General features: G+C 40.9%; 1 pseudogene; it reads left to right on the top strand.

Moving 5' to 3' along the window:
- Positions 1-31,671: 31,671 nt before the first annotated feature.
- Positions 31,672-55,215, top strand: LOC137626727 (uncharacterized; annotated as a pseudogene).
- The last annotated feature ends 16,874 nt before the right edge of the window (positions 55,216-72,089 follow it).

The raw sequence follows: 72,089 nt of genomic DNA on the forward strand, positions 1-72,089 counted from the left end.
AGATTGTGATAACAATTGTAAAAATAAATGTAAAGTTTATTTACAATAATAAAGAATAATGTACATAGAAAATAAAAGACTTCAATCTTGAATCTGAAAAGAAATTTCACTTTTAGAAACACAAGTTCCAGAGGAACGTCAGTCTTTTTCAAAGAAAAACACATCATGCCCTAGAGTATGTGGCACTCATGTAAAGTCTATGACATTTCACCTTGGTAAGAACAGTCTATTAGAAACACTAAGTGTCTTTGAAATCACTACGTATCACACGAGGGTCAACATAGGCACCCGAGGAGTTAGAGTCCCAAGTAACTCACTGTTCTATGCAGAGTTAGGTGCAGGTTTCATAACACTACCTGCGGCTACCACAGAATGTTTGACTTCATGCACTTGTTTCGCATAATGTTTGAAGAAAACACGCGAGGATTTCCAGCCTGTGAAACTCTTAAGGCTTTCAAAATCCATACTCTGAAAGAAATTCAGAGACGATACAACTTTTCTAGGATCGTGACCTGCGGGTGTACTGTCAGGATCCGCTCTGCGAATGAAGTAGTTGATTTTCGCTCGTAGTTGTTTCAGTGACAGGTCACTGCCCGATGTTTCTCCTTTGAAGAGTTGGCCTCCACCAAAGTCAGAAGTTCTACGAAGATAGACCTTGAGGCTCTCTACTGGACATAGAGAGGCATCTTCTTTCAGGGGGCAGATTCTCCAAGGGCCCCATCTTTTGGTGGGTAGTTCGTTTTTGGCGAGAAACGTCGGATCCGGGAAGAGGGTAAGGTTTCCTGAATCTGTAAACAGAATGTGACCCTCGTCCCTTGATAGTGCCACTATTTCGCTGACTCGGGCTCCTGAGGCAAGAGCAAAAAGAAAAATAACTTTTTGAGTCAGATCCTTGAGAGGGCACGAATCATTGTCCAAGTTGGAGGCAAAATGGAGCACCTTGTCCAGGGACCAGGAGATCGGTTTTGGTGGGGGTGCTGGGCGTAGACGAGCGCATGCCTTCGGCAGTTTATTGAAGATGTCGCTGGACAGATCAATCTGGAAGGCGTACATTAGTGATCTAGTCAAGGCCGATTTGCAAGTAGAAATCGTGTTGGCTGCCAAGCCTTGTCCTTGAAGGTGAATGAAGAAGGACATGCAAAATCGATGGTGATTTCCGTAGGATTTTTTGCCTTGACGAATGAGACCCATTTTCTCCAGGATGATTCGTATTGCCGTCGTGTGGATTCGGTCTTGTATTCCTCGAGGAAGTCGAGACTCTTCTTCGATATCCCGAACCTTTTCTTCACGACTAGGGAGAGAAAATCATGAGATGAAGGTCCCTGACTTTCAATGATGAAGCGAAGACAGTCGACTTCTGTACTTGCTGGGAGAGAACTGGGCCCGGGAGAGGGATCAGCGTGGGTTGTAGCTCCAGGACTAGGGGGTACCAGTTGCTCCGAGGCCACTTGGGAGCCACTAGGGCTGCTGTTCCTTTGAAGGTTCTTAGTTTGGAGAGGACTTTCAGCAGAAGGTTGGTGGGAGGGAACAGGTAGATCATGGACCACCTGTTCCAATCCAGTGACATGGCATCCACTGCTTCTGCCTTGGGGTCCTCGTACGGGGCCACATATCGAGGAAGTTGATTGTTGTCACTCGTTGCGAAGAGATCGATCTGAAGTTCCGGGACTTGGTGAGAGATGAAGGAGAATGACCGTGCGTCTAGAGACCATTCCGACTCTATCGGGCTTGTCCGTGATAGAGCGTCCGCCGTCACGTTGCGGAATCCTTGTAGGTGAACAGCAGACAGGTGCCATTTCTTCTTTTCTGCCAAACGAAAGATCGGAAGAAGTACCTGATTTATCTGGGGCGATCTCGAGCCCTGACAATTGAGACATCTGACTACCACCGAGTTGTCCAAAGTCAGATGGATGTGGATCGAGGGAGGCGGAGAGAGTTTCTTCAGGGTGAGAAGAACCGCCATGGCCTCCAAGATGTTGATGTGAAACGTCTTGAATAGGAGAGACCATTTTCCTTGAACCTGTCGTTGGTGGGAGTGACCTCCCCAACCCTCCAGTGAAGCGTCCGTGTGGATGTTGATCAATGGAGGCGGGTGTTGAAGAGGAATGGACGTTTTCAGGGCCTTTGCTTCCGACCACGGCTTTAATAGTGAGCGAAGTCTGTTTGGAAGCCGTCTCTTGAGGTCTCTTCGAGCGATGGATGCGAAACGTCTCCAGACTCCCGCGACATCCTTTAGCTGTGCGCGAAGCACTGGGTTAGTCACAGAGGCGAACTGTAGAGAGCCGAGAACTTGTTCCTGCTGTCGTCTTGAGAACCGTTTGGATTTCAGAAGTCTTCTGACAGACCCTGCTATTTCCTTCCTTCTTCTGTGGAATGGAAAGGCGTTGTGACTGAAGATCCCAATGGATTCCCAACCATTGGAACTTCTGAGCTAGAGAGAGGCGAGATTTCTCGGTGTTTATCTTGAATCCTAGACGCTCTAGGAACTGGGTGACTTTGTTGCAGGCTCTTACACAATCTTCGGGCGATGTCGCCCAGACTAGCCAGTCGTCTAGGTAGGCCATCACTTGGACGCCCTGAAGACGGAGTTGTTGGACGATGGCATCTGCCAGCTTGGTGAAGATCTGTGGAGCCACGTTGAGCCCGAAGGGCATGGCCCTGAAGGCGTAACTTTTCCTTTGGAGTCGAAATCCTAGGTAGGAGGAAGCGTAATGATTCATTGGAACGTGCCAGTAGGCATCCGCCAGGTCCATGGAGACTGTGTAGGCCCCTTGAGGCAGAAGGGTCCTTATTTGTTGCAGAGTCAGCATCTTGAACTTGTTGTTCGCAATGAACTTGTTGAGAGGGGATAAGTCTAGAATGACTCTGAGTTTGTCGGAGTCCTTCTTGGGAACGCAAAATAGTCTCCCTTGGAACCTGGTTGACTTTACCCTCCTGATCACCTTCTTGTTCAAGAGTTCTAGGACATATTCTTCCAGGTGGGGGGTTGACGGCTGGAAGAATTGCTGGAAGGCTGGGGGTGGTTGAGTCCAGCTCCAGCCTAGTCCCTTCTTGACGATGCTGTGCTCCCAAGGATCGAAGGTCCAACGATCCTGGAATTGGCGGAGTCTTCCTCCCACCGGAAGCACTTCATTGCTTCTGGTGTCCTGAGGGTTTGCCACCTTGGCTGCTAGCTCCCCTTTCTCCTCTGCCTCTGGAGGGATGGCGAGACAAATCTCTGCCGGAACCTCTGCTTGAGCCCCTACCTCTGGGACGAAAGGTAGTAGCGTGTTGCTCATATGCAGGGGTAAAGACCGGTGACTGCGACACCACTGGTTGGGGGGACCAACTGAAAGGTCTGCTGTGGCTGTGTGGCCACTTGGGGAGTAGCGGTACCCGGAAACTGCCGTCTCTGTTGACGTTGCTGGGGTTTTGGGTTTTTGAGGTTTCCTCTTAGGTTGAGGGCTATTGTCCTGAGAGGATTTCCTCTTCCTTGACATGCCCCACTTGTGGAGAAGGTTCCTATTCTCCGTGGCGGCCTTGTCTGCAATCTCTTTCACCAGGGAGGAAGGAAAGAGATACCCCAGATATTGGAGGAAATCAGCCTCCGGGGTTCGTGTTTTACCGTTGCGTTGGCGAACACGAATTCACGACAGGCTCTGCGAGCCCTAGTGAAGCTATATAGGTCCTTCGTCACCGTTGCCATATGCGATTTGGCTAGGACCATATAAAAGTCCGGGAGTCTAGTATCCCCGGCCATAAGTTCTAGCTGTGCCTGGTGGGACAGCGACGCGGCAAGCCTCTCCTTCGTATCCTGTTCCCTACGAAGGAGGTGATCATTTAGCCTTGGGAGGTCCTCATTGAACTGACGACCGGCTACGTCAGGCTCTAATTTCCCTACCGTGAAGGTTGACTGGACGTCTTTCCAGTGCCTATCATCGGGAGGAACAGTAAGGGAGAAGGGTCTGCACTCCTCCAGTGCAGGGCAAGGTTTCCCTTCCTCCACTGCCTTTAAGACCGCTGTGAAGGCCTTTTCGATGAAGGGGAAAGTCGCAGCATTCGGCACAACGAAGGTTGGATGGTTCTTACTAAGCACCGGCATCTTGGAGTTGGTGAAACCCCTACTCTTCACCGCCTGAGCTAACATAGCCTGGGCCTTCGCGAGATCGAACACGATAACCTCCTTCGGTTCGGTCTCTTCCTTTGAGGCTGGTTCGGACCTGAGCCGGACGTAACAGTCCGGATAAGCCTCGAAATTCAGGAAGAATTACACTTCTTTCAACAAGATAGAGCCAACCCTTTCACTGATGTAGATTTTTCCAGTCGTGATTGGCATATGCTCGGCATATCTCCATGGGTTACCTTCCGAGCAAGTGGGGAGGTCCTTAACCGAAATCCGTTTCGGTTGTTTAAGATTAACCAGAGTAGTCTGGAATTGCTCCTGGGTTTCTCGTAGTTTTCTTTCCATGAGGGCTTCAAGCATCTTGAAGACCTCCTGAGTGGCCGATGGAAGAGGGTCCGGGGTGGCGGAAGTCGAAGGAACAGGTTCCTCGGATGGTGCAGGAGTTGCTGCGGGAAGTGGAGCGGGAGCGTCCTCGGTCTCCGAATCAGGGTATTCCACCTGATCTTCCTCATAGTCGAGTTCCTCGCCCATGAGGTTCTTCTCTGTCTCTTCTGACACTTCCGACATACGTTCCACGTTATCGGAATCCAGATGGCACTCATGCATGGACTGGGCCATGACAATATCAGGTTCCACCACGATCTGGACGGTGGGGATCTGATCACGGGGGACCACAGAGTCTTTGGATGCCTTTGGGAAAAGTAAGGCCCTCAAATCTTCGTTGGCGAGATACGGTCCGGTGGCGTTCTTCTGGAAGCCACGCACCCATTTGCGTAGCTTCTCTCGAGCGTTGTCCCTTGCCTCCGCAGAAGGAGGATCGTCGAACGCCTCGACCAAACGACTCTTGCAGACTGTACAGTTCTGCGGGTCCCAATACTTCAGGTTGCCTTTCTTGGCGGCGCAGGGGGCGTGGGTCCGGCACGCCTTGTGCCCGTAGAAATCCGGGCGCTTCACCCCGCAGAAGTTGCTTTCACACTTCATATACTCCTCCTGTAAAAGAAAGAGATCATGAGTACATGGAAGGCATAAGAATGACTTACATTACTCTAAAATTAAGATAACTTAATCTAAAATTTTAAAACATTAAAGTAATTCACAAGGTATTATAATGCTTGAGAATAATGAGCGAGAAAGGAAGTAGATAGACACATACTTGTGAATCCCGCCCAGTCGGTTACCGTAACCTTATCAGTAGGCAATTTCTTTTGTGGCCGAAGGTCACAAAACGGAAATCCATATGGATAAGCCGTGGTGGGTAGAAGCTAAGCTTCTAACAGAAATTGCCCGCAGGGTGTAGCAGGGTCTGAGACCACTCAGATCCCTGGAGAAGAAGGGGAATAGGAGAAACCCTTTATTAAATATAGGTTCCGGCAATCGGCTGCACTAAGACACACAGAGTATGCTGGAATATTGTAATGTGCAATCAAACAGCATAGCCACAGACTTGGATGGTAAGACAATACCTATATATAGCAGTGGCCAAGCCATCTGGCTGCAGCATTTTGACTGTTGGCATGTTGTCGGCAGGTATGGGAAGGGGTGCATGTCCCTTAACGTTTCAGGAGGGTTCCGGCAGACCGACGGTACGCCGGAGGCCGGTCCTGCAGGGTGGAAGGCATCAAGACAGACACACTGAGTATCTAAAGTATAATACCATCGTGACGACTGCCGGCAGGGGGCGGCGGGTCGCCGGCAGGGGGCGGCGGCTCCGGCAGCCGAAGGCTGACGGCCTGGTGAGCTTGGATCAATTCATAAGATAGATATGTATATGGTTGTATACCTAGACCGCCGGCAATCAATGCCGGCACGCCGGTGGCCAGCTCCGAAGGTCAGCCAGCTGTTACTAGGTAAAATGAGGGGTGGGACATCGGCTGTATGTCGACGGAAGGCGGCAGCCTCCGGCACACGGAAGGCTGACGTCTTAGAGGGGGAGGGCATCTTATGAAAGAATGTCACTTGAGGTAATGGCGGTTATCGCCGGCAGTAGAGGTGGCAAGGGACCGGCACCAGGATAGAAAGAGAGAAAGGTAAGGAGGGATGGGAGGGGTAAGATCTCGTACCCCTCCGGCATCCCTCCGGAGAGAGTGCACTCATGATAGGAGTGGATACTCCTAGCATCCGGCGGCAGGGAGCCGGCAGTTGGCTGGGTGCCTGGGGTAACCCAAGGGAGGGTTAGAGAGCACTCAAGAGGGGGGAAACCCCCGCCGGCCGGACCGCTGCCGGCAACCACCCCCATAGAACGCTATGAAGGGTATGTGTACCAGAGCGGCCAGCTCAGCAGGGGAACAAGTTAGCCCTACCACTACACCCAAGGGAGGAGTTGTAGGACTAAGGACAGATGTGTGTAGGCAAGCCTACACCAAAGGGATAGGTGGGGAGGGGAAAGATGACGGGTCTTTCTATAGAGGAGACTCTGTATGAGAACGGCCACCAAGGTAAGGGAGAACGCTCCCTAACCTAGGTTAGGTAGCCCAGAATGAGAACGGTACAGGAGTACCGTCCCAAACTATAATAGGGCAGAGTCAACCCCCAGAGCTTAACCTAGAGAAGGAGGGCTAAATCCTAGGCTAGGCAAGCTTGAAAGACACATTGCAAGTTGCAGGGAGGAAGGAGTAACCCAACCAGGTGCAACTGAGGAAGGGCAGAGCCGTTCCTTATTTCACTGTCCGACCCTAAGGGAGGGTCATTCCCTTAGGGTAGACAGAGAAGCGAAAATACTCTGATTGTAGACAAAATTCCCCTATATAGGAGGGGAAGCAAGGCTACACAGAGGGAACGCCCGCAGGCAGGGGGAATAGGGAGCATATAGGGGTTCCTACATTAGGTTAGGGGGGAAAGATACGCAATCAACCCGGTCCCCTATATGGTCCCCGAAGGCGAAAACACTTACATCACAGTTAATAGTATGTTTAATAATGCCACAATCTTCATAACTTAACCTAGGAACACTGGTAAATATCATGCATGAAAATAAGCACTAGGCTGTCCAGCCTAGGGGCTAAGCTAGCGATCTAGTATGGGGTCGAACGGCGACCGAGTCTGATGAGCGATAAAACACGATATAAGTAATTCCTAGCTATGAAGACTAAATAACTAATAATATTAGTTAAATGACCGGAGAGGGCTGTTCTGGCTAACTAAATAAAGCATGCAACATGAACAGCGACGCCATAAAATGGCGCGTCTGGTATCGGCACAGCTCTGCCACAAAACACAATATTTTACGAAAAGTAGAAGTTACTTTACGGCTAGAGCTTATTTAAACAATACTGGGACCTGGCACTCAGCTTTCCAGAAGAAGGCGAGGCTGAAGGTAGCGACATAACGGCGATGTAAGCAGATGAAAAACGCACTCAAGGAAAATCCGACTAAAGCGAGAAGCTACAGGCAGAAGGATGACGACGGACGTGACGTCATTTAGCAATGGCGCCCGTTTGTTTACGTCTCGAGTACCAAAAGCAGCCACGGATGAGTGTAACTGTGGAACGGCTCCCCAGTTTTTCTCCACCTTTCCATATCGAAGTGTTAACTCTATATGGGGTGCAGATAGCTATGTGGCGTGTTAATACATGCGTCCCCTGTTGATATACGATATCCTAGAGGGAAACCTTTAGGGTACTCGCACCAGAAGTTAGAATTCTGTGATAACCTTTAGTTTAATTCTCTGGGAATATCCACTGTAGTTAAATATACCCTAGGAAGCTACTGAAGGAACCTTCCATCAGGACGTCATGGCTTGAGCCCAAAAAGACCCCGGGAACCAGCCTTTCCCTCAACCTCCACTACAAATGAATATGAGTCCTTCACAGCAAGAGTCAAGTTCAACTTTAAAGTCTAGGCTTAGAGTATTAGCCTATGCCTATTATGTACATGATATCAGCCTATGCCAAGGTTTGGTTTGTTATAGATAGGCTAGCAGGAATAGGTTGATTGTCCTAAATTGAATGGTAGCCTCCGAATGTAAGTCAGGACAATTGACGACGGTAAGAGTTTAATGAAAAGTCATTGTGAAACGGCATGACAATAGTAACAGTCTCGCTTGCTAAGGGTGTCTCAAGAGATTCTACAGCTAGACAGCACATGAGACATTCAAAATAAGAGACTACAGAGTAACAGTCTCACTTGCCAAGGTTATCTTAAGATATTTTACAAGTAGTCAGTAAGTGAATTATTCGGTTTAGAATCAATATATTTTATAAATATTGTTTCGCAAGATTTTGTAGGTATTCAATAATGGACAAGAATTGCCCAGTATTATAACCTTTCAAAAATAACAATTGACGCTAGTGTACACCACAATGAAAGGTCAAAAAATGGTTATCATTACTTAAGATTTTTTAATTATAGAAATCTAAAACATTTATGTCAATAACTGTGAAAGCAATAGTATATGAAAATGTTTTATATATAAATATTTTACCAAATTATTTTGAAATTTATTAATATAATTATATTTAACTAATGTTCTTACTGCATTATTCATTTGAGCATTATCTGATCACTATAGAACTGGAATTCATGAGTGACCAGAATAAAAATTTTAATAAAGGAAGATGGGAGGAAGTAAAATACTCTAGGACACATGAAAATAGTTTAAGAGAATATACAACAAGAGTAGAGGAAATTGTAAGAGATAGACAAATAGACAGAATAGAAGGAATGGACCTGATAATAAAAGAGGCTGCAGAAGAAAAATTGGCTAGAGTATATATAAGGAAAGTTCTTAATGAAGAAAAGGTACATGAGCAACCCTGGATGAACGATGAAATAAGAAAAGGCATAAAGGAAAGGAAGGATTTAAACAGAAAGAAAAGAAATGAATCCAATATCGAAGTAAAAAAGGTATTACAAGAGAGATGTTGCGACCCATCTCAGAATCTGCACCGTGTTGGAATATTCTCACTTGGCGCTGCGCAATGTGAAGATTCCCAGATCGCACGACCAAGTTGGAATCGTATTTTGGTTGCTATGGAGTGAAACAGATTCACGTAAATACGCCGACTGACTCGTTTACCTTATATGGCAATAGGTGTGTTAACGGTATTAGGTTCCAAGGGGTGATCTCCTCATCGTATATGCAGTGATCAGGCCATTATGTAAAGTCAGGTCATTATGTGTGTTTAATTTGTTTCCAAGGCGTGTTAGTTATTGTAGTGGTTAATTGCAATTACCATTGTCTTAGTTTTATGTCACAATTGCATTACCATAATATGTTAATAGTTTCAATGGCTTAGAAAAGCCTTTTGTGTTTGATGTCTATGGGAACATCTCACTGTTCCCATATGTCAAACAAATGTCAAATAAATTGCTCATGAAGATAACAACACGATCATCGTAGCCATATTAATGCCTAAACCATAAAGCAGGAGACAGTTAACCCATGGCAACCCTACAACAGTTCAGTAAGACCACACAATCAACCATTTCCATTGAAATTTCATTGAAACCAGTAATAATAACACACTTACAATGAAAGGCACTTTTGTATCTCATAATAGCAAATCAAAGCAATGCCTGGGTTCAACAATCCTTGCATAGTTCCTCTAACCAGAAAATACTTATACATCATGCACAATCTATCTAAATTGAAATTCTTATCCACAGGCAAAAACATAAAGAAATAACCAATTGACTTGTTGTGTCAAATCAAAGTATGAGAAATAAAACAAGTTGAGCCTAAGCGTCAATTATGAATTGATTTATGTGATAATGACACCTCCCACATATCCAAATGGCAGGAACTGACTCCAGGTTGATGCATGCAGTATGACCACATGTCACATGAGTCACATTGAATCATGTGGGTACCTAGATCCATTGCTCTACAGGTGCAGTGCAGTTCGACATCAACAGACAACACTAAGCGCTTCCTTCTCACAGTTGCTGTTGATGGCCATGGTCGTATATCCTGAGTTGTGAGGCAGTCAACCAAGTGCTTTCGCAAGGATGGGATGTCATACCTGACATTCACAGGATCCTGTCCGAAAGCCAGAGACGTGGCAAAAGCTACAGCATATACACCACAACTGCTACCATCACGTTGACGATCCACTTTCATGATGTTCAGAGACATGTGTTCTTTATCAGTATGAAGGTATTTTGCAATGGTATTTTTGGTTTGATCAGTGGGATTTTGATGCATGCTGTCATCAATGTTCACAGATCCATTCTCACAGCCAATGTTTGAAACAGTAACCCAGTGATTACCATTTACATTTAAGATCTGAATAAATTAAAAAACTGGAATGTCAAAACTTTGGTTTTGTTGCAGTGTCGGGTCTTGTAATCCTTCAATATGAGGGCAGAGTTCTTCAGTAGCTTTCTAGCAGCTGAAATATGGAGATCAGACAGTCATTCTCCAGGATTTGAGATGTCGTTAATGGAGGATGCTGAGATATCATATCCAGCAACATGAACTTGATTTTGTCCCTCAGCTTTGACACTTGGTTTTAAGGTTGCTTGGCTTGAGATGGGCGTGTGAGATCTTTTCAGCTTGAGATTAACTCGAGGTACAGCAGTGTCTGCTGCAGGTTCAGGCTTACAAGGAGGGTTGTGGACTGCTTTCATAAGGGTGGGTAGAGCACTTTTTTGCTGATGTATCGTTTAGGTTGGGTGGAAGTTGTTTTGGAGGGGCTGACTCCTGCATTGGTGGGGGGAGATTTGGATCCATTAGCTTTCTGTGAGGGTGTCAGTTGATCATTTTTTTAAATGGGAGGGTTTTAGCTGACCTGATGTTGCCTCACTGTTTGCACATGCTTTGATGGGATGGCAATGGTTTGTGCAGAGTTGTTCTTCTCGGAAACACGGGCAGCGTTTTGTGTTGCACATTCCAGCACAAGTACTGCGTTTGCGGATAAACTTGCGGCTGGGGTTGGACATGCGAGCAGCTTCGCGCAAGGTAACCTTCTGACTTGTATCTGCATCAAGGCTTCCGTGTTAGGGGGCAATGTCACCGGCTCGATATCTGCCATTTAAGATGCCAAATTGGGATGCTAGAACATAGGACTTAGCTGCATCTCCACAAACCTGGTGAACTTGAGCTGGAAGCCTCTTATCATCACATGTTGTACGGTCTAGTTTGGGTACTGCCACAGTCACAAAGTCGGGAGGAAGTAAAATACTTTAGGACATATGAAAATAGTTTAAGAGAATAGACTACAAGAGTAGAGGAAATTGTAAGAGATAGACAAATAGACAGAATAGAAGAAATGGATCTGATAATAAAAGAGGCTGCAGAAATAAAATTGGCAAGAGTATATAAAAGGAAAGTTCTTAATGAAGAAAAGGTACATGAGCAATCCTGGATGAACGATGAAATGAGAAAAGACATAAAGGAAAGGAAGAATTTAAACAGAAAGAAAAGAAATGAATCCAATATCGAAGTAAAAAAGGTATTGCAAGAGAGATATGATCAAAAGAAGAGGGAAGTGCAAGAAATGATAAAGAAGGAAATTACTATATTTGAGAAAAAGATAACAGAAGAAATAAAAGTGGATAAAAATAAAAAACTCTGGGAAAATATTGATAGAATAATGAACAGACAGAAAGCCCATGGCAAAGTTATACAACTTTATGGAGAACAAGGAACTAAGCTAAATAAGGAAAAAACAAAAGAGGAATTAGTCAAATACTGGAAAACTATATATTGTAAGCATGAAAATAAAATAGACTCAGTTTGGAATGAAGAAAAACGGATAGAATATGAAAATGAAATAGCGCATCGGAATATACAACCTCTGTCTCTTCCTCTATTTTTGAGTTGTTGAGGAACTTGATCAAGGTTGAATTTAAGTAAACATGAAGAAAATACTATTAAGTAACAATAAAAATGAAAGACGAAAATCTTATGAAACTCAAAGTTGATATTAATATCTCGTTTGTTCGTTCCAGATTGCCCGGAGCTTGGCTCAGTGAAGCGATCTGCAATTTCTCTCTTTCTCTCTGCTCAAATAAATAATGTACTAAGAACATTAGTTAAATATAATTATATTAATAAATTTGAAAATAATTTGGTGAAATAAATACATTTAAAGTATTTTCATATACTATTTCTTTCACAGTTATTGACATAAATGTTTTAGCTTTCTATAATTCACAGATCATAAGTAATTTGAGCCATTTCTGACGAAATGTATAAAAAAAACCTTCATTAACCATCATACCCTACTTGAACAACATAATGGTGACAGTCACTCAATTAACGTAATGGTGACAGTCGAATGGTGTCCTTTTGCTTGGCGTGAACCAAAAAACCTTTCCTATTCCTTCCTGTCTCTTCCCGTCTTGAAATAACTCTACTACTATCTAATGTCGCATGAGGGTCTGCCCCTCTCTTTTATTCTTTCCCTGTACTTCATTTTCCCCCCCTTTTTCCCTTCTCCTTTCCCATCCCAGGTACCTGCCCTCGGGCTATAAACTGGATTGTATCCAGGGGTACTTATCCTTTCACCATATTCCCCACTTCCCTGTCCTCATCGTACTCGTACTCGTACTACTATGGGCCAACCAAGGGAAAGGCCCGTGCCAACAACAAGTGTTGGCTTTAATACCCCAACAACATGATGTTGAATAATTTTCATGAGTGTTTATCTTTTAAAGGGTATAATACTGGGCAATCTTGTTCAAATTCTCGGGAAACACTCTTGACAAAGAATACTGCTACGATATCTATATACAGTAAAAACTTGAGATATGAGTTTAATCCGTCCAGGGACCAAGCTCGTATTTCGATTTGCTCGTACCTCAGATGAATTTTTCCCATATGAAATAACTAAAAACAAATGAATCCATTCCCACCCTCTGAATAAAACCCTAAAAACCGTATATTACTGAGGAAAAACATGTTTTTAATTGTTATAATCAACATCCTACGCTAACAAAATAACAAATTGCTATCAACTGTTTATGAAATGTAACATTATTATGGAGTTCTTACCTTTGAGACAGACGGTAGCGGTGTTTGGGGAGGAAGAGAGAACGGGGAGGAGAGAGACTTGATGGCAACACGGTCGATACGCAACTCTTGTAACACTACGTAACATAACCTTAACTTTAAATTTAACTTAAATGAAATTGGCTTACTGTACACACACTTAAAAATAAAATGTTAATCTTACATTACACTAAACTTGATTCTACATTTAGTTTTCATTACAATTTTTTTTATTTTTCTTCCGGCTTGGCTCTCTTTGCCTCGCTTTCACCTGCACTTTTTGACGGCCTTTTTAAAAGAAACTTATCTAGGGATGTTTGCCTTTGTCTCTCCTTCAAAATGTTACAATAGGCTAATGCACGACCACTCGCCAACTTGTCCGGGTGCCTTTTTTCTATAAAATTAGAAAACTCCTGCCACTTCGCTAACAGGTCTTTGATTTCTGACGTAGAAAGGTGGCCCTCGTCTTCCACCTTTTCCTTGCTACTGAGCTCCTACAACACCTCTGAATGTTGCATCTCCTGGAGCTCGATCAATTCCAGTGTCATGAGCTCTTCCTGATGCTCCTCGACAAGGTCGTTCACGTCTGCCTCGTCTACCTCCAGCCCCATGGACTTTCCAAGAGACACAATTTCATCCACCACAACAGGTTCAGGGTCATCAGGGTCTGTTGTATTGAACCCTTCAAGGTCCCTCTCAGTGACGGAAGCTGGCCACAATGAATTAAGAATTCGTCTTGTGACACCCTGCCATGCATCGTCAATAATTTTCAAGCAATGTACGATGTTGAAATGCTCCTTCCAAAATTCCCGAAGGGTGAGATTGGTGTTGTCTGTGACATCGAGGCATTTCTTGAATAAATGCTTCCTAGATAAAGGAATAACTTCAAGTTGAGATTGGAGAACCTATCCAATTCTGTATTGAAATTATCAGCATTGAATTGAATGACAACTCTCTCTTCCCCTAACCGAGGTAACATGTTCACCTAAGATTCGCAGGGCAGCAGATTGATCCCAGCTCGTGACCATGATATGAAGTTGTTTACTGGAGAGGCCACAACTGTGGTTTGGCACCACAGTGAGGGCTGGGTTTGCCCGGTTGACATTTGTGTGAACATCTATTCTGATGAAACTGGAACCAGGAACCTTTGACCTTAACCTTTATTCAACCCATACTTTCAGCTACAGTTATCTCAAATTTCCCTCAGCACTCTCTAGTGTCTCACTTGCCAGGGTTATCTCAAGAGATTTTACAGGTAGTCAGTACAGGAGAAATCTGAATGGGTAAGCACATAATAACAGTCTCGCTTGCAAAGGTTATCTCAAGAGATTCTACAGCTAATCAGTACATGACACATTCAAAATGAGAGACTTCATAATAACAGTCTCACTGTTCTCTCTTACAAAGGATATCTCGACTTCTTGTACAGGTAACAAACACATGAGACAGACATATAAGAGTATACATAGCAACAGCATTCTTCGACAAGGTTGTTTCAAGATTTTGAAGGCAATCAGTACAGGGCAAAATTGCCCAGAGATATACCTTACAAAATTATAATGTTATTTTATTAATTTGACGGTATAGGTTGGTCAAAAATTGCTCAAATTACATATTATTTGTGAATAATAGAAAGCTTAAACACTTATGTTAATAACTGTGAAAGCAATACTACTATACGAAAATACATTATATGCAATAATTTCACCAAATCATTTTCAAATATTAATATACTTTTATTTAACAAATGTTCTTACTACATTATTTATTTGAGAGAGAGAGAGAGAGAGAGAGAGAGAGAGAGAGAGAGAGAGAGAGAGAGAGATTTTTTCTTGTTTACTTAAATTCAAACTTCATCAGGCTCCTCTACAACTCAAAAATACAACACAGAGAAAGAGGCAGAGGTTGCATATAACTTTTAATTACGTCAAAAACAGTATGAAATGTTTATTTTTTACATGTAAAAACAATAAATATGTGGTATTATTATTATTATTATTTGTTAAGCTACAATCCTAGTTGGAAAAGCAGGATGCTATAACGCAAGGGAAAATAGCCCAGTGAGGAAAGAAAATAAGGAAAAGATACCAGAGAAGTGTAAGAACAATAATATTAAAATAAATCTTCCATATATAAACTATAAAAACTTGAAAATAACAAGATGATAAAAACTTCATTAAACACAAGAAAAAGGAACAAGATAAAATAGTGTGGCCAAGTGTACCCTCGAGTAAGAGATCTCTAACCCAAGACAATGGAAGACCATGGTACAGAGGCTATGGTACTGTAAAGACATCATTCTGTCGGATTTTATCTCACCGAAATCAGAGTTTATACTTATCATTCCTCAACCGTACATGTTATGGCTTATTTGTAAATACCAATGTTTATTTTATGCTATTTCATGTATTTGATGTTCCACATTGAGGTATTGGGTCCCAAGGACTGCAACATCTGCTCGCCCTTGATGACCGAGGGTTTCGGTGATCCCAAGTCGACGGAGTCGAGGGGCGCTTTGAGGGAAAAGCTTCAGAAATGGGTATGAGGGTTCCAGAAGAACTCTCCGGGACCGTACCTTCCCAATGACATGAAGAGAAGCATGCTGTTCCCGAAGGCAACAGCTAATGCCGTCGTACCTCAGGCACGACACAGGGCTCCTTGCATCCAGATTGCAGTTGAGGCCAACATCAATGAAGCAATGAAAGGAATGGACATCCATCAGGAGAGGATGTCTGAAGTGTCCTTGGACACAGGAGAGGATCTCCTTCAAGAGGATCCTGAAGAAGAGGTGGCCCAACGACCCGGAGGAGACGAGGATCTCGAGTTGACGGAAGCGGAGGACCCCCTTCTGTCTGTGTCGACATTCCAGCCAGTACCGTCCACGACTTCGGCTCCAACCCATACTTTAGATTCGCTGGGTCAAGCGGTTATGGACCAAATTACATTGCTAATGGACACTCTACATAAGGAAAACGTAGATATGAAGAAGGAAATGACGAAGGAATTCCACGAAGCAACTCGGATAGTCACTTCCCGTGGGTCTTACAAGCGACCCAGAGTGTGTGACCTGCCACCTTGCTCCGAAACCATTCCCTGGAGGTATGCAGAGTAATGCTGTGAAGTACATGAGAAATTTACAAAGACAGGATTGTGAACTAGACGACGCCGCAGAACACTTACTCGATTCATTCGTAATCATTATAGGTTCCTCAGATGATGATGACGACGACGACGACAATGAGAAGGAAAATGATATTTAAATATCATCAGTAATCTTTAATATCATATGGAGGCTGGCTATGAAAATTATTTCCATATACTGTATTTACTATACACACCAAGACCATTTTCCATTTATAATAAAATAATTTACATATTTGTTTATATTCTGCATATCATTTAACAACCCTTTCTTATTATGGCCTAGAATATAGAAATATAAAACATGAAAATCTACATAGCATCGAAATGATGGCATAGTTCACATTAGATTTTTCTATTAAGAAGTTTTCATGCCCTCATACATGCATTATATATATATATATATATATATATATATATATATATATATATATATATATATATATATATATATATATATATATATATATATGAGAGAGAGAACGAACTTGGTTGTCATGAGGGAAGCAAATTGTACATAAAACTGTGATAGCAAATAATTCCAGTAAACGTAGAACTACAACTATAAGAATGGAAATGACCAGGAGTTAAAAGGTTAAGAGTTAATCGTCAACCTCGTCTCGAAAAAAAAGCAGGATTAGTCTAACACGCTAAATGAATTAATCCGTAGGTCATATTGTTCTTCATATCTTCTTCATATTCTTCATATCTTGATGTAGATACGATGTATTGAGATGAGAGCTTCTCTCACCTGCCACTTTCGTTTGGTTCCACTATAGAGACATGCATCCTAAAATCCTTTTTTTTTTTTCTCCCAGGAATAGGATTATACCGAAATAAATCATGAAAAACAATTATTTGAGTATTATTGTCATATATTTGAATCATGAATACTGAATAACTTATAATTTAAGATCATTTTGCGGCAATTATGTTTTGAAATATTATTAAAATCAAAATATTTAGCATAAACTAAACATTATCATTATTGAAGTCACCAGTTTTTTCCATTTTGTCAACTTGCCATGATTCAACTGTGAATATATATATAGCTGCTATCTTTGCACGGTAGAGAAATTTATCTCTTCCCGATAATTGTCTGATTTTCTCAAGTTGACTCTGAAGATGCCTACCAGAAAAGAAGAGTGTATCTATTCAGCGCAGTAGATCTCAGAACCACAGCTGTTGAGGACAAAACACTGCCTACCCATAACATCAGGTGCAGCTGCAAGGGGTGCAAAATCGCCTCTATCAAGGTCCTGAAACACTACAGGGCCATGAAAGCAGCTAACAGGGAAGGGAATACATGCCCTCCCAAAAGAAGGAAGAGCCCTGAACGCCCTTCTCCAGTGCCAGGATCACCCCTGCCATCACCTCTAGTGACTCCAAGGACTGAGGGAACATCCTCATCCTTGTCAGCTCCTTCAACTCCACTGCAGACAGTTACAGTTATCAGTCCAGCCTCGGCACCTGAGACTTCCAATGCCATGGAAACGGATCCTGCTGAGACCCAGGCAGTCCTTCAAGGGAATCATCCAATGGACTGTAACTGTACTGTCTGCATCTCTCAACTCCTGCACGAAGCCTCTGCCATTGCAGCCAGCATTCCAGCTCCCAAGAATGAAGGCAGGAAACCCATGCTTAAGTTCAAACAACACAAGACTGACAGCTCCATCTCCTATGCCACAGTTGCTGCCATGGCTGGAAAGCCTAGCATGAACCTCACTGCAAGACCCAACCGGAAGGGAGAGTTAATCATCTCCCCAAAGGACCAAGAAACTGCCAGCTATCTACAGGATGAACCAGCTGTGACACTGCTTGAACCTTCCTTGATCCAGAGGATTGATTGATTGATTGAAAGTTTTCTGGCATCCTGACATCTAAGGTCATTGATGGCAATAGCATTTATTATATATGAAAAATAAGAGAAAATTCAATCAAAACCATAAAAGTTAAGATGTCATTATAATAGTTAAATAGTTTTCAGAAGACCTTCTTCTGAAATAAATCTAAAAATGCTACTAGCACAGTAAAACACATCATGTCCAAGAATCTTGGCAAGGATGAACCTGCCATCCTCACCTCGACCCTCAAACAGATATATATTTCTTATGTTATTATAAGTAGAGCATTCGGTCAACAAATGCCTCACTATTAGAGTTACTAAACAGTCCTCGCAATACGGTTGGTGTTGGCCCTTCAGCAGAAACTCGTGTCAACCGAGTGTGGCCAATACAGAGACGACAAAGAGTCGTCTCCCATTTTCGGGGTACAGTATCATGTTATACCTCCAAGGTGATATGACATTTGTTACTTCCCTCATTTTATTGCCATCTAGACTATCCCAGTGCTGTTGCATTTATTAAAAACTTGGATGCCGCATTCTTTGCCAGTAAATCTGCCTTCTCATTCCCAGACACCTACGTGTACTGGAACCCAACAAAATCGAACTGTTATACCTCTCTGTCCAATAATAAAAAGCCATTCTACAATCTTTAAAACTAGAGGGTTACTGGAATTAAAAACTTCTAAAGATTGAAGGACACTCCTTGCATCACTAAAAATGGTAAAATTACCTTCCTTCTCCAACGCTATTTTCTCAATAGCGGTTAATATACCATACAGTTTGGCAGTAAATATGGAAGAGGTTAGAGGAAGTGCACCTCTACAATTAAAATTATTACTATGTACTCCAAATCCAACGCCAGCATCAGATTTGGAGCTATCAGTATATATAAAAGTCGATCCTCTCTTTTCTTCAACATGTTCCATGAAAAGAGACCTGGCTTCTAAGTCTATCATATTCTTCTTAACTCCAATAAAGTATCTACAAAAAGATATCTCTGGTAATTTCCATGGAGGCGTTGATGATACCTAGAATGGAAGTACCTTACTTCTAATTATATCCAGACTGTTTAATAGTCGTTTCACACAAAAGCCATAAGGTTGAGGAGATTTTGGGTGCAACTCAAAGTATGATGCGTGTCTTACAAGGCTTGCAGTCTGAAAGGCTAAAGAGTTAGGGAGTCTTTGCAATCTAAACCAATACCGAATAATGGAAGATATTCGATAAAGGTCTAGAGGTAACTCTCCAGCATCAACAAGGAGACTTGGGATAGGGGAGGTTTTAAATGCTCCTGTAGACAATCTAATACCTGCATGATGTTTCGAGTCTAATATTTTTAACCGCCTTCGGGTGACTGAAGAGTATATTTCACATCCATAGCTAATTTTGGAAAAAATCAAGGCCTTGTATAATTTTGAAATAGTATTGCGGCCTGCCCTCCATGATGTATGGGACAATACTTTTAAGATATTCAGAGCCTCGAGACATTTAGCTTTTAACGCTTTTAAGTGAGAAACCCATGTAAGCCTACAATTAAATATCAAACCTAAAAATTTAGCATCACTTGCACATGGTATCAGTTGACCTTTAATGTATATATCCGGGTCTGGATGTACTCCCTGGATACGACAAAAATGGACAATGGTAGTTTTACTTGTCGAGAACTTAAATCCATTCATGTCTGCCCACTGGATAATTTTGTCAATAGAGAGTTGGATTCTCCTCTCAACCATTGCCATTCTAGTGCCAGCAAATGATATTAAGAGATCATCCACAAATAATGTTGAGAGAACATCCCGGGGAATGTCTGAGGATATCCCATTAATTGCTAGTGCAAACAGGGTTACACTCAGCACACTCTCCTGAGGAACTCCTTCTTCCTGACACTTACTCTCTGATAGAGTTTCCCCCACTCTTACTTGAAAAACTCTATGCGAAAGAAATGACTGAATAAATAATGGTAGTTCTCCTTTTAATCCTAGTTCATGAATTGTTTTAAGTATACCATATCTCCATGTGGTATCATATGCCTTTTCAAGATAAAAAAAAACTGTCACATGGTGCTGCTTGGAAGCAAACGCTTCACAAATAGAGGACTCAAGTCGTATCAACACATCAGTCGTTGAGTGCATTTTTCTGAATCCACATTGAATCGGTGATAAAATACCCTTCTTATCAAGGTACCACATCAACCTTGCATTGACCATCTTCTCCATTATTTTACATAAACACGAAGTCAATGCAATAGGTCGATAGCTTGCTGATAAAAACTTGTCCTTACCGGGTTTTAAAAAGGCTAAAATAATGGCTAGTTCACAAACACTTGGGTAACTATGATCATGCCATATTCTATTAATAATACTTAAAATAAATAACTTTGTATTAAAATGTACATGTTTTAACCATTGCATATGGAATTCCATCGGGTCCAGGGGCTGTATCGTTGCAAGTAGCAAGTGCGGAATCAAGTTTTCTTTCAGTAAAGAGAGAATTATACGATTCTTCCCTTCCTGTTGCAGAATTTAAAATTTTCTTTTCTTCAATGCTCCTGTCCTGGTGACCAGGATCGCTACACTCTTGCACGATAAATTTGAAAAATGGTCAGCCAGGGCATTGCTAACTTCATTTCCTTCAGTCACAAACTGACCATTCACTTTCAACACTGGTGGTGGGTTTGGGGTAAATTTGCCTGCAATCTTTTTTACTTTCCTCCATACAGAAGATGGTGGTGTTCTACTATTAATGGAGGAAACAAAAGCCACCCAAGATTGGCGTCTAGCTTCTTTCATGGCACGACGGAACTGTGCTCTACACTTTTTGTATGATATCATATTTTCATCCGTACAGCGTCTACGCAATCTATTCAGGGATTTTCTGGTGGCTCTGTGCAAGGCTGTTAATTCTGAGGACCACCACGGGACTGGTCATCTTTTGAATAGTCCTGCGGTTTTGGGAATCGAATTGATTCCTGCTGTATGGAGAGTTCCATTCAGCAGGTCTATGGCATCATCAATACAGTACTTTCAAACTGTTCTGCATTACCATCGATCTCACTTAGCTCACGAAATTTCTACCTTGTCTAGATTCCATCGTTGGATCTTTGTAAAGGCGGACCCTTGTTGGTGTTTATAATGATTGGTGCATGATCACTAGTATGCCAATTATCTAATGTTCTCCAATTGAAATCAAGAAGGCAGCTAGAGCTGGCAATTGAAAGGTCAATGCATGACAAGGTACGTGTCTGAACATGGAAGTGTGTGGGCTCTCCTGTATTAAGGAGTCCCACATCCTCATTCTCCACAATTGATGAGATAATATTGCCCCTTCTGTTTGTCAAAACATTACCCCATAAAGGATGTCTACCATTCATATCTCTCAGTAAGAAAAAAGGTTGAGGGAGTTGTTGAATGACCTCTGCTAAATCATCATATGAAATATTATCATTTGGAGATAAGAACATAGAGCATATTGTATATTTTCTCCCTATATCAATTTGTACAACCACAGCCTGCAGGGTTGTATGTATAGACATAGGTATTTGGGGAAAATCTCGACGAACGTACATGAGACTTCCACCATGGCTCCCTGCTTGATGATTATATGGTGTTCTATAGCTAACATATTCTCGAGGACTAGGAGTGTTAGTATCAAGCATACTTTCCTGTAGACATAAAATTATGGGGGAATGTTCTTGAATTAGGAGCTTAAGTTCTTCAAATTTCGCCCTTAAACCGCAACAGTTCCATTGCAAATTGGAGGAGAAAACTATGGATTATTTCTGGAAGACATATTGGATGAGGTCTTCCCATTAGCAGTTTTTAATCTAACATTATTTCCTGTAGGTTTCTTCAGAGATGGTCTTCTTATGTTGGGTTTTACGTTTGTGTTTTTCTTTGTATTGTACCAACCGTGTGTCACACTTTCGTACATAGTAACGACATTTCACTTTGTGTATATATTATGCTTGTATCTTCGCTCTCCCCTCGCACTAAAAAGAACCTGAAATAACATGCCTGTTTTTCTCACCGTTAAGTGTTAACCGGTGCGGTGTCGGTTGAACAGAAAATTTCCTGTTGCATTGAACCTGAAATAATTTGTCTGTTTTTCTCACCGTTAACTGTTAACCGGTGTGGTGTCTGCTGAACAGGAAATTTCCTGTTGCATTGAGTTTTTGTATATAAAGGCAAGTGTTCTGTAATAAAGATACTCAGTTGCTTTCATCCTGTCTTTGAGTCACAACCTTCTCTAGGCTCGTCACATTGGTGACCCCGGAAGTCGACTCGCTCCTCCCGCCTTCCACCCCTCCTTGCCCCTCCGTCGTTGGTACTATGGCGGACTCTACGGAAGTTGGCGCTGCGGCTGCCCTATTGAAACTTTCGTCATTCGCCACATATTGAGCACAAACACCTCCCAACAATGACACCTTTCCCATTCATCAAAGCAGGCAGCAATAACGGATGTAGAAACATCCGCCCAAGTGGCAATAACAGATGTAGAAACATCCATGCCATAAAAAAAAACATACATATGTATGCAAATATATACACATATACATATGGGAAATTTTACTCATAGGGTTGGGACAGCAACATGAAAGAAAGTTTATAATATTAGGAGAAGGTTGAAGTAATATAAAGAGGAAGAAAAAGATAAGAAAGAGAGAAATTTAGATTCGAACTGGGGGAGCAATTTCCCCAAGTTCGAGAGCCCTCTTGCCCGTCACCAAGTTTCAGCACGGGAATAGAATGTCGTGCTGAATCTCAATGACTTCATCAAGGCATTCTCTCATTAAGAGAGCATTTCAAGAGAAATTAAGTCAATCAAATGACCCTATTAAATTCAGGTGCGCTGTCAGGTAAATGAAATGCAGCGATGGGACACCTACATTCCCAAAGATTTCTCAGTTTATGTTAGATTTAATGGTGCTTGCACATTCTTCTGCTGCTGTGGAAAGAATATTCTCGCAGGTAAAATGAGTAAAAACTGATGCGCGGAACCGATTGAATACGGAATCAGTAAATGGTATTTTGTTGACTGAAGGGAATGGAGGAGATAAAGATCGCTATGAATGGGAGCCAGGTGAATCAATGATTCGATCAGCTGAATCCCTGCATAAGGTAGATGAATAATGGTTATCCAGCAGCAGCTTGTGTATCACATAATGAACATAAGGTGATAATTAGATATAGAATGAATATTTTGTTGAATTCAATATAAGTTGATGATCATAATAAGGTTTAATCATGCCAAGTTGATGCCTATATTTCTAACTATATAAATTAAAAAAAATGGTATTATTATATCAGACAACCTGTAGTAGTTCATAATAGCAAACTAAAACCATACTTTATAGTTCATAAAATAATCGATTTCTAGATAAATGAGTTTTTGCACTAAATATTCTTAATAAAATAGACAACATGTCACTGTGTGGTTCGTTGCCAGACGAACAACCACAGCTACGTTGATATAAGTATGTATTTTTTTATTTTAGTCATGCAAATTTATCTTATGTTTGTGTAGGATGATGTGATACTTTTTTTGGATACTTTTCTGAAAAATTGAAGATAAAATTAAAATGATACATTCTTAGGTTTTTCTAAAATTCACGATACCTTGTACTATTTATCAAGAACAGCTAACGGCATTCCTTGACAATGTTGTTTCGCGAGACTTTGCAGGTAATCAGTATAGGACAAATTTGCCCAGAGATATACCTTACAAAATGACCACACAGGAACCCGACACCATTAACGGACTACATACGGCGCATTGCGCGTTTTGTTGTGAGACAGCATAATGAGCACTGAGGTACAGAGTTCAATCAATCCCACACCCTGACTCAACGTCCGCGACATAAACGCTACCTGACGCCGTTAGAACACAATCGTCACCCGGCTCGAGCGTGAGGCTACAGTCATTCTCACAGAGGAATATGTGATCATGGTTCATTCGAGCGGATGTGCTCTTCAGGGTGGCCCGAATAACGGACAGAGGAGCCAAAGCCGACCCCATCCTATCCTCTTAACCCGAGGACGTGTTCGACTGGATCTCCACCTAGCCGGACATAGGGTCAGTTCGGGTGGACTATGAAAACCTATGAAAGGAACTAATCTCCACGTACTCTCTCTCCATTCCCCTGAGGACCCAGGTAATCCTGGATCTGATAAACCAACATCAGGGTGACAACTCCCCTGTGGATACTGGGAACAAACTGGTGGGCCTCCAGCTGCTTCCGGAAGTCGACGCAGACGGACTACGGAAGGAAATCAGATTATCATAGCAGAATTTCCTGCATCGCCTACCTTAGGATGTCATGACCCAGCTCGCTGATACGGACGCGCTTCCGATGAAGGACTTGGTACTCAAGACCCAGAAGCTACACGAGGCTTCTCGGGCCTCTAGGCATGACGCATCGCCAACGTTTGTTCACATGGTCGATGGAGAGGACAACGATGCAGAGGTTAGACGGAACAAACAGGCGAGAGGTCAACACAGTACATCGTAGAAGACTAACGCCACGGCAGATGAAGAAGGCCAACACATCCTGGTGTTATTTTCACCAGACCTACAGGAAGGAAGCCATGAAGTGCAGACCCCCTTGCAAGTTCCCAAAAAATTAGGACGGCAGCCACCCACAATATTTACTGTGGACGCCAACACCACAGGACCCCAACAGGTGGGGTTTTACCCACTCAACGCTCTGGCAGGCTGGATGATTATGGTCGACACCGGCGCCCTACAATCAATGTTCCTGCTGATGGAGGAGGACCACGAAAACCCCACCAACGCCACCGCTCAGTTGGTGGCCACTAACGGCACCCTCATCCGCTGCTACAGGACCAGGACACAGGAGATCACCATCATGGGATGCTCCTACACATAGCCCTTCGTCATCGGTGACGTCAGTGGATTTCCTGGCCCACTATAGACTGCTGGTGGACGTAGCCCGGAAGCGCATACCCGCCGTGTGCTTACATACCCCTCATCACTATGCTGACCTCCTGCAAGAGTTCCCAACGTATTCAAGCCGGAACTCCGCCAGCCGGCTGGTTGGCCAGCCAAACACAGTCAAGACTCATAGTATTTTTGAATAACTAAGTTTAGAAATATTATGTCCACGTGGGTATTGCATAAACATACGGTATTAGATGAATGGTTCGGAAGAAGGCGACGTGTCAACACCAGAATCGTGTAAGACACATAGTTCTTTGGAAGAAAAGGTGCTCAGTTTGCTTCTGTTCATACTTTTTCCTGTCCCCCAGTTTGGGGAAAGGTCTATTACTTTCTTCTGAGGTCTAGCAACTACTGTTGACGGTATCTCACAGCATTGGATACGTTCAGTTCGCGCACAAGGCGTGCTTGAAATGTCATATGGACACTCCCAGGTCGCTCACAGGACTGCAGTTGATGTTCTCTCTTGGCCTTCGCCCATGCTTGGGTTGGCGCACTCGCTACCCCGTGAGTGTAGATTTGGTCTGAGCTAAAAGACATTTATTTCATGTGTTTCGCGTTTACTATTCTCGGGGGGAGAAAATTTTCTCCTAAAGAGTCTAAGGACTACCAGAGATCAAAGAAATGGTTTTCCAATCAGTGTCAGAAGGCATAGTTCTCCGATGCTTAGTAACGCTTCCTCGCAGAGATATGCTCGTGTTACGAGAAGCGTTAGAGTGGGTGCTTGTAGAAGTCTGGTCTCTCTCTTATTGCAGACGTCACGCAGACACAGACGCAAATTCTGGTCTCTCCCTCACGCAGTCACAGACGCAGATGCCAGTCTGGTCGTATGTTGGACGCTGACAGTCAAAGTTGATCCTTTCAACAAGTTGTCCTATTTTCGCGGTCTGCGAGACGCGTGACTCTCACTCTTGCGGACGCACCCTACACGCGGACAACTCTCGGCAATCAGTTCCGTCTTTCCGTCAATGACCGGACGAGATGCTGTCGCCTCCACGCAGCACACTGTAGATTTACAACAAGCGGGGCACACACACAGCGCTGTATCCACACGACAAGGTGAACGCATACAGCACGCTGACACCTTACGGCAATGCAAGCACATGCGACATTATGGTCGCATGCTAGACACATACAGTCAAGTCTTTTTTCTCACAGCAGTATAAACAGACTATTGTCTTTCCTTCGCGTCTCTCTGGCTTCGCAGCTAACGCTCCCTCGTGTCAAGTTTTGGCTTTAAGTTTGTTGAACACTCGCTGATTACACACGATCAGGTCTTAACCTCACTGCATGAGGTTCACGTCGTTGATGCTTCTTTTCAACAAGCCTAGCTTTGATATCGGTTTCTTGCGACCGATGTGGACGAGTTTTGGGAGGCGGTTCTAGATCCCGATTCTCTCTCACGACATGTTGAGTGTAGGCAGCATGCTGGAACCATACTGGACTCATCATGCTGGGTGCATGCTGGAAGCATGTCTTTAGTCCTTTTCCCCGTGTCAGGATCACGAACATTTTATGTTAAACCTTCAAGCTCTAGGCCTAGCTGCCTCCAGTATTTCGGAAAACCCCTAAGATCTAGAGAGTTGTTTGAAGGAGACAGCTGAGGCTTTCGCTTGTATAAAGGACATTTGCCTCAAGGTTTTCCAACCCAATTTGAGTGTTTTATGGAGCGGTGTAGAGCTAGAACCTGCTCTTCATTAGGTAACTCTAACACAAGTGGCATATTTTTTCTTAGACCTTAGAAGAAAACACATTTTCTTTCCTCCTCGACCATCAACGGGTACAGGAGTATGCGGGCATCTGTCTTCAGACGCAGAAGATTAGATCTATCAAATCGAGACCTTATAGGTCTTCTCAGATCATTTGAGAGAACTTGGAGCCATCAGCAAGATGCGGCAGCTTGAAATTTAGGGTTTGTTTTTGGAGTTTCGTGGTAGTGACAGATCCGACCCTTTACACTTGGTTTCCTTTTAAGGCCTAACTTAGGAGACTTTCTGAGTAAGTCTACCATAGTTAAGAGTCAGTGAAGTTCACTCTTTTAGCAAGAACACGGACTTCACATTGGTTAAGCCATAGGTACCTTGCAACCTGGATTCTTGGTCATTAACAAACATCTTTCTCATCCATAGCCTAAATCTTTCGGGATCACTATTCTCTCGAATTTGGTTTGGGATGGGCTGAGAAGAGTTTTTGCCTGATTAAAACAATGAAGTTTTATTGGGACAAGAACAAAGAATTTAAGAGTATATTCATAACTCTTGGGTGCACGGTCAAGAAGCCTGCGCTATCCATGTCTAAAATATTCTATCATCTCGTAAAGACTTTGATTACAAAGGTTCTTCCACACGGTTGGGTGACAGATCATAAGGTGTTGAAAGAATAAAGACTCACGAAGTTAGAGCTGTAGAAACTTCTGTAACTTTCAAAATAAACTGTTCTCTGCAAAGCATCGCATATACAGCCTTGTGAAGGGGTAATCCTGTATTCGCCTTGCATTACTTTTACCGTGTCCAGTCTCGTTATGAAGACGTTTACGTTTTGGGATCACTTGCAACAACGGGTGCAGTAGTAGGTGAAACATTCTCCACTACATTTCCCTAAATTCCTAGTACCCCTGTTCTTCTCTTGGAACTGTTATATATATTTTTATGATTGTACGTGAAGATTGTTTGGCAATCTTCCGCAATCTTTGACCTAGTCAGGTGGTCATTTTGTTCCTAGAGAGCGCCCGGAACAAGGGTATTAGTTGAGGTCCTGTCATGTTATAGGTGGTTGTACCGTTTGACAGCTCCTAGAGATCATCAGCCCCGAGTGGATCACTGGATCTCCTAAGGATAACAGACAAAATGAGGCAGAGCATTGCTGTCAGCTTCCTTATCAGGTTAGAACCACTTAAGTTGTCTATGTAACTCTTAAGTGAATTTCCAATTATGCTGCTGTCTCTGACCTGCCACCAATGGGTGTCAATCAGCCATTATATAACCAGGGGGTAAGTTTTATATTTAAAAATGATATTCTCATAATAAGATAAATTTTTGAATATACTTACCCGCTGGTTATATAAGTTTTAGACCCAACCTCCTCCCCTCTAGAGACCATGGAAAATCTGAATTGGTTGAGTATAGTTCTACCTGTTGTACCGCGAGGGCGCTGGGTTACACCTGGCATATCTGCGCAAGAGATTTTGAATTTCCTGCCGAGGCGTCCAGGGACTTTAGTAACCACGAAATAGCTAAAGTCAAGACCGTCGTAACTCGAGGACCCCCTTTATAAAGTTACTTTCTCCTGTATCAAGGTTTGCCCTGTTAAATACCTTCTCTAAAGACTGTATACTCATTTTACTTTCATAAACTCAATTGTCAAAATTTGGTCTGATTACAGATGACTTGTGAATTAAAGAGAGCTCAAACACTTATGTTAATAAATGTGAAAGCAGTCATATTAAAAAACAATTTATATGCAATTATATTATCAAATTATATTCAAATATAAATATAATTTTATTTAACAATTGTTTTTACTATATTTATTTGAGCAGAGAGAGAGAGAGAGAGAGAGAGAGAGAGAGAGAGAGAGAGAGAGAGAGAGAGAGAGAGAGAGAGAGAGAGAAATTGCAGATACCGTCACTGAGACAAGCTCCGGGCAATCTGGAACGAACGAACGAGATATTAATATCAACTTAGAGTTTCATGAGATATTCGTCTTTCATTTTTAATGTTACTTGATAGTATTTTCTTCATGTTTACTTAAATTCAGACTACACGAGGCTCCTCTACATATATAAAATACAACACAGAGAAAGAGACAGAGGTTGTATATGACTTTTAACTGTCAAAAAATAAAATGAAGTATATATTTTTATGTTAAAAATTAGTAATGTATTAGTAAGGGAAGGTATCTGCAATTTCTCTTTCTCTCTGCTCAAATAAATAATGTAGTAAGAAAATTTGGTAAATATAATTATATTAATTAATTTGAAAATGATTTGGTAAAATAATTACATTTAAATCGTTCTTATATACTATTGCTTTCACAGTTATTAACATAAATGTTTTAGATTTCTATAATTCACAAACCTTAAGTAATGAGTGCCAATTTTGACGGTTCATTGTCAACACCAATAAAATTTTTACAAACTTTCTGGTTAGGTATAATGCTGGACAATTTTGTCCTCTAATGAATACCTACAAAATCTTGCGAAACAGTTTTTATTAAATATATTGATTCTAATCCTAATAATTCACTTACTGACTACTTGTAAAATATCTTAAGATAGCCTTCAATCTTGGCAAGTGAAACTATTACTACGTAATCTCCCACTTAGACCTCATCAACTACTTGTCAAATATGTTACGTATGTTGATTTGCTGGTTATCTATTACCAATAAATACTTGATATGTATTTTCGTCTTATTTCGCCCCAAAATTCATCTCAATAAAGATATGCTGGAGTATTATTCTTCCTTAATAATCTGCATATGTAGATATGAACGAAATATAATTAATACATTTGTTCTGGTACGAGTACAAACTATGCATGGAGCGAAACCTGCATGCTTTTGATGCTATGTTTGTTCTTATGGTATATGCAAACCTCGAGACTCTTTCCTAAGTCTAGTATGACTCCTCCCTGCCTGGGGCAGGAAGCACTAACATGGTTTATGATTAGAAGTAATGACGTGTAACGTCATAATTCTCTATGGTTTGGACGACCAAGGAATAATCGTCCTTAGGTTAAGGCACATTTGGGAAAATCCACAGATACTTACTTTCTAGATAATGCTCTGGTAACCTTCCATCAGGACGACATGACCTGAGCCCAAAAAACGGATTTTGAGCGATGCAAAAAATCTATTTTTGGGTGACATAGCCATGTCGTCCTGATGAACCCGCCCTCCTTTTCATAGAAAAGGCCTTTAGCAGGATCCCTCCCAAAACTACTATATATGTAGCACCTTGCTCAACACTATAAGGAATAAAGCATGGCAGCGACGTACAGCGCCATCTGGATACTCACGTAGTAACGGGAAGGGTAACCTTGATACCGGCTCCCCTTCTAAATTTTGCCACTTTCTCTCTCGAAGCGACAACGCTATTCGGGGTGAAGATTGCTATGTGTCGTATCAAGATATATGTCCCCTGATTTATGTGATAACCTTAAGAAAAATTTTAAGGATATTCACGCCATGAGATAGAATTCTGGAGACCTAAGGGAAAATTCTCTGGGAATATCAATGTAGTCAAGTATACCCTAGGAAGCTACTTATAGGAACCTTCTATCAGGACGACATGGCTATCTCACTTAAAAATAGATTTTTCGCTTCGCTCAAAATCATTTTTTTATTTGAATCAAAACTATATAGTAATAATATTCATTATTTATATGTAACTACCGAATGTTATATACTCTATAGACGTTGAGATAGGAATTAAGGTTTCTGACGACAAGGAAACTACAGAACACAGGTCTTATATCTGAGCCCTACTTGCATTGTTCACGTTTCGGTAAAACGGTTGTCTATAACTTTCTGGTAATGGATATTCATACAGAACGAATTAGGGAGGTTTTTGAGAAGGAAACTCTACAGACCACAGGTCTTATGTCTGAGCCATACCTGTATTGTTTACGTCGTGGTTTGGTGGTTGCCTATTTCTATTTGATACTACTCAGTCACACAGAGTGACAACGTAAGTAGCACAGCTGCACAGTACTACAGGTTATCAATATTTCAAGTTCAACGTCAACCAGTGTGTTAGTTGCTAGATGCTAGGTACCTAAACAAGACCGTTCTTACTCTTAGTGCTTGTCAGTGTTATTTGTTAATCATCATTTCGTTGCTGTCTTGGCTTGAAAAGGGTAAAGGTAAGTCAGTTTTACGTTTGACGTGACTCGGCTAGTTTTCTTTTTGAACCCAGAAGCTAGCTCGGAGATTGATAGTGTCTTAAATTAAACTAAGCAGAAGTCAATAAGATGACATAAAATTTTTTATTTTGCAATATTGAATGCTAGGCTATAACTCCTATAAGCCTTTAGTTTTGTTTCCAAATGCAATCTTTGAAATATAATTATAATCTTAATAGTTAGTATCTAGTGATGCTGTTAAGGTATATATATATATATATATATATATATATATATATATATATATATATATATATATATATATATACTGAATTTTTACACAGAACTAGCTGGACAAATTTGTAAAGGACTTTCAGGCATGACTGAGATACTGCCTCTGCTAAATGCGTGTGATCCAGTAACAGCGAGAGAAGCCTCTGTCAAAAGTGTAATTCCTCTCCTCACTAAATTTCCCCAGCTGGTAGACGAGGCTCATTATGATCAGTATAATGATGAGTGGAGACGAATAACATTTCAAGAGAAATTAAGTCAATCAAATGACCCTACTAAATTCTGGTGAGCTGTTGGGAAAATGAAATGCAGCGATGGGACACCTACATTCCCAAAGATTTCTCAGTTTATGTTAGATTTAATGGTGCTTGCACATTCTTCTGCTGCTGTGGAAAGAATATTCTCACAGGTAAAATGAGTAAAAACTGATGCGCGGAACCGATTGAATACGGAATCAGTAAATGGTGTTTTGTTGACTGAAGGGAATGGAGGAGATAAAGATCGCTATGAATGGGAGCCAGGTGAATCAATGATTCGATCAGCTGAATCCCTGCATAAGGTAGATGAATAATGGTTATCCAGCAGCAGCTTGTGTTGTTGTTGTTGGGGTATTAAAGCCAACACTTGTTGTTGGCACGGGCCTTTCCCTTGGTTGGCCCGTAGGAGCAGCTTGTGTATCACATAATGAACATAAGGTGATAATTAGATATAGAATGAATATTTTGTTGAATTTAATGTAAGTTGATGATCATAATAAGGTTTAATCATGCCAAGTTGATGCCTTTATTTCTAACTATATAAATTCAATAAATGGTAGTATTATATCAGACAACCTGTAGTAGCTTACAATAGCAAACTAAAACCATACTTTATAGTTCATAGTAAAATAATAGATTTCTAGATAAATGTGTTTTTGCACTAAATATTCTTAACAAAATAGATATGATGTCACTGTGTGGTTCGTTGCCAGACGAACGACCACAGCTACGTTGATATAAGTATGTATTTATTATTTTAGTCATGCAAAGTTATCTTATGTTTGTGTAGGATGATGTGATACTTTTCCGGATACTTTTATGAAAAAGTGATGATACATTCATACGTTTTTTGAAAACTTCACGATACTTTATACAATTTATCAAGTTTTGTAAATAATGGCATTCCTTGACGACATTGTTTCGCTAGATTTTATAGGTAATCAGTACAGGACAAAATTGCCCAGAGATATACCTTACAAAATTAATCTGTTAGTTAGATTTTTTATCCCACATGGATTCGTGAGAAATTTTTCAAATTACATATGATTTGTGAACTATAGAAAACTCAAACACTTATGTGAATAGCTGTGAAAGCAATAGTATATGAAAATAAATTATATGCAATTATTTCAGCAAATTATTTTCAAATATGAATATAATTTTACTTAACAAATGTTCTCACTACATTATTTATTAATTATTTATTTGAGCAGTGAGAGACACAGAAAGTGCAGAGCCAAGCTCTGGGCAATCTGGAAAGAACGAATGAAATGTTGATATTAAAATGGAGTTTCTTTCATATTTATTTGCATTTAATAGTATTTTCTTCATGTTTACTTGAATCAAACTTCACCAGGCTCCTCTACAACTCAAAAATACAACATAGAGGAAGAGCCAGAGGTTGTATATAACCTTTACCTACGTAAAAAATTGAGAATGACAATGACTTTATGCAATTATTTATGTAACTTGTGATTTTTGTGAATATTTATTTTACGAATTTGTCAGGCATCAATTTTTTTTATAAAATCTATCTATCACTTTTTATAGTAATTAGTCTCATTATATAAATATATATACATACATACATATACCAAAGGCACTTCCCCCAATTTTGGGGGGTAGCCGACATCAACAAGAAACAAAACAAAAAAGGGACCTCTACTCTCTACGTTCCTCCAGCCTAACCAGGGACTCAGCCGAGTTCAGCTGGTACTGCTAGGGTGCCACAGCCCAACCTCCCACATTTCCACCACAGATGAAGCTTCATACTGCTGAGTCCCCTACTGCTGCTACCTCCGCGGTCATCTAAGGCACCGGAGGAAGCAGCAGGGCCTACCGGAACTGCGTCACAATCGCTCGCCATTCATTCCTATTTCTAGCACGCTCTCTTGCCTCTCTCACATCTATCCTCCTATCACCCAGAGCTTTCTTCACACCATCCATCCACCCAAACCTTGGCCTTCCTTTTGTACTTCTCCCATCAACTCTTGCATTCATCACCTTCTTTAGCAGACAGTTATTTTCCATTCTCTCAACATGGCCAAACCACCTCAACACATTCATATCCACTCTAGCCGCTAACTCATTTCTTACACCCGTTCTCACCCTCACCACTTCGTTCCTAACCCTATCTACTCGAGATACACCAGCCATACTCCTCAGACACTTCATCTCAAACACATTCAATTTCTGTCTCTCACTCACTTTCATTCCCCACAACTCCGATCCATACATCACAGTTGGTACAATCACTTTCTCATATAGAAATCTCTTTACATTCATGCCCAACCCTCTATTTTTTACTACTCCCTTAACTGCCCCCAACACTTTGCAACCTTCATTGACTCTCTGACGTACATCTGCTTCCACTCCACCATTTGCTGCAACAACAGACCCCAAGTGCTTAAACTGATCCACCTCCTCAAGTAACTCTCCATTCAACATGACATTCAACCTTGCACCACCTTCCCTTCTCGTACATCTCATAACCTTACTCTTACCCACATTAACTCTCAACTTCCTTCTCTCATACACCCTTCCAAATTCTGTCACTAGTCGGTCAAGCTTCTCTTCTGTGTCTGCTCCCAGTACAGTATCATCCGCAAACAACAACTGATTTACCTCCCATTCATGATCATTCTCGCCTACCAGTTTTAATCCTCGTCCAAGCTCTCGAGCATTCACCTCTCTCACCTCAACATACAAGTTAAACAGCCACAGCGACATCACACATCCCTGTCTCAGCCCCACTCTCACCGGAAACCAATCGCTCACTTCATTTCCTATTCTAACACATGCTTTACTACCTTTGTAGAAACTTTTCACTGCTTGCAACAACCTTCCACCAACTCCATATAACCTCATCACATTCCACATTGCTTCCCTATCAACTCTATCATATGCTTTCTCCAGATCCATAAACGCAACATACACCTCCTTACCTTTTGCTAAATATTTCTCGCATATCTGCCTAACTGTAAAAATCTGATTCATACAACCCCTACCTCTTCTAAAACCACCCTGTACTTCCAAGATTGCATTCTCTGTTTTATCCTTAATCCTATTAATCAGTACTCTACCATACACTTTTCCAACTACACTCAACAAACTAATACCTCTTGAATTACAACACTCGTGCACATCTCCCTTACCCTTATATAGTGGTACAATACATGCACAGACCCAATCTACTGGTACCATTGACAACACAAAACACACATTAAACAATCTCACCAACCATTCAAGTACAGTCACACCCCCTCCCCTTCCTTCAACATCTCAGCTTTCACACCATCCATACCAGATGCTTTTCCTACTCTCGTTTCATCTAGTGCTCTCCTCACTTCCTCTATTGTAATCTTTCTCTCATTTTCATCTCCCATCACTGGCACCTCAACACCTGGAACAGCAATTATATCTGCCTCCCTATCATCCTCAACATTCAGCAAACTTTCAAAATATTCCGCCCACCTTTTCCTTGCTTCCTCTCCTTTTAACAACCTTCCATTTCCATCTTTCACTGTCTCTTCAATTCTTGCGCCGGCCTTCCTTACTCTCTTCACTTCTTTCCAAAACTTCTTCTTATTCTCTTCATATGACTGACCCAGTCCCTGACCCCACCTCAGGTCAGCTGCCTCTTTGCCTCATGTACCTTGCGCTTTACTTCCACCTTTTTCTCTCTATATTTTTCATACTTCTCTATACTATTACTCTGCAGCCATTCTTCAAAAGCCCTCATTTTCTCTTCCACTTTTACCTTCACTCCTTCATTCCACCATTCACTGCCCTTCCTCATGCTGCCTCCAACAACCTTCTTGCCACATACATCACTTGCAATCCCAACAAAATTTTCTTTTGCTAACTTCCACTCCTCCTCTAAATTACCAGTTTCTCTTACTCTCACCTTGTCATATGCCATTTTCAACCTTTCCTGATATTTACTTTTTACCCCCGGTTTTATTAGCTCTTCAACCCTCACTAGCTCCCTTTTACATCCACCTACTCTATTCCCCCACTCTTTTGCTACAACTAATTTTCCTTCCACCAAAAACTGATCAGACATACCATTAGCCATACCCCTAAACACGTGCACGTCTTTCAAAAAAATATATATGTATATATATATATATATATATATATATATATATTTATATATATATATATACATACATATATATATATATATATATATATATATATTATATATATATATATATATATATCCAACGATAAGGGGGGACCCCCAGTGGGAACTCGGGGTTTTGGGTAGGGAAAACATACTGGGGAAACGGTATATAATGGTAAGACAAGCCTTTTCTTTTCTATACATTACCTTCTTAGATGTATAACATTAGCAGTGTTTTTCATTTATATGTTGACATTCTACCGGTTGGTTGTTTTCGGTCTCGTTCGTTCGTTTGTACATAGCAAGTTTCAACCTGCGCATAAACTCCTCCCACCTGCGCATAAACTCCGCCTCCACTAATACGATTTCTTCTTCTCTACCTGCCACATTCAACTATTCGACTTCACCCGGTTTATTCAAGTATTTGACTTGATCCAGTTCAACTATTCCATTCCTTTTATGTAATACCCTCATATACATATTACGTTTGACCCAAGAATTACTCGTTTTATTATCCAACACCTTATAAAATCACTTCATTTTATATTCCCATTAAATATTATTTATCATACACTCCATTTTATCTTCATATATTACTTTTATACATTTTGTTATTACCTTGTCACGCACAGATTTCACATAAATACTTGCTCTGGACAAGTTTCCCATTTAGTTCAATCATGTTTACCCTCTTGACTCCGTTGTTTTTCCGTTAATCAATCACGAACCCATAGTATGGAAAGTTTGCAGGGGGGGGGGCTTTATATTTCCCAACCCCCTTCCCTTATCTCTTCAAGTGGTCTCTTCATACCCCTTCCCACAAATCCTTTTCCGTGGAACCTAGTCAGGTCTTTGTTATTTCAAGTGAGGTTTTTTTTTTTTGTGTGTGTGTATTTTACGATAGAAGTTATAGAAACTTGTAACGGCTGCAGTATTCCATACTTAAAAGCATTTGCTAAATTTCATGGGGAATTTTTTGATGCATCATCCAATGTTGATCATTTCATTTAATCCAATAATGTAACCCTGGAAAGGTATGATGGGTCGTATGCGACCCCTACAGCATTTTCAAAACCTGTTTTTTCCCCATAAATCATCAGCTGTCTCGAATATGGAAGTGATCGACCTGCAAGGGGTGACTAGTCTACATGCCATTGTCTGCATTAGGACTGATTTTCGTCTAACTTCCCTCCTTCCCCGTTTTTTTACCCCCCCCAGGGGTCGACCTCGACCCAGACTTACCTTTATAGGGGTAAGTGATCAAACAGCAAAGTTATTACATAATTATAAATTGTCGAACAGTGTTGATACTTGTTTGGTTCTTTATAGTTGGAAAGTGTGGGTGGATGGTGTGTCTACCACTTGCATGACATTGGTTTTGGCTTACATGCCATATATTTGCATGAGGTCCATTTTCCCTCAAATGCTAATTTCTGAATTTTGTTTATTTTTTGCAAATTTGATATTTTTCTATTTATTTTGAATTTATCTTCAATAATGGCCAGCAGGCAGTTTTCCCTCGGCATGGATGTCATCAACACACTTCTAATGGAGTTAAAAAGAGATGTTGATGATAATATGGAGCTTGCAACCCCATTCTTCATTTCAAGTGGTTGATTGGGCTGTAAGAGTTGTTGCGGTCTGCGGCCATTTTGTTGACATACCCGAAAGGTAAGTTGGCATATCTCTATATATTCTTGTTCTGTATAGAATTCGTAATATTTTGGTATATTCTAATGCATAAATATCATATTTTATAGGAGATACAATGATTTTCATAAGAAATTTACATTGTGAAACTAGGCCGTCAAAAATGACCTTTAGATTTCGCCCCTGATATAACAGTAACTTACATCTTAGTGCACATTTTATTATGTATTTCTGTTCTTTGATAATATGAGTTTATTCTATAAAAAAATTAGCCTCTTCCTATTTCATTTGGGTACCCAAAAAATTAATGAAATTTGGACAAATTTTTTTGGCCAAAAAAAGTTACCCTTTTTTTCTCATTTCAGATCTTGACTTCTATGGGTCCAACTCATTTCCAGCAATTACACGCTGTTGCTTTGCCATTTAGAAGGTGTCCCTAAAGGGATTTATGTGTATATGTATATTTCTATTTTTTTTGTGAATATTTACGTCGTCTTTTTTTTTGCATACTTAAATTTTTAATATATTTCCAATAAATAGTTATTTTGTAGATGAGTATCATTTATATTTTCAGAAGTTTTTAGCATTCTTTGAAGTATTTTTAGCAAGTCAAACAATACAGATTGATGCATAACTAAATTTTTCCTGAATTTTTTTCGGAATCGGGGTCGCGCGCGACCGAGTATACCCTTGAAGGGGTGTCCGAGGAGCGTACCTATCCAGGGGTAATACCCCAACGTTTACAGTGTCCCAAGTGCCGTTCATTGCTATCGTACAGGAAAGATATTCACGTATATAACTGCAATACTCAAACTAAGGTATCTAAAACAAAGAAGAACCTCAAGACCCCGATGACCCACAACCTTCCACATTGCAGGCATAGAAGTTAAGACGTCACAGTCTCGACATCCCGGTGACCCTCAAGTTTCGTCGTTCGGGTCATAAAAGTAAGGCATTAATTTCTTTAATTTTAAAGTTTTTAGAGTGTGCAGCTCAACATTACCGCTTGCTGGTACATATGAGCTTGATGTTTTATTTTCATGCGAGCGAAGCGAGCCAGTGGCGGAACAAAAACCATTATATTCAGTGTTGTTTAGGTTAACGTAACATTTTTAATATTAGTTAATGTTAACGTAACATTTTTAATATACGTAGAATTGCTAACGTTAGCAATGTCAGCGTAGCATTGCTAACCTTAGCAATGTCAGCGTAGCATTGCTAATGCTAGCGTAAAATTGCCAATGATAGCGTAAAATTGCTATGTTATCGTACGCAGTACATACGTTCTTGATGATTGAAGTGAGTCCGAAATTTGAACAAGAGCCATTATATTTAAATATTTTCACAGGAAATATAAGTTTTCCTGTAGAAAATAACGTGATTTAACCGGTTTTCACCTTCATTTCAACCGTAACAACAACCACTTCGGATACTTGATGTTAGTCGAACTGGTTGTTCTGTTTGTTTGCAATTGGAATGAAGGTCAATTAATGTAGTAAGAACATTTGGTAAATATAATTATATTAACAAATTTGAAAATAAGTTGGTAAAATAAATATATTTAAATTATGTTCATATAATTTTGCTTTAACACTTATTGACATAAGTGTTTTAGCTTTCTATAATTCACAAATCATAAGTAATCTGACCCATTTTTCGACATGACATTGTGGATAATAATAAATAGGTACACTAATACTCTTTTATAAGGTAAAATAATGGACCATCTTGTCCTTTATTAAATACCTCAGTAATATTTCGAAACAATATATACACATCCGAATACTTGACTTACTGACTACATGGAAAATAACTTTAGATTACCTTGGCAAATGAGACTGTTACTTTGTATTCTAGCGTTGCCATTTGGATGTTTATGAGACTAAATTCGTCAAATTTGGCCGTATGGCAAACGGACTGGCCGTAAAATAATTAGCCATCCACGGCCAAATTATTTGGCCGTATTCTTCTCCAAATGATTTTGCATGAAATACTTTACGTATAATCTCCTTTATCTGTTATATCAAATATCTTAATTTCTAATCAATAAAATCATATAACAGCCACGTATCCTATATGTTGCATACCAACTGACACGTACTGTACATGTTCAGGACGAAGAGAAGGTAATGTTTTGATTGAAATAGGGCTCGGAGTAGGAGACTCGACAATCTGACCGAATCGTCAGTACGAATTTGAACCTGTGTAAACATCATATGTGATATTTGCTTTTTGTCATCAAGGCATCAAGTAAACCTATATGGAAAGGGAGTTACGATAGTGGGAGGAAGTACAATAAATCATGAGCAGATAAATTTGTTTGGGTAAAAAGAGCTAGTGAAGGAAGTGAGGATGCTTTTTGCAAACTATGTAAGACTACCATAGCCCCAAACACATCTCGACTTGCTGATCAGGAAAAAACCAAAGGGCGCTTGAGCAGGGTAAATTCTTCAGCACTGTGTCAACCACTGCCAGTGAAAATCTTTAATAAACGTATTGAAATAGAACTTGCAGTTGCCATTGCTTGTCATAGCACAACAGTTAGTGTTGATCATGTGGGGGAAATAATAAAAAGCAATGTTAAGGTAGTGCATTAGAGAACCATCAGCTCCATCGTACTAAATGTAGCAGAATAATTTCCAAAGTAGAATCCCCATCACTATTCAAAGATTTTCAAGATGATCCACATGGAAAAAAGTTTAGTGTAATTATTGATGAAAGTACAGATGTGGCTACAGACAAACATTTGCGTATTGTTATCAGACATTACAGTGAATCAAAGTCGACTATTGTGACCGAGTTTGGAGGCCTCGCACCCGTTGTTGGAGCAACTGGCCATGAATTATTTGTGACCTTGAACAACCGCTTGGAAAATATGGAGCTTGGATGGTCTAATTGTGTTGGTTTTGGAAGTGATGGAGCTTCAGCAATGATAGGCGAATATAATTCAGTGTGGTCAAGAGTAAGAGAAAAATCACCTAACTGTCAATTCCCTCACACTTTGCATGGAAAAGGCATTCGACAAATTACCCCCTAGTTTAGGATATCTGTTGCACGAAGTTCCTAAACGGTTCAGTAAGAGTGTCATACGAAGAGAATCTTTCAAAGAACTGTTTGTGATTATAGACGCAAATGAAGAGAGAAAAGGAACAGCTCTCCCATTTCAAAAACTCTCAAATACACGATGGTTGGTAAGAGGAAAGATCATATATAATATCATTTTAAACTAGGAGGAATTGAAATCTTATTTTTCAGTTGCTTTACCGAATGCAGACGCATCATTGCTACAAAGCAAGGGAAATATTGAATATGTTAAAAGATTAAAAAAAGATATTTTGTACTTTCCCTTTGTGTCACCAATTGTTACAGATTTCGAGAGACTTAATGCACTTTTCCAAGCTATCGATGGTGGTCCTAAAGGGTTAGTAAAAGAGATACTTCTACAGAATAGAGTGCTTACCAGGAGTGGAGAATTCTTACCAATAAACAAGATGTTGTTGTTGGGGTATTAAAGCCAACACTTGTTGTTGGCACGGGCCTTTCCCTTGGTTGGCCCGTAGGAATAAACAAGAACTGAATGCATATAAAGAATAGGAAAATAACTCAAATGATGTGGTGCAAAGTACAACTGAGATTAGGCATCGATGTGTAAGTTCTTAGTTTCCTCTCTTACAAAGGTTATCTCAGGTTTATGTACAGGTAGTCAGTACATGAGATAGACATACAAGAGTATACGTAGTAATGGAATTTCTTAACAAACTTATTTCGTGAGATTTGTGTGGTAATTAATACAGGACAAAATTGCCCTTACAAAAGTATATTCCTTTTAGCACACCCGATTTTTGTGGTTGTTGATGTTTGTCAGAAATTGCTCAAATTACATATGATTTGTGAATTATAAAAAAATCAAACACTTACGTAAATAGCTGTGAAAGCAATTGTATATATGAAAATAAATTATATGCAATTATTTTAACAAATTATTTTCAAATAGGAATAGAATTTTACTTAACAAAGGTTCCTACTGCATTATTTATTATTTAATATGAGGCGAGAGAAAGACCGAAATTGCAGATACCGTCACTGAGACAAGCTCCGGCCAATCTGGAACGAACGAACGAGATGATAATATCAATTTTGAGTTTCTTAAGATTTCCGTGTTTCATTATTATTTTCATCTAATAGTATTTTCTTCTTGTTTACTTAAATTCAATCTTCATCAGGCTCCTCTACAACTCAAAAATACAACACAGAGAAAGAGGCAGAGGTTGTATATAACTTTTAATTACGTTAAAAATAGTATGAAGTATTTGTTTTCTATATTTAGAAATAATAGAAAAGCTTTAACCCAAGGGCAGCAACAGGGAAAATAGCCCAATGAAGAAAGAAAATAAGGAAAACTACAAGAGAAGTTTAAGAACAATAATAACATCAAAATCAATCTTTCATATATAAACTATAAAAACTTGAAAATAACAAGAGAAAAGGGAACAAGATAGAATAGTGTGGCCGAGTGTACCCTCAAGCAAGAGATCTCTCACTCAAGAGTTAGTGGAAGACCATGGTACAGAGGCTATGGCACTACCCAAGACTAGAAAATAATGTTTTCATTTTGGAGTGGTCTTTCTCCTAGAAGAACTACTTAGCATAGCTAAAGAGTCTCTTCTATCCCTATCAAGAGTAATGTAGCCACTGAATAATAATAATGTAGTAATTAACCTCTTGAGAGAAGAATAATAGTTTGGTAATTTCAGTTTGGTCAGGTGTATGAGGAAAGAGGAGAATGTGTAAAGAATAGGGCAGACTATTATATGTATGTGTTGGCAAAGATGAAATGAGCCGTAACCAGAGAGAGGTATTTAATGTATTACTGTCTGGCCAGTCAAAGGATCCAATAACTCTCTAGCTGTAGTATCTCAACGAGTGGCTGGTAATACCTCAAATTATTCCCTTCGTATATCCTATATATGACCTCACTAAAGAGTTCCATCTTCTGTTGTTATAACAGATCCATCTTTCTTTTTGATGGGTATATGCTTCTTCTTCTTTGCCACAGTAGAGATTTCAATAATAATTCTATGAGCAATTCTTACACCATTGCCACTCCCTGAAGTCATATATCTGCAGGAGTCTACTTTAGTAGGTGATCTTTATGCAGGTTTCTTCTTGAGTAGGTGATATACCTGCAGGTTTCTACTTTAGTAAGTGATATACTTGCAGGATTTTACTTTAGAGGTGTACTACCCGCGGGATTATGCTTAATTGGCAGCCTACATCCAGGTTTCTATCCAAATTGGCAACCTACCTCCAGGTTTCTGCTTTAGTAGGTAATCTACATGTAAGTTTCTATTTTATTTTGTGATCTAGCAAAAGGTTTATACTTAAGTAGGTGATCTACCTGCAGGTCTCAACTTTAATAGGTGATGTACCAGCAGGTTTCTATTTTAGTAGGTAATCTACCTGCGGATCTCAACTTTAGTAGGTGATCTACATGCAGGTTTCTACTTTAGTAGGTAATCTACATGCAGATCTCAACTTTAGAAGGTGATCTACATGCAGGTTTCTACTTTAGTAGGTAATCTACCTGCGGATCTCAACTTTAGTAGGTGATCTATATGCACGTTTCTACTTTAGTAGGTGCTCTATATGCACGTTTCTACTTTAGTAGGTGCTCTATATACAGGATTTTACTTTCTTAGGTGTTTTACCTGTAAGTTTATATTTAATTGGCAGCCTACACCAAAGTTTCTCCTTTAGTAGGTGATCTACATGCTGGTTTTTACTGTAGTAGATGATCTTCCTGTAGATTTATACTTAATTGGCAGCCTACCTCCAGATTCCTACGTTAGTAGGCAATCTACCTGTAGATTTCTACTTTGGTAGATGATCTACCTGCAGCTTTCTACTTTAGTAGGTGTTCTACATGCAGGATTTTACTTTAGTAGGGGCTCTACTCGCAGGTTCATACTTAATTGGTAGCCTACATCAAGGTTTTTACTTTAGTTGGTGATCTACCTGCAGGTTTCTACGTTATTAGGTGATCTACCTGCAGGTCTCGACTTTAGTATGTGATCTACATGTAGTTTTCTACTTCAGTGAGTGATCTACATTCAGGTTTCTACTTTAGTAGACTGTTGAGCGAGATGCAGAATAAGACAGTACTCTAGAGATTTTTTTTTATATATACAATAAGGTAATCTAAAATGAAAGATCAGTCTTGGTACTTAGATATTGGAATAACTTTATCAAGTCGAGAATGGAGAACTTATTCAAATCTGTATTGAAATTATCAGCATTGAATTGAATGACTACTCCCTCTTACCCTAACCGAGATAACATGTTCGCCTACCACTTGCAGGGCAGCAGATCAATCCCAGCTCGGACCTTGAGTTGAAGTTGTGTACTGGGGGAGGTCACAACTGGGGTTGGGCACCACAGTGAGGGCTGGGCTTGCCCGGCTGACGTTCATGTGAATATCTATTCTAATGAAACTTTAACCAGGCACCTTTGACCTTAACCTTTATTCAACCCATACTTTCAGCTACAGTTTTCTCAAATTTCCCTCAACACTCTATACTGTCTCACTAACCAGGGTTATCATTAGAGGTTTTACAGGTAGTCGGTACAGGAGAAATCCGATTGGGTAAGTACATAGTAACAGTCTCACTTGATAAGGGTATCTCAAGAGATTTTACATGTAGACAGCACATGATTAAATTCGAAGTAAGAGACTATATAGTAACAGTCTTACAGTTTGAAGTAAGAGACTATATAGTAACAGTCTCACAGTTCTCTCTTACAAAGGTTATCTCAAATTTATAACCAGGTAGTCAGTACATGAGACAGACATATAAGAGAATACATAGTAACGGTATTCTTTGGTAAAGTTGTTTCGCGAGATTCATATGGTAATTAATACAGGACAAAATTGTCCTTGCAAAGTTACTTAAATTACTTTCCTTATTTAGTAGCTTCTAAGGGTGACTTAGGGTCGTCAGAAATTGCTATGATTTGTGAATTATAGAAAACAAACACTTATGTGAATAGCTGTGAAAGCAATAGTATATGAAAATAGATTATATGCGATTATTTTAACAAATTATATTAACAAATTATTTTCAAATATAAATATAATTTTATGTAACAAATGTTCCAACTACATTATTTATTAATTATTTATTTGAGCAGAGACAAAGATAGAAATTGCAGATACCGTCACTGAGGCAAGCTCCGGGCAATCTGGAACGAACGAACGAGATGTTAATATTAATTATGAGTTTCATAAGATTCTCGTGTTTCATTATTATTTTCATATAATAGTATTTTCTTCTTGTTTACACTTAAATTCAAACTTCATCAGGCTCCTCTACAACTCAAAATCCGTTTTTTGGGCTCAGCCATGTCTTGCTGATGGAAGCTTATCAGGGAATTACTTGAAAGTACTATATCTGTGGGTTTGTATAAGTGCTTTTACTTTAAATGAGTCCCTTAAATATGTTTAGTAATATCTCCCTGTAACTAGATTATCAATTATATTTACAATCAGGTATGAATCTGATCTGGCATTGAAAACACATCAGGGTCCATATTTTCTCCTGTCGGAAAATTATGTAATTTCATCGAAATGATGCCACTCAATGGAAATGTTAAACCAAATCTGACTGATTTGTACAGATTTTGGAAATGCATGAACACCGTGACGCAACGTTCACTCGGCACTGGTGTTATCGGTCAGATATGCACCTATATGGAACAGTGTGTGTTTGTCGCAGGCTTAGACGACGGGTTTTTAAAACCACCCGCCGCCACCACAACATGTCTTATTTTATGTAATTGCTTCGTCTATATAGTGTTGGAAGAAGTTCCGTGAAGAAGCAATTTTCTTAGGATCATGAACTGCGGGTGAGCTGTCAGGATCCGCTCTGCGAATAAGTAGGTGAGCATTGCTCTAAGTTATTTTACAGATAGATTTTGATCCTGAGGTTTCGTCTTGGAAGAGCTGTCCTTCCTTGAAGTCTGAAGTTCTACAAAGATAGACCTTAAGACACCCTAATGGGCATAGGGACACATCTTCCTTCAGTGGACAGATTCTCCAAGGACCCCACCTTATGGTGGGCAGCTCGTTTTTGGCGAGAAAGTAGGATCGGGGAAAGGGTTCAGTTCTCCCTCTTCTGTGAACTGAATATGGCCTATATCCCTGATAGGGCCAATATTTCACTAACTCTAGCCCCTGAGGCTATTGCAAACGGAAAATTGACGTTCTGTGTTAGCTTTTTTTAGAGTACAATCCTCATTGTTTAGGTTCGAAGCATAGTGCAAAACTTTGACTAACGCTCATGTAATGGGCTTTAGAGGGGATGCCGGATTTGGTCTAATGCATGCTTTGGTACCTTAATAAAGGTTCGCTTATGAGGTTCGTCTCAAAGGCATATAGAAAAGGTCTAGTCAGGACCGACTTACACGTAGTTATCGTAATGGAAGTCAGGCCTCGTTTAAGTAGGTAAAACAAGAGAGACAGAAACATGTTGAAATTTGTGTTGGTCCCCTTGTTTTCACGAGGGTTACCCCTTTCTTCCAAGACAATCCACATTGTCTCCTGGTTGGACTTGACTTGTACTCTACAATGAAGTTGGCTACATTCTTCGAGATCCCAAACTTTTGTTCGCTGCTAGGGCAAAAAAATCATGAGAGGCAGGTTGTTGGTTTTCGAGGATGAAATGTAACAGCCGACTTCTGCACCAGTTTGGGTAAAACTGGGTACGGCAGAGGAAACAGCTAGTTTCAATTCTAGAACTAGAGGAAACCAATTGTTTTTGACCCATTTGGGGGCCACTACAGGAGCTGTTTCTCTGCAGGATCCGAGCTTGTCGAGGACTTTCAGCAGGAGATTGGTTGGTGGAAACAGATAAATTCGATTCCATCCATTCCAGTCGAGAGACATGACGTCTATTGCTTCTGCTTAAAGTTCTCGCAAGGGGCTACATAACGAGGTAGTTTCTTGTTGTCGCTCGTTGCGAAGAGGTCGATCTGCAGTTCCGGGACTTTTCTCGGAAATAAAGAAGAATGAGTCTGCGTCTAGGGACCATTCTATCTCTATCGGCTTCCGCCTGGATAGAGCATCTGCCGTTATATCGTGGAACCGTTGAAGGTGAACTGCTTGATAAATGCCATCTTCTCTTCCTTGCCAAGCGGAAGATGGCTAACATCACGTGGTTGATGTGAGGTAAACTCAAGCCTTGTCAATTAGACATATTACTATCACCTGGTTGTTGAGAGCCAATCTGATGTGGACTGTTCTGCGAGGGCATAGTCTCCTCAACATCAGGAGGACTGTCATACCCTCCGAGAGGTTGATGTGAAAGATTTTTGAATTGGAATGATCAATTTCTTGCCCTTTCCTTTCATGCAGATGACCTCCCCATTCTTTCAGGGAGGCTTTCGTGTGTATCGCCACTGATGTTTGTGGTGGTTGCAAGAGAACTGTCTGTGGGTAGGCTCTTATTCGTTGACCACGGCCTTAATGGCGTGCGCAGTCGGGTCGGTGTCAACCTTGTTGATCTCTTCGAGCGTTTGATGCCTATCTTCTCCAGACTCCTGGCGCATCCTTTGGCTGTGCTTGTAGCACTGGGTCTGTCACTACTGCGAACCGGAGAGCGCCCAGTACTCTTTCCTGTTGGCATTTTGAAATCCTCTTGTGTTGGATTAATCTCTTAACAGATGCCGCTATTTCTCTCCTCTTCTTTAATAGAATGGAGAGGTAGTATGACTGCAACCGCCTGTTAGGACTGAGACCAAGAAACTATGGAATCATCCTCCCCATATCTGTAATGACGGGCTTCTGGCCAAAAGCCGGGAGTCCTACCCCAAGCATTGGATCCCCCTGGATTCCGAAGACCCAACACTTGAGAATAGTTCCGCCAAAAAGGTCCAAACCTTCTTCGGGATGGCTCAGATCATCCAATACTCTCACATATAGCTACCAGCACAAACACCTCCCAACCGTGACACCTTTCCCATTCATCAAAGTAGGCAGCAATACCGGATGTAGAAACATCCGCCCAAGTGGCAATAACAGATGTAGAAACATCTATGCCATAAAAAAAAACACACATACATATATATGTAAATATATACACATATACATATGGGAAATTTTACTCATAGGGTTGGGACAGCAACATGAAAGAAAGTTTATAATATTAGGAGAAGGTTGAAGTAATATAAAGAAGAAGATAAAGATAAGAAAGAGAGAAAATTAGATTCGAACTGGGGGAGCAATTTCCCCAAGTTCGAGAGCCCTCTTGCCCATCACCAAGTTTCAGCACGGGAATAGAATGTCGTGCTGAAGCTCAATGACTTCATCAAGGCATTCTCTCATTAAGAGAGCATTTCAAGAAAAATTAAGTCAATCAAATGACCCTACTAAATTTTGGTGCGCTGTCAGGTAAATGAAAAGCAGCGATGGGACACCTACGTTCCCAAAGATTTCTCAGTTTATGTTAGATTCAATGGTGCTTGCACATTCTTCTGCTGCTGTGGAAAGAATATTCTCGCAGGTAAAATGAGTAAAAACTGATGCGCGGAACCGATTGAATACGGAATCAGTAAATGGTATTTTGTTGACTGAAGGGAATGGAGGAGATAAAGATCGCTATGAATGGGAGCCAGGTGAATCAATGATTCGATCAGCTCAATCCCTGCATAAGGTAGATGAATAATGGTTATCCAGCAGCAGCTTGTGTATCACATAATGATCATAAGGTGATAATTAGATATAGAATGAATATTTTGCTGCTTTTAATAGAAGTTGATGATCATAATAAGGTTTAATCATGCCAGGTTGCCATCATGCCAAGTTGATGCCTATATTTCTAACTATATATATTCAATAAATGATATTATTATACCAGGCGACCTGTAGTAGTTCATAATAGCAAACTAAAACCATAATTTAAAGTTCATAATAAAATAATAGAATTCTAGATAAATGTGTTTTTGCACTAAATATTTCTTAACAAAATAGACAACATGTCACTGTGTGGTTCGTTGCCAGACGAACGACTACAGCTACGTTGATATAAGTATGTATTTATTATTTTAGTCACGCAAATTTATCTTATGTTTGTGTAGGATGATGTGATGCTTTTCCGGATACTTTTCTGAAAAAGTGATGATACATTCATACGTTTTTTGAAAAATTCACGATACTTTATACAATTGAACAAGTTGTGTAACTAATGGCATTACTTGACGACATTGTTTCGCTAGATTTTATAGGTAATCAGTACAGGACAAAATTGCCCAGAGATATACCTTCCAAAATTACTCTGTTAATAGGTTTTTTATCCCACATGGATTCGTGAAAAATTTCTCAAATTACATATGATTTGTGAACTATAAAAAACTCAAACACTTATGTGAATAGCTGTGAAAGCAATAGTATATGAAAATAAATTATATGCAATTATTTTAGCAAATTATTTCCTAATATGAATATTATTTTACTTAACAAATGTTCCAAATACATTATTTATTAATTATTTATTTGAACAGAGAGAGAGAGAGAGCCAGAAATTGCAGATACTGTCACTGAGAAAGGTCCGGGCAATCTGGAACGAACGAACGGGATGTTAATATCAATTTTGAGTTTCAGATTTTTGTGTTTCATTTTTATTTTCATCTAAAAGTATTTTCTTCTTGTTTACTTGAATTCAAAGTTCATCAGGCTCCTCTACAACTCAAAAATACAACACAGAGAAAGAGGCAGAGGTTGTATATAGCTTTTAATTACGTTGAAAATAGTATGAAGTATTTATTTTTTGTAGGTAGAAATAATAGAAATGTGGTATTATTATTATCATTTTTATTATTTGCTAAGCTACAACCCTAGTTGGAAATAGCGGGATGCTTTAACCCAAGGGCAGCAACAGGAAAAATAGCCCAGTGAGGAAAGAATATAAGGAAAAACTACAAGAGAAGTTTAAGAACAATAATAACATCAAAATCAATCCTTTATATATAAACTATAAAAACTTGAAAATAAGAAGAGAAAAAGGAAAAAGATAGAATAGTGTGGCCGAGTGTACCCTCAAGCAAGAGATCTTTAACTCAAGAGTTAATGGAAGACCATGGGACAGAGGCTATGGCACTACCCAAGACTAGAAAATAATGATTTGATTTTGGAGTGGTCCTTCTCCTAGAAGAACTACTTAGCATAGCTAAAGAGTCTCTTCTATCCCTATCAAGAGTAATGTAGCCACTGAATAATGATAATGTAGTAATTAACCTCTTGAGAGAAGAATAATAGTTTGGTAATTTCAGTTTGGTTAGGTGTATGAGGAAAGAGGAAAATGTGTAAAGAATAGGGCAAACTGTTATATGTGTGTGTTGGCAAAGAGGAAATGAGCCGTAACCAGAGAGAGGTATTTAATGTATTACTGTCTGGCCAGTCAAAGGATCCAATAACTCTCTAGTGGTAGTATCTCAATGGGTGGCTGGTAATATCTCAAATTATTCCCTTCGTATATCCTATTTTTGGGCTCAGCCATGTCGTCCTGATGGAAGGTTCCTTTAGGCAGCTTTTTAAAGGATATCTAGCTACAGTGATACTCTCAGAGAATTAACCATAGGTCTCCAGAATTCTAACTCCTAGCACGAGTATCCTTAATATAACTTTTAAGGATATCGCATAAAATCAGGGGACGTATTTCTTGATAAGAAACATGGCAATTTTCACCCCGAATAGATTTTACTCTTTGAGGGGGAAGAGTGGCGAAATGCAGGGTAGCCGTTATCAAGGTTGGATCCCCTCCCTGTACTACTACGGCGTATTATTCCTTTAAAAAGCAGCATTTAAGCACGGTGTTCTCCCACGCTTCTCTCGGTGTTGTTACTTATTTCAAGGAATATTATCTTGCAATCTTCATCCTCTGGAAAGTTGAGTATTTAATCTTTCCTGTGTATAATTTTTAGCTCCCTTCTCACAGTTAAATCAACATAATTTAGGTGTTTTAAGTGGAGCGCAGCCATCCCTGGGAGCGGCCATTTTAACCCTGGATAGGTACGGTCCTCGGACACCCCTTTAAGGGTATACTCGGACGCGAACGACCCCGACGCCAAAAAAAATTCTTGAAAAATCAGTTTTTGCAGTAACCTCCTTTTTTCTTTTGCCAAAAAAAACTTCAATGAATGCTTAAAACAACTGTAAAGATAAATACTACTCATCTGCAGAAAAACTATTTATTATAAATATTTTAAAAAATTAAGTAGAAAAAAAAAAAGACCTGACATAAAAATTCATAAAAAAAAAGTTTATACATATATACACAAATCCTTTTAGGAATTGATTCTTGAATGTTTAGGACACATCTTGATGTATTTTGGATGAAGTCAGACCCATGGAGGTGAAGATCTGAAATGAGAAAAAAAGGGTAACTTTTTTTGGCCAAAAAAAATTGTCCAAATTTCATGAATTTTTTTGGGTACCCAAATGAAATAGGAAGTGGCTAATTTTTTTAGGGAATAAACATATGTTATCCTAAAATAGAAATATGTAAAAAAATCTTCATTATTTTGTAAATTACATTTATATCAGGGGCCATATCTAAAGGTAATTTTTTGAGTACTTGGAAATTTCGTAAAAAAATACATATATTTAATATATAATATGATATTTATGCAGGTAAAAATATACCAAAATATCACAAATTCTATAGGGAACAAGAATATATATAGATAGGGCAGCTTACGCTTCGGATATGTCCACAAAATGGCCGCCAACCACACTGACTCAGACTCCCTAATCTGCCACTTGAAATGTAGGAAGGGTATGTCAATATCAAGGTGTTATTTACTAATCTAATTATTATTGGATATGCATAAAAATTGTATGGTGGGTTGCTGGATAATTGTCGATTATTTTACGACTATAAAATTAAAATTCTGACCCAAAAAAATTTTTTTGAAGGGAAATAAAATCGAAAAAAAAAATGTAAAACAATATTTTAGCTAAAAAAATTTGATGATATTCAATCAAAAAAAAAGTAAACAAAATTTTCCGACAAATAAACATCTAGAGGAATCATTACTCTGTGATAGTTCCTTAGTACGTAGTAATTTTGAAAGAATTGGGAAAAAACGAAAAAATGGCAATCACCGGAAAATCGAACACATACCTATATATACGCCATATCTGGCTAAAAAAAAGATAGGCATGGGTAGCCAGATCATCTAGAAACACTTTCCAACACTATAAAAATATAAGTTTTGCGACACTACTTGCCAATTCCTTACGGTAACATGACTAAGCAAAAAAATGCAAAACAAATAAAAAGGGGCACTCGTGGAAAAATGGCCATTCTAATATACGGCATTTCAGAAAAAAAAAATTTCAGCCACGTGCTAGGCAAACCATCAAGGCATATTTTCCGACAAATAAACATATAAATGAAATATTACTCTGTGATAGTTCCTTAGTACGTAGTAATTTTGAAAGAAATGGGATAAAACGAAAAAATGGCAATCACAGGAAAATCGAACACATACTTATATATACGCCATATCTGGCTAAAAAAAAAATAGGCATGGGTAGCCAGATCATCTAGAAACACTTTCCAACACTATAAAAATATAAGTTTTGCGACACTACTTGCCAATTCCTTACGGTAACATGACTAAGCAAAAAAATGCAAAACAAATAAAAAGGGGCACTCGCGGAAAAATTCCCCATTCTAATATACGGCATCTCAGATAAAAAAAAAAAGACATGCACGTGTTAGCCCAACCATCAAGGCACACTTTCTAACACATAAACATGAAAAAAAAATCAATAATATACGGCAATTCCTTACTACGTAGTAAATTTTTACAAATATTGAAAAAAAAACAGAAATTGGCAACCGCAGTTAAATACCCAATATACCAATAACTACGTCGTATCTGACAAAAACAAAATCACGCATGGGTAGCCAGATCATCTAGACACACTTTCCAACAGTAAAAAAGCAAAAGTTTTACGACACTATTTCGCAATATCTTACGGAAAAATGACTTGGCAAAAAAATTTAAAAAAATTAAAAAGGGACACTCGCGGTAAAATGCCCGACATTCTAATATACGACATCTCAGATAAAAAAAAAGACATGCACGTGTTAGCCCAACCATCAAGGCACACTTTCTAACACATAAACATGAAAAAAAAATGAATAATATACGGCAATTCCTTACTACGTAGTAATTTTTACAAATATTGAAAAAAAAACAGAAATTGGTAACCGCAGTTAAATACCCAATATACCAATAACTACGTCGTATCTGACAAAAACAAAGTCATGCATGGGTAGCCAGATCATCTAGACACACTTTCCAACACTAAACAAGCAAAAGTTTTACGACACTATTTGGCAATATCTTACGGAAAAATGACTTGGCAAAAAAATGAAAAAAAATGAAAAAGGGGCACTCGCGGTAAAATGGTCCTCGTGGTGATGAACGACATTTTAACTAAAAAAAAAAAACATGCACATGGTAGCCAAACAATCCACCAAGACTTTCCACAACTGATAACCTATACAAGTTGCACCATTCTACGACAATTTCATAATACGTAATAACTTTGATAATTATGCAAACTACCTCAGAAGGGTAAACTCGGACGCGAACGACCCCGACGCGTCTCAGAAATCGGGGAAGGAGTACAGCTACAGCAATGCACATCTGGACACTACTAGAGCGTGTAGGGGAGACACCTCCTGCAGGTCGATCACCCACAAATTCAGTCACAGGGGTGAGTCACGTGAGAAAAACCTGTTTTTTTTTTACGCTCGGGGTCGCAAACGACCCACCGTACCTATCCAGGGTTAAGACCGCGGTCGCACGCCATAAATGCTTTATTTAGTTAGTAGTGCCACATTCCCGGTATTAGCTATAAAGAAATTCTAGCTAGTTAGGCAAAATTATACTAGTGAAGATAGCATTACACATGTAATATTTCCTCTTCCGAATAAACGTTTCTCTCGTATACGATAGGGCCTCGGTGGTATTAGCGTAGCTGAGATCCCCACTCGCCTAACTCGTTTTAGGGTAAACCATTCTTCTCCCCTGAGTGCTGCTATCCAGGCGACAACCCTATCTTCCATCATTGCCGTTGAGTAGTGTACTCCGGCTTCACTTGGATAGTGTTTTACTGTAGATCTTCTTTGCCTGCGAGTATCCCGGCCTTGAAATATGACAGTAACTCAGGGTATTTTGTCTTGTAGCCGGCAACGTTACCGACAGAGGAATAGTAATTCCTTTGCCGGTTACACCATTGTCGGCACAGGAAACTAGGCTTCCCTAGTCTACAACCGAAAGTGGGCAGTATAATTGCCGCCACCTTTCTCCCTTGTGGACTAGAAGACATGTCTTATATCCGGCAATGTCTCAGGCTAGGGAATCGTCATTCCCCTGCCGCCCATGACGGCTTCCTTGATTTACAGCCGAAAGCAAGAGGCATACTTGCCGCTACCTTTCTCTGTGAAATATAAGACCCTTTCCCTTCCCTTCTGTCCTTTAGTCCCGGCCTAGCCGTCACAAATGTCCTTTGGCCGGTATTCTACAATCATTCCCGCTTGCCAGGCTGACTGGGTTACCGGCCGGGTTCCTGCAAAGGGGGTTAGGTTGCCGCTTCGACCAACTTCCTAATGGAAGCAAAGCTCCGGGAAAGGTTGAACCGGCCCTGACGGCTGCCGGTGTGAAACCCATTATACTGTTGAGTATTCTTCAGTCCTCTCTTGGACTGCCATCCACAAACCTTGTAACCAGCAGTACAGCTGGCATCAGAATTTGTGGCTGGGTGGAAGCTAGAATCGATGTATTCCTCCCCTTCCATTTGAATTCTCATTTTGGAAAGAAGGCAGTAGTGGCAATAGTCCCTACACTCCCAATTATTGTACTAAACTATAATTATTCGGTAGTCCTTGTTTCCATTCTTTCTCTCTCCCTGTCAGCTAGTGCCGCCAGGTACTAGCCTAACCTGGTAGTATACCGGTAAAACTACAGTATAAGACAATACAGTAGCCAGTATTCCTGCAGTATAAGACAATATAGTAGGCAGTATTCCTGCAGTATAACAATACAGCAGTTAGAAACATACAGTATATAATGATACAGTAGTACAAAATTTCCAACATATTCTATGTGCCGTTTCACAGTCCATTGTTGAGACCGATTAGAAATGTTGAGGTGAAGTATTCCTTCAACATCCTGATGAATCCTAGTTTATCGGGACACCAATTATTACCACTCAGTATTGATATTCTACAAGTGGAGGAGTTACTGATAGTATTCACTGACTCCGACTATACGTACAAGAGTTATTCTACACCGTATTTTCCCTAATAAGGAAATTAAAAATATTAATATTGAAGGAGGTCACAGCAATTGCCTGGAGAGGAAACACAGATATGTCTTTCCTACTTCTTTTCTAGCTCACTATCCTAAGCTATTATATATAATAGTAAATGATACTATTTTAAGCAGGTGTATTTATATCAGTGATATAAATTACCTTATACTCATTTCACTCTTTCTTTCCTTACAGGAGGAGCCTAAGGTGAAGTGTGCAGTAGGGACTTTTGTGGCCACAAGATGTGCAGGTCTCATGCCCCCTGCTCCATCGCAACTGAAACCCTGAGGTATTGGGATCCGAAGGGTTGCACCGTCTGCTCGGCTCTGATGACCGAGGGATTCGGTGAAGATATCCCTGAGACTATGGAGTCAAGGGATACAGCAAGAGAAACTCTTCGGAGGTGGGTAAGAGGGTTCCAAAAGAACTCTCCGGAACCTTACCTGCCTAACGAAGCTAAGAGATGCCTTCTGTTCCCTAAGGCCCAATCCGATGTGGTTGTGCCCCAGGCACAGGTCAAGCCCCTTCATTACCCCCAGGCTATTTGGAAATTTCCAACCCTTAAGCCCCATGGGGTTATATTTTTTCAAGCACATTTTGCAGTATATATTTTTTTAAATTGCTCTAACAGCCTTAATTTTTGACATAGAGAGGTCAGGTTGGTCTCATTCGTTTAGAAAATGCTTGAAATTTCTCAAAAAATTATCAAAAATAGGCAAAAAAAAATTTAAATAGCTTTTTTTTGCAAGGACGTACCGGTACGTCCATGGGGGTAAAGGGATGAGTTTTTTTAAACGTACCAGTACGTCCTTTGGGGGTAAAAGGGCTAGCTGACAATAGAGGCTGACATTAATAAGGCACTCGAAGGCATGGTCATCCACCAGGAATGGATGTCGGAGGTGTCTACCGATACCGAAAAGGATGTTTTGCAAGAAAATCCTGAAGAAAAGGTGGCTCAACCACCCACGGAGGAAGAAGGATCCGTATCAACGATATCTGAAGACCCTCAGTTTTCTGTGACGGCATATCAACCTGTGCCGTCAACTTCTTCGGCCCCAACTCCCCATCTTGAACCACTGATAGCCAAGAGCGAGGCACTCCTAGGACAACTTCAGCAGATGATGTAATTCTTCCGCAAGGAACAACAGGATATTAGGAGGGAAGTAAGAGAAGTGAAATGCCCGAGCACTTTCATAGGCTCTCATAAGCCTATCAGAGTCACTGACTTACCTCAATGCTCCGAAACCTACCACTGGAGGTATGCGGAGCATATGCCCATGATGAATGGGAAACTGTACATCTCCGAAAAGATGGGGGCCAAACCCCTCGAAGATCTCCAATTCTGGCCTAACATATCAGCATACCCATAATGTTACGTGAGATTGCGGGATGAACCTGCATCTCGTGAGGAGACGCAACCGAAAGAGGTCATGATCTTTGAGCATGACAAGGCGCAGGCTCTCTTATCCAAGACCCTAAAGAAAGCCGGTTACACCAACTCTAAGGTTTCAGCTTTGAGCAAGAAGCATCCTACCTTCGTTGCTCCTTCCTCCAGAGCTTTTCCCTTTTCGGTCAAAGCTCTCAACTGTGTGCTGAAAGCAGTTGATGCAGGCAAACCATGCCCAGTGCTAGAGGAATGCAGACCATTATCTCTATCCATGCCTACCTGCGAGAAGGAACGGAACGAGATTCATCTAACCTTCTCAGTTTCTAAACTGGATCCGGAGATAGCAGGTCAACAGTTCAATGAGAACCTTCCAAAACTGTCAGAACATCTTTTGAGAAGGGAACAGAAGACAGAAGAGGGACTAGCCACCTCTTTGTCTCTTCAGAACTGTATGGAGCCCAGGAAGCTGATCACTTCATGTATCTGGGGCAAGGACCTTTTCCCAAAAGAATTGGTTCAGGAGGTCATCGCAAAAGCCGCCACGGAAAATAGGAACCTTCTCCAGAAGTGGGGCATGTCTTCCAAGAGGAAATTATCCTCAAATGCTGGTCCCCAACCGAAAAAATGGGGAGACAAAGAACCCACGCAAGTCTGCACAGCATCCAGCCATGACCGCAGCGCCCCAAATGGTAGCCCAGCCACAAATCGCCTTCCAAATGGTGCCCCAGCAGCTGGTAGCTCAGTCGCCTGTGTTCAATCCAGGCCTTGAGAGGCACACGACTACCTTTCGCCCCAGAGGTAGAGGCTCAAGTTCCGGATGCTTACCCTGCAAAACATAAGGACCCTGGCGGATGCTTATTGGCACCTACCAGTCAGCCGCCCCCTCTCCTCCTACCTAGGATTCAGGCTACAGAAGACAAAATATGCCTTCACAGCCATGCCCTTTGGGCTAAACATAGCCCCAAGGATATTCACAAAACTTGCGGACACAGTCGTCCAACAGCTGCGCTTAGAAGGCTTTCAGGTAGCGGCATATCTAGACGACTGGCTGGTGTGGGCAGCATCCAAGACGGCTTGTCTGCAGGCAGCCACAAAGGTGATTCAGTTCCTAGAACACCTGGGCTTCAAGATCAACCACAACAAGTCTTGCCTTTCTCCAGGAACGAAGGCCATATTCAGTTCACAGAAGAGGGAGAACCAAACCTTTTTCCCGATCCTACTTTTCTCGCCAAAAACGAGCTGCCCACCAAAAGGTGGGGTCCTTGGAGAATCTGCCCACTGAAGGAAGATGTCTCTCTATGTCCAGTAGAGTGTCTTAAGGTCTATCTTCAAAGAACTTCAGACTTCAAAGAGGGACAGCTCTTCTGAGGCAAAACTTCAGGATCAAACCTATCCCTAAAACAACTGAGGGCAAACTTCACCTACTTTATTCGCAGAGCGGATCCTGACAGTACACCCGCAGGTCACGATCCTAGAAAAGTTGTTTCCTCGTTGAACTTCTTTCAACACATGGACTTTGATAGACTCCGCTCATATACGGGTTGGAAATCATCCAGAGTCTTCTATAAACATTTTGCGAAGCAAGTGCACGAGATAAAACACTTTGTGGTGACGGCAGATAGTGTTATAAAACCTGTCGTCTAATGCTGCGATGAACAGTGGACTGTTTTGGGACTTAACAGTGTATTGGGTGAACAGGTATCAGCACCTCCGAGTGTAATACCTTTTAAGTAAAAATCACTATGGTGATTTATGGACTGTTCTATATAGGTGCAGAATCTAACCAATAATACCAGTGCCGTGTGAACATTTGTACAATGGTGAAACATATCCAACATTTAAGTGAAATCAAACAGTTTAATTTCACAAAACTGAGTGACATTCACCAATGAATTAATATATGTATATTCTTCCCTTACAGATTATAAAATATATATGTACCAAGATGTTCAAATATGTTGGATAGATTCTTTCTAATGATACATTTCAAATTGTTTTTATATTTTTTCTATAAAAATAAAAAGCTATATAAATGTATTTGCGTCTTATTCGCCCTTAAAAGTACAAATAAAATTGTCCAGAGACTTTTATTTTTCCTAAAATAAAATCTTGTAAGTAAAATCTCTGAAAGAACAACCTGGTAATCTCTAAAAGTTCCCTCTTGTTCCAACAGAAATAAAAACTTTGAAGCCTTATAGTCGAAGTCGACAATTTCCCTGCAGGGGCCAGGAAGCCCTAAGTTAGTTCTAAACTTAGTGGATATGACAAATAACGGTAATGTCATATATATAAGGTCTAGGAGACCATATAAGGAACTCATTCAAAGTAAAGACACTTATACAAACCCACAGATATAGTACTTTCAAGTAATTCTCTGGTAAACTTCCATCAGGACGACATGGCTGAGCCCAAAAAACGGATTTTGAGCAAAGCGAAAAATCTATTTTTGGGTGATATGGCCATGTCGTCCTGATGGACTATCCCTTCTTTCAAAGGGAGTAAAACAGCTATGTAATGAAAGTCCCCACCCAAAACTACTCTATCTGCTGCTTTTCCTGCTTAAATGCAACAAGGAATAATACGCTGTAGTAGTACAGGGAGGGGATCCACCGGGTAACCTTGATAACGGCTCCCCTTCATTTCGCCACTCTTCCCCCTCAAAGAGTAAAATCTATTCGGGGTGAAGATTGCCATGTGTCGTATCAAGAAATACATCCCCTGATTTTATGCGATCTCCTTAAAAGTTATATTAAGGATACTCGTGCCAGGAGTTAGAGTTCTGGAGACCTATGGTTAAGTCTCTGTAGCTAAATATCCCTTAGAAAGCTGCCTAAAGGAACCTTCCATCAGGACAACATGGCAATATCACCCAAAAATAGATTTTTCGCTTTGCTCAAAATCTGTTTTATGACCTCACTAAAGTGTTCCATCTTCTGTTGTTATAACAGATCCATCTCTCTTTTTGGTGTGTATATGCTTCTTCTTTGCCACAATAGAGATTTCAATAATAATTCTATGAGCAATTCTTACACCATAGCCACTCCCTGAATTCATAGTTTTGTCAGCCTCATCTGCTTTCATGTCTAAATATTCCTCTCTGGTCATTCCTGGCTTTTTTTTTTTACTTCACTATCTGTACTGGAATACTTAGCATGCTCTACCTTTTAATTTTCATGACTTCCTCGAAAACATTCAACAATCAATTTCTGTCTTTGTCACCTTTTTCACCTTTGTCTACAGTTGATATGCGTTGGATCTTTGCTTTATAAAATGGCTATTAATCTAGAGAATAGTGGAACAGACTTTTTTTTCCTTCACAAATACTAGCTATTTGCTCTTTGCTGTCTAGTACAGAGATAACGTATTCACCTAGCATTTTCATGGCAGCAAATCGATCCACGCGCGGGACCGTGAGATTAAGTTGTTTACAGGTGAGGCCATTGCTGTGGTTGGGCACCCCAGAGTGGGGGGGGGGGAGGAGAGGAAGTTGGCCTTGCCCAGCTGACCTTCTGGTGATTATGTATTTTCATGAAAATGATACTGAAATCAGGACCCTTCAACTTTGACTCAACCAGTATCTGAGTTACACTAAAGTTGTTATATCAATTTCCTGATGTCCACAGATTAGCCAAACCAGTAAATTGTGGCAGGTAGTCACAACCAGACAACTGGAGACACACCTTGCAAAGAATCATCATTATTTAAAACCAGATTCACACCAGTTATTGTCTTTTTCAAGAACCCTCTTCCCATTAACTGGTGAGTTGAGAAGGACAAAGGCTTTTTATGCAATTATCTAATTCATGAATTTTTGGAACAATAACTTAAAAAAATCATCTGAAATCTTTTTCCTTATTGAATCTGTCAATTATATTTGATCGTATTTGTGTTTTTTTTAGAGATATGAAACTTTCACCAGGTTCAGGTTCAGGTCGAGTCTTCGCCTTTGCTTCGGTGCCTCTTTATGTCTTTTACTTTTGTCCGTTCATTATTTTCAATATTTTTTGTATGTCCTGACATGAGAGACTTTCCCACATAACTCCTCCTACTTTATTAGGCAGTCTACCTGCAGGTTATTACTTTAGTAGGTGATCTATATGCAGGTTTCTACTTCAGATGATCTACATGCAGGTTATTACTTTAGAAGGTGATCTATATGCAGGTTTTTTCCTTAGCAGGTCATATATCTGCAGGCTATTACTTTAGTAGGTGATCTATATGCAGATTTCTACTTCAGATGATCTACATGCAGGTTTCTACTTTGGTAGGTGATATACCAGCAGGTTTCTACTTTGGTAGGTGATCTTCCAGCAGGTTTCTACTTTGGTAGGTGATCTACCAGCAGGTTTCTACTTTGGTAGGTGATCTTCCAGCAGGTTTCTACTTTGGTAGGTGATCTACCAGCAGGTTTCTACTTTGGTAGGTGATCTTCCAGTAGGTTTCTACTTTGGTAGGTGATCTACCAGCAGGTTTCTACTTTGGTAGGTGATCTTCCAACAGGTTTCTACTTTGGTAGGTGATCTTCCAGCAGGTTTCTACTTTGGTAGGTGATCTTCCAGCAGGTTTCTACTTTGGTAGGTGATCTACCAGCAGGTTTCTACTTTGGTAGGTGATCTTCCAGCAGGTTTCTACTTTGGTAGGTGATCTACCAGCAGGTTTCTACTTTGGTAGGTGATCTTCCAGCAGGTTTCTACTTTGGTATGTGATCTACCAGCAGGTTTCTACTTTGGTAGGTGATCTTCCAGCAGGTTTCTACTTTGGTAGGTGATCTTCCAGCAGGTTTCTACTTTGGTAGGTGATCTTCCAGCAGGTTTCTACTTTGGTAGGTGATCTTCCAGCAGGTTTCCACTTTGGTAGGTGATCTTCCAGCAGGTTTCCACTTTGGTAGGTGATCTTCCAGCAGGTTTCCACTTTGGTAGGTGATCTTCCAGCAGGTTTCCACTTTGGTAGGTGATCTTCCAGCAGGTTTCTACTTTGGTAGGTGATCTTCCAGCAGGTTTCCACTTTGGTAGGTGATCTACCAGCAGGTTTCTACTTTGGTAGGTGATCTTCCAGCAGGTTTCTACTTTGGTAGGTGATCTACCAGCAGGTTTCTACTTTGGTAGGTGATCTTCCAGCAGGTTTCTACTTTGGTAGGTGATCTTCCAGCAGTTTTCTACTTTGGTAGGTGATCTTCCAGCAGGTTTCTACTTTGGTAGGTGATCTACCAGCAGGTTTCTACTTTGGTAGGTGATCTTCCAGCAGGTTTCTACTTTGGTAGGTGATCTTCCAGCAGTTTTCTACTTTGGTAGGTGATCTTCCAGCAGGTTTCTACTTTGGGAGGTGATCTCCCAGCAGGTTTCTACTTTGGTAGGTGATCTTCCAGCAGGTTTCTACTTTGGGAGGTGATCTTCCAGCAGGTTTCTACTTTGGTAGGTGATCTCCCAGCAGGTTTCTACTTTGGTAGGTGATCTTCCAGCAGGTTTCCACTTTGGTAGGTGATCTTCCAGCAGGTTTCCACTTTGGTAGGTGATCTTCCAGCAGGTTTCCACTTTGGTAGGTGATCTTCCAGCAGGTTTCTACTTTGGTAGGTGATCTTCCAGCAGGTTTCCACTTTGGTAGGTGATCTACCAGCAGGTTTCTACTTTGGTAGGTGATCTTCCAGCAGGTTTCTACTTTGGTAGGTGATCTTCCAGCAGGTTTCTACTTTGGTAGGTGATCTTCCAGCAGGTTTCTACTTTGGTAGGTGATCTTCCAGCAGTTTTCTACTTTGGTAGGTGATCTTCCAGCAGGTTTCTACTTTGGTAGGTGATCTACCAGCAGGTTTCTACTTTGGTAGGTGATCTTCCAGCAGGTTTCTACTTTGGTAGGTGATCTTCCAGCAGTTTTCTACTTTGGTAGGTGATCTTCCAGCAGGTTTCTACTTTGGGAGGTGATCTCCCAGCAGGTTTCTACTTTGGTAGGTGATCTTCCAGCAGGTTTCTACTTTGGGAGGTGATCTTCCAGCAGGTTTCTACTTTGGTAGGTGATCTCCCAGCAGGTATCTACTTTAATAGTTGACCCGCCTGCAGGTCTTGACTTTAGTGGGTGATCTACATGCAACTTTCTACTTTAGTAGGTGTTCTACCAGCAGATTTCTACTTTAGTATATGATTTACATGCAGGATTTTACTTTAGTAGGGGCTCTACCTGCAGGTTTATACTTGATTGGTGGCCTACATCAAGTACCTTTGACCCTAACCTTTATTAAATATAAGCAAATATAACAAGAAGAACAATCATTATACATTAATGAACCATAAAACTACTATTTACTATTATACCTGTACTTTCTATCCTTTCTTCCCTTACTATTGTTTTTACAATGAAAAAGTATATACTTCATACTAATTTTGACGTAGTTGAAAGTTATGTAACCCATCTGTCTTTTTCTTTGGGTTCTGTTTTTGAGTTGTAGAGGAGCATCATCAAGTTTTATTTCAAGTAAATACTATTAAATAACAATAAAAATAAAAGACTAAAATCTTAAGAACCTCAAAGTTGATATCAACATCATCGTTCGATCCAGATTGCCCAGAGCTTGTCTCGGTGACGGTATCCGCAATCTCTCTCTCTCTCTCTCTCTCTCTCTCTCTCTCTCTCTCTCTCTCTCTCTCTCTCTCTCTCTCTCTCTCTCTCTCTCTCTCAAATAAATAATGTAGTAAAAACAAATGTTAAATATAATTATATTACCAAATTTGAAAATAATTTGGTAAAACAAATGCATATTTATTTTCATATATTATTGCTTTTACAGTTATTAACATAAATGTTTAAGCCTGTTATAATTCACAAGTAAGGTGTGATGATACCCATTTCTGATGTATCCGCAATTGCCCAGGACGTATTTGTCTCCCTGTCTCAATGCATTAGATGCTACAAATACGATCACACGAAAAAGGACTGCCCTCAACCATCCACGTATACGATATGCTCGCTTTGTGCCTCAGTGGATCACTTTTGGACTAATTGCAACAATCAGCAAAGCCATAAGTGTATCACCTGCAATGGTGACCATCCTACCATGGCAGCAAGATGCCCCACCCGGAAATCCATGGTTAAGGACCAAGCAAAGGTTCTTAGAAGCCAACAATCAACTGTCACACCAAATAAGACCTTTGCTCAAGCCTCAGCCCCCTCCAATCTTAACTCCTCCTCTCAACCTTTATTCAGCAGTATTACCCTTCAACAGCAGACGGTCATGAACACTGCACTTATCATGGCTAATCTCAGTGAAGCAGTGGAGCCAGGGACATTCCAGTCTATGGTTGATTCTTTCTATAAGGCCAATGGACTCCCATTGGTCAAAATTCCCATCGAGGCTATCAATTTAGCCAATAAGGTCTCAACTATGCTGAAGTCAGACAATGTTCATGCCAATACCCCTCAGCAATCTGTGGCAGTTAACGAGGAAATGGAAACTGATGAAGCCAATAGGAAAAGAGCACTGAGTGACGCAGATTCGGATATATCAGAGCCTGCTAATCCTGCAAAAAGACAACCACAGCCCTCTACCTCAACTTCTGAACCTCTGGACACTGAATTGCTAGGAGCTACTGCTCTCCCTCCCCTTCCTCCTATGAAACTAGCACCTCCTAAGGTTGGTCTAAAATTATATACTTCCATCAATTTATCAAACCCCCCTAAATCCGCATCTCATGACCAAATTAAGAAAATGATTTTTGAGACCAACACTATGAAATACTTATACACAGAAAAGTTAGCAAACTCCACAGTGGTTCAATTCATTAACAGTGGCTCTATTGAACTGGACAAATACCTCTCCAAGATTGCCCGGGTCACTCCAGATAGGTTCAGTAGAATAAAATCAGGCTTCTTCGATCTAACCAAAGGACGATTACCATAATGGATTCCCTCACAGTGATTCAGCATAATGTATTAAAGTGGACGTTCCTCAGGTGTAAGGAACTTGCTAATATCTACTCCTCCCTCTCTCCTCACCTCATACTTCTTAACTCAACAGGAATTCCTGACTCTACCCGTATCAAGATCTGGAACTATAATGTGTTCCAGTGCAACACCTCTGGTGAACAGGGGGCTGGTACAGCAATAGCGGTTCGGCGGGATGTTGCTGTCAAGTTAATTGATGGTTTCAATCACGATCTTATCGCTGTCGAAATACAGACAGTTCGGGGACCAATTATAGTCGCCACGACCTATCTGCCCCCAAGAAACCCAATATTTCCACAGCAAGATATATTATCATTAATGAGACGTAACATCCCTGTCTATCTGCTGGCTGATCTTAATGCAGCTCATCCAGCCCTTGGTTACAACAGAATCAACCCTATTGGCACATTAATCAATGGCCTGTTGAATAGAAACCTTATAAGGTTCTTAGGACCAGATTTTGATACGTATTTTACCAGAAGAACCTCTAGTAAGCCAGATATTCTGCTCTCAAATAGATTTCATATGTTTAATTACTCCCTTACTCAAGGCCCCTTAACCACTTCAGATCATCTTCCCATTATTTTTAAACTTACTGTGAGACCCATTATGGTGGTTGCTAATCCAACTATAGATTTGAGCAATGCGAACTGGGAACGTTTTAAGGACACTCTTGATGACTCTCTCTCTACTTTTGACGAACCCGATAACATCTTAAAGGATAAATCGTACATAGATGATAAGATAGCTTTTTGGTATAGGATGATCAAGGAAGCCTCAGAGCTCCATATCCCATTTAAAACTTTCAGGATATTACCTTATACTAAAGAAACAGATTCCCTAAAGTTACTTCAGATCCGTTTTAAGCATGCCCTGGAATTAGTTAACAACCGAGGCCCCACGCATCAACTTTTAGAGTATATTCATAATATACAAGAACGTATTAAAATAGAATCAACTGACCTCATTAATTCTACTTGGGAGGCTCTGTTAGACAAATGTGGGTTATTGGCCAGATTATTTCAAAAAAGCAATACTTCCCTTTGTGGGGAAAAAGGGCAGAGACCTCACCTCGGTCTCTAACTATAGACCTATTTCGTTATTAGAGACACCGGGTAAGATACTTGAGAAAATTATTAAAGAAAGATTGGAGGATTTCCTTGAGGAAAATTCACTTAACAATAACAATCAATACGGATTTACAAGGGGTAAAGGGACCCAACTTGCGTTAGCTCGTCTTTACGAATACATTGCGGTCAAGTCAAATCTTGGGGGTCGTTGTAACCTAATATCTAGGGATGTCAGCCGAGCTTTTGATAAGGTATGGCACAAGGGCCTTAAATACAAGTTAATAGAAGCACAACTCCCAAATCTAGCTACTAGGCTATTGTGTAACTTTCTTGATAATCGAGTGGCCATGATCAAGATTAAAGAATTTATTGGACCAGAGTTTCCACTACTATCTGGTGTCCCTCAGGGCAGTGTTCTCTCTCCTTCACTTTACAATTTTTATATCAGAGACACCCCTCCTCCTGCTCCTGGTTGTCTGCAAATCATGTTTGCAGATGACCACACCCAGGTAATATCTATTTCTAATAAGAACAAACGCATGCTGCAAATTAAAACAGTCAGGGAACTACAAAAAGTAAATAATTACGAAAAGAAATGGAAAATAACAACAAACTTGAACAAATTCCAGCTCCTCCCCATTTCAGCTCGCAGTCCTGCAGAAATCATTGTTGACAATGTTAGAATTCCATTCAAACAAAAGGCCACAATACTTGGGTGTAACTTTAAGAAATCAGGTACACTTTCACACGTCAAAGAGAGAATAGCTGTTTCTAGAAAAACTTTTGATAAATTGCTACGATTTAAATACTTATCAACTAAAACTCAACTCCGTTTATATAAATCTTTAGTAAGGCCACAGTTAGAGTACCCCACCATAATATTTGGAGCAATCAGCAAAACTTCCCTTAATAAAATGCAGGCAATTCAAAATAGGGCTTTGAGGAGAGCCTACAAATTACAATACAATTAGGGATTTACATGCTCATTCCAAATTGGAGCCTCTTAATGTCCGGTTTCACAGGCTTGGCCAGAAAACCTGGGACAAACTTGCTTCAGACGATGACGACCTTCGCACCCTAACTAGAAATCTCACTACTGAACATGCTCGTGACCATTATTGGTGGAAGAGACTGGAGGCTGGGATCAATTGCGATCCTCCTAGGCCCAGATTCATTTCATCTGATTGATTTTATTATAGATTCATTTTGCAATTAAATTGTAATTTCATTTAAACATTACTTCATCACCTTTAAAAAAAAAAAAAAAAAAAAAAAAAAAAAAAAAAAAAAAAAAAAAAAAAAACCTTTAACCATCATACCCTACTCAAACAACATAATGGTGACAGTCACTCAATCAACGTAATGGTGACAGTCGATTGGTGTCCTTTTGCTTGGCATGAACCAAAAAACCTTTCCTATTCCTTCCTGTCTCTTCCTGTCTCGAAATAACTCTACTACTATCTAATGTCGCATGAGGGTCTGCCCCTCTTTTTTATTCTTTCCCTGTACTTCATTTTCCCCCCCTTATTCCCTTCTCCTTTCCCATCCCAGGTACCTGCCCTCGGGCTATAAACTGGATTGTATCCAGGGGTACTTATCCTTTCCCCATATTCCCCACTTCCCTGTCCTCATCGTACTGGTACTGGAACTGTGTTATATAAAGCTTTAGTCTTCTAACTTATCTTTGAACGGTAGAGAAATTTTATCTCTTCCCGATAATTGTCTGATTTTCTCAAGTTATCTCTGAAGAGGTTACCAGTAGTGCTGCCGGAGCCTTTACCCCGAAGACGATCACCACTGCAGGGACTGCTACGAGGATCCCTCGTGTGAATGTGACAGCTGCGATGCCTACCAGAAAAGAAGAGTGTATCTCTTCAGCGCAGTAGATCTCAGAACCACAGCTGTTGAGGACAAAACACTGCCTACCCATAACATCAGGTGCAACTGCAAGGGAATCATCCAATGGACTGTAACTGTACTGTCTGCTTCACTCAACTCCTGCAATAAGCCTGTGCCATTGCAGCCAGCATTCCAGCTCCCAAGAATGAAGGCAGGAAACCCCTGCCTAAGTTCAAACTACACAAGACTGACAGCTCCATCTCCTAAGCCACAGTTGCTGCCATGGCTGGAAAGCCTGGCATGAACCTCACTGCAAGACCCAACCGTAAGGGAGAGTTAATCATCTCCCCAAAGGACCAAGAAACTACCAGCTATCTACAGGAAGAACCAGCCGTGACACTGCTTGACACTTCCTTGATCCAGAGGATTGATTGATTGATTGAAAGTTTTTTGGCATCCTGACATCTAAGGTCATTGACGCTGATAGCATTTATCATATATGAAAAATAAAAGAAAATTCAATTAATACCATAAAAGTTAAGATGTCATTATAATAGTTAAATAGTTTTCAAAAGAACTGAAATAAATCTAAAAATGCCGCTCGCACAGTAAGACACATCATGTCCAAGAATCTTGGCAAGGATGAACCTGCCATCCATACCTCGAGCCTCAAACAGATATCTATTTTCTTAAGTTATTATAATTAGGGCATTCGGTCAACAAATGTCTCACTGTTAGAGTTACTAAACAGTCCTTGCAATACGGTTGGTGTCGGCCCTTCAGCAGGAACTCGTGTCAACCGAGTGTGACCAATACAGAGATGACGAAGTCGTCTCCCATTTTCAGGGTACAGTATCATGTTATACCTCCAAGGTTATATTATAATCATTTCCCTTATTTTATTGCCATCTAGACTATCCCAGTGCTGTTGCCATTTATTACAAACCAATTTCTTGATGAAAGTTAGGAAGTCATTACAGGGAATGGGATACCTCCTTGGTAGCAACTCAGATGCCGCATTCTTCGCCAGTAAATCTGCCTTCTCATTCCCACAAACACCTACATGTGCTGGTACCCAACATTATTTCCTGTAGGTTTCTTCAGAGATGGTCTTGTTATGTTGGGTTTTACGTTTGTGTTTTTCTTTGTATTGTTCCAACCGTGTGTCACACGATCGTATGTAGTAACGACATTTCATTTTGTGTATGTTATGCTTGTATCTTCGCTCTCCCGTCGCACTAAAAAGAACCTGAAATGAATTGCCTGTTTTTCTCACCGTTAACTGTTAACCGGTGCGGTTTCGGTTGAACAGGAAATTTCCTGTTGCATTGAAATTGAAATAATGTGTCTGTTTTTCTCACCGTTAAATGTTAACCGGTGCAGCGTCTGTTGAACAGGAAATTTCCTGTTGCACTGAGTTTTTGTATGTAAAGGCGAGTGTTCTGTAATAAAGATACTCAATTGCTTTCATCTGTCTTTGAGTCAGAACCTTCTCTCGGCTCGTCACATTGGTGACCCCGGAAGTCGACTCGGTCCTCCCGCATTCCACCCCCCTCGCCCCTCCGTCGTTGGTACTATGGTGGACTCTACGGAAGTTGGCGCTGCGGCTGCCCTATTGAAACTTTCGTCATTCGCCAGTAGAGAGGCGTTTGCTTGATTTCAGCGCGCAGAAGTCCAGTTTCGCATCAAGGGTGTGACTCGCTCAACCACCAAAGCAGATTATGTTGGACACCTTCCCGGAAATATCCGACTGGCTTTGTGAACAAGGAGACACTCCAATAGCGTATGACGCCCTCAAAACATACCTTCTGCAGCAGTACTCGGTGTGGCCAGCCGCCTGTATAGCAAAGCTTTTTCAGCTCTCTCAACAGCCCTTGGGGGACCAAAGGGCTTCGCTCGCCCTCAGGGAAATGACCAGTATCGCTCGCCTGCAACCTGCCGCAGACGGCTGTCCTCATGAGGTGAACCTACTTCGTGCCCTTTGGATACGCCGTTTACCCGAACCTGTAATCGCTGCCATACCTGATGTCGATGGTTTACCCATAAAGGACTTGATGACCAAAGCTGACTCCCTCATGGACAGCCACTTCAAGACCTCCATCAACGCCTCCACTCCTGACGAAGAGGATGCCTATTCAACGTTAACCGAAGCTGATGTGAATGCCGTAGGACATACACGCCTACCCCGTGACGTGCCGAAGTGGCGACAAAGCCACCCATCACCCACCACTCGCTCACGCCCCGACCATAACTTCTACAGCCACTTACTGCCTCCTATCCACCGCAGTTTTGCTACTACCACAACAGATTCGGGGGTAACCGCGAAGAAATGTGCCAAGGATTGTCAGTGGCCAAAATACGTGTAAGTAGGCCATCGCTCGTGGCGGTGGCCTCCCGTGTTTCTAATCTTTTCTTTTTAAATGATGCAGGAACGGGCGTGCGATTTTTGGTAGACATGGGTGCTTGTCGTTCTCTTTTGCCAAGGGAACTCTTCACGACACGACGTAGTCTGTCTATGTCTGCCAACGTCTGCTTGGTAGCTGCCAACGGATCTGAGATACCCACCTACGGTTGCGAGAACCTCACATTATTGTTTGGAAACGGTAAATTTAATTGCAAGTTTCTCGTTGCTGACGTCACATTGCCAATCCTCGGTGCGGATTTCCTCTCTCATTTCCACCTTCTGGTCGATGTCGCCCACCGACGATTGGTCAACGCAGACTCGTACTTGTCAACACCTCTTCAACCCGCCCCCTCTAACCTTGCTCTCCACATCAGCGCACCCACGGATGCATACGCCCACCTCCTCACGTTTTACCCGGAAGTTTTCCGTCCAGAACTTCGCCAAACGCCCACGACTCCTGCCAAACATGGTATTTATCACCATATCAAGACGATGGGACCCCCAGTCTTCGCAAAATTCAGATGTCTGGCACCGGAACAATTGGCAGCCACCAAACAGACGTTCGCCAGAATGGAGGAAATGAGCCTTTGCCAAAAGACCTCCAGCCCATGGTCGTCACCCTTACACATCGTTCTGAAGAAAGACGGCTCCCTCCGTCTGTGCGGGGATTACAGGTGCCTGAACATGCAAACAGAACCGGATCACTACTCCCTCCCAAACATCGCCGACCTGACCTCCTACCTGCACAAAGCGAAGGTTTTCTCTACGCTCGACCTCCTGAAGGGGTATCATCAGGTGCCTATGAACCAAGAAGACATCCCCAAGACTGCTATCACCACTCCGTTTGGTACATACACCTTCAATTACTCCTGTTTTGGCCTTCGTAATGCTGGGGCCACGTTTCAACGTCTCATGGATGGCATCTTAGGGGACCTCCCCTTCTGTGTGTTATGTGGACGACATACTTGTGTTCTCCTCCTCAAAAGAGGAACACCTCTGTCACCTGCGCATCGTGCTCGACCGCCTGCAACAAAACGACCTTGTAGTCCGGTACGAGAAGTGTACCTTTGGTGCCAAAGAAGTGTCGTTCTTAGGGCACCGCATCACTCCTGAAGGAGTCCATCCCCTCCCTGAGAAGGTAGCAGCCATTCAAGACTTCCCCGCGTCCTCGACCGTCAAAGCTCTGCAGGAATTCTTGAGCATAATCAACTATTATCACCGTTTTCTGCCAGCCATTGCCGCCACTCTTGCTCCCCTCTATGCCTCCCTCAAGGGCAAGCCAAAGGACCTGAAGTGGGGTCTCCTTCAAGAAGAGGCCTTCTGCAATGCAAAGAAGGCCCTTTTCCTATTGTGCTACAAGATGGTAGAGTAGCTCAATAGGTTACATGCACTACCGGCGTTATCTCCACTCAACAGGAGTCCAGAATCTGATATACTCCTGGAGGAACGTCAAGCGGTCAAGCTTACGTCCATGGCCAACGGGACTAGGATATGTCCCCCCCACCCGACATACCCATGTAATTGGCATAGATGCCAAGTCCACCTTCCAAGATTTTCACCGACAACAAATCGAGATCACTCTTACATATCTTGAGCTCCTGGCATAAGCTTATTGTACCTCTGGACAGCACTCCTCGCCAGTTACTAGTTATTGCCCTCACTGAGGGTGCTGTCCCCGCAAGCTCTTGTACGGCTTTCCTGATGCAATCACTGCTATATTTCGCGATTTTGGCGTCATCGAAGAAGTTTAGAGGTCGAACATTCGTATCAGCATTAATTTGACAGTCAATGACCATCGACTCGGACTCTTTCCAGATTACAAGATCTGGTTTCCTCAACCCCTGAGTAGTTGATATTCGGGGTTCATCAAGCACGTCATACCCTGCATCTATTGCTTTCTTTTTGATGAACCCTTTTACATTATCGTGTCTCTTAATACGCCACGGTTGTACCGCTGGGCACGTCTGAAGGATGTGATGCAGGGTTCCGGGGGCTTTGCAGCCTAGATCACAGCGGCTGCTCTGCTGCCTGCCTCTCGCACTCCGAGCTGGGGTCGTCAGGACTCCCAGTCTGATTTTGATAGCATTGCAGTAGGTGCCCCCTTTCATCAGCCGGCTCCCGGCATCCAGCCAACTGGGTCGAAGTCCAAGTTTTGCTTCTTTAAGGCCACATCCATCAACCGTGGCGTACAGTCTCTCTTCCCAATTTGTGACAACTGGGGCACGGTGATGTTGAGCCAGCTCCGTAGCCACCTCCGCTACAAGGGCATCCGGAGACCTAGCTAGTCTATCATAGCAATCCTGCAGGGCTTTAGGGATGCCATCGGTAAAATTGAATATACTTAGGCCCCCCGTCGCTGTTCCTGCATAGAATGCTGGCAGAGGAGTGTCACCAGGTAAGTGCAAGCACCTCCTGGTGAACTTCCTAACCTCATTGTTCACACCTCTCAGGTGGAACTTTTTGACCAGTCCATATACAGTGAGCCCTTGCTACTTCGCGGTTCGACCATCGCGGATTCACCACTTCGCAGGTTTTTTTCATAACCCATATATATATATACATATCGCGGATTTTCCGGAAATTTCGAAAATACCGCGATATCTGAAGACCCCAAATACGATATTTCGTTACCTGTAATTCCATTAATACTGTAATTAGTAATATCTGCTCTTACTGATTGTTCATTGCATTACATATGACATATAATTCAGCACAGAAAGAAATAAAATACGAAAAGAGAATCTGATCATACGATAATTCAGTACTGTATACAGTACGTAGTAAAATTATATCGAACATGAAACGCAAATCAGATGCAGTCATACCATATTAGAATGGTGTAAGGCTGCTGATGGCTACTACTGTACTACAAATGTAATGGATGTGGATCTTTTCCATGAATCTTTTGTATGTATACGTACGTAGTACTGCAT

This window comes from Palaemon carinicauda, chromosome 34 (genome assembly GCF_036898095.1).
Source record: "Palaemon carinicauda isolate YSFRI2023 chromosome 34, ASM3689809v2, whole genome shotgun sequence".
NCBI lineage: Eukaryota > Metazoa > Arthropoda > Malacostraca > Decapoda > Palaemonidae > Palaemon > Palaemon carinicauda.